This window comes from Zophobas morio, unplaced genomic scaffold (assembly GCF_036711695.1).
Source record: "Zophobas morio isolate AGI-343-1 ecotype UQ-CSIRO unplaced genomic scaffold, CSIRO_AGI_Zmor_V1 ptg000046l, whole genome shotgun sequence".
Lineage (NCBI taxonomy): Eukaryota > Metazoa > Arthropoda > Insecta > Coleoptera > Tenebrionidae > Zophobas > Zophobas morio.
In genome coordinates this window covers 6,332,305-6,404,393 of record NW_026972151.1, presented here as the reverse complement: position 1 = coordinate 6,404,393, position 72,089 = coordinate 6,332,305, and positions in this window count along the sequence as shown.

The following is a 72,089-nucleotide window of genomic DNA, read 5'->3' as shown; positions in this document are numbered from 1 at the left end:
TTACAGAATAGCCCCTAATAAGTACAATTTCTTAGAAAGGTATTTAAACCCCTTATAGGATCAAAGGCTGCCTGGCACGCCGGAATCACCAGAGTGCAACTTTAAATTTTCAGATTTTTGTTGAAACTCATTTTATTTTAATCTCGTTTCACGATTTCTGAGAATATATCACGATAAATTATTCTACCGAGGGTTGTAAAAATATTAATTTTATTGCCCAAGATTTACACTTAAACATAATCGGAACATTCTAGGGCAAAACGGACCTGCCAAGCCCGCCTCACGTTAGGTCCAACAATGAAAAAGTGAAGAAATGACACATGTGGCAACAAGAAAAGATGCAACATTTGTCTGGAAAATAAAGGCAAAAATAGTAACAAATATACGATTTATGCGAGAGAAATGTATGTGTATTGAACATTCGATTAGTCGATTAGAGAACTAATTTGTGCTAATTGAAAAAATTAATCATTATGTAACACGCAATTATTATTTTCTAAAAATAATAACATACCTTAAACAAATATTTTTACTATTAAAATTACTCTTATTTAGGGTAAATGTGTACAAGAGTACGCACTTAGTGTAAAACTGTCAACAACTTTTTAATTTTTTTGGATAGACAAATTTTATGATATGGGTTCGTTATATACATGTTTAGAGATCAGATATATTTAATTGTACGCCCCAACACCACTATATTTTAAGAGTAATTTCAATTTTTGTCAAGATGTGTAAATGCGCACTGTTAGACAGTTCATTGCACAAGAGTGCGCATTTGAACGCTTATGAGTACGCATTACATTTTATGAAAAAATATTTGTTTCTAAGGTGAAAATAAATGGGAATAAGTGACTACAGACTACACATAAAACGGGAGACCTATTTCTTCGTACTCTAGGGGTCTTGAAAAGACGAGAAAACGTAAAAATAGAAAGTCGGTCGAAGGACTCGATTACAACACGCTCAGGAAGTAAAAATAAAAAAAAAATCACCATAACCACCACCCCACAACTCGAGAAGCAGTACAAAGTAGTAGAGTTAAATAATTCATTACCGTATGATATGTATCTCCAAGACTATTAGACTACATATTGCAAGCAATGCGCACGCTTATACAATACCTCGCTGCGCACTCTTGTACATTTGTACATAACCTAATGTTTTCAAAGTTAAAAGCTTTTGATGGACAGAAAGTGTAAAACTGTTAGTGTATAACGACACCTTAAAAGTTACAACTAATGAAAATTATTACTGTAAAATAAAAGAACTGGTATGTACCTTACAAAAAACTAAAACTACGAGCGGTAAAAATTACATCCACACAACGTGTGAACATAAAATCGTCAGTACGACCAAACTATAAACTATATTCAGGTCACTTTTGCACCTTTATCTCAGGTTTAACATTAAATTTTGAATGGTATAACTTCATCTTACCCAGATGGCACTAATAAGCAGAAATCATCAGTGCGTACTCTTATACATATGCGCACTCTTGTACACATTTACCCTAATAACAGAAATACAACCAGCGGGCCTACCGGATCCGGGTTGCTCAGGTACACAATTAAAATGCATTTCCCCGGATCAGCGTAAAACGCAGTGAATAGTGAATTGTGGTTTATGGTTTTTAAAATACCATCTTACCATGGCTTAGATTTATTACCCCTCAGGATTATATTTAAACATGTATAAGTACTGAAGGCTACAATGTAGGAAATGATGGTATTTAAAATATGAAAATTTCCGTGACAGAACACTGTTAATGGAACTCTTACCTCTATTTTTGTTTATGTGACCAAAATCACCAACATGAAGTATCAAAAATTACCACTAGTATAACTCAACTAATAACTACTGAAAAAAAAGTGAAATAAAAAAATGTATCTGTATCTACGCCATTAATTTTGTATCTAGATACAGATACTAGATACTGAAAAATGTATCTAGATACTTTATTTAGATACAAGTATCTAGATACTGCCCAACACTGTTAATTGGTGATTTTATGGAAAGGTGTGGTTTTACCCGGTTTCGACATGAAGTTGACAGTGGTTTTTTTCCAACGACCTAGAAAATGTCTAAAATGAAAAATGGGTTTAGCGCGACGACTGGTTTCCTTCACACAATGTTTGAGGGCGTTGCTAAGGACGAGATAAGGATGGATCATAGGGGTGGGTTTTCCGCGTCTTGAGTCCGCGGGTCTCGGCGGGAGTCGCGTGAGGGAGTAGGACGTCTAAACCTGAGAACCTTTACAAATTCAAAATTTGCTTCCACTTAAAAATAAACCAACAGGGTAAACAAACACAATGAAAGCAATAAAATTTGATTTTGCGTTAGTTTAAATTTGACGCCAATGTGCTTTATTGTGACTGGTCGGCACGGTTGCAAAGATTAATGTATGCCAGTTGCTTTGGCGTTTGTAATTTGTGTGGTTAGGTGTGTCCCAGTAGCACGTGTGTGAAGAAATTTTCGATCCTTTCCCGTTTTAACTGTGGCCCAACGCGTATTAGGTAAGAACAGTACCAGTATTCTTCCGTAGTGCATTAAACGGTTTTAGTTGACTAAAATGTCAAATTTGGAATATTGTGAGGCAATCACGAAACATGGCAGGTCTTCTTGGAAAAATGTGCACAAATGTAAACTGTGCCCCTATTTTACAACTTCTCTTTTTCTTATGACGATCCACGTGAGGCGACACCGTTTTCCCCTGGAACAATTTACTTGTGGCAACGCTAAATTTGAAGCTTATTTCTGTAAAGACTGCGATTTTAAGACGGAACTAACAATTTTGTTCAAAAAACACATTGGTACATATCATGGGATTAAGAGAGAATTTAAAGGCGATTTATTAAATGAGGACTTTCGCATACAAACTTACGTTTGCCAAAGATGTAATTTTGAAACAAATCTCGCATTAAAGTGGCTTCAGCATACTTCAGAATGCTTGGCGAAGAACGAAAAAATTCAAAGCGTGACCTCACCGAAACAGAATGACTCATACAGTTTTGATTTCAAGCAAATTGACCAAATAGAGTGGTATTACTGTGCGAAATGTCCCTACAAAGCTATATTCAAAAGTATTTTAGAAGTTCATATGAGGAAACACGATTTGACTAAACGATATGCATGCGAAAAGTGCCCCTTTAAAAGTAGCTGGAAAGCAGTTTTAAGGAGGCACTTAAATCAATTCCACGTAGATGAACAAAATGTTGAATGGCACAAGTGCGAAAAATGTCCATTCAAGGCCAAAACCAAAGGTGAATTAACCAGCCACATGAAAAGGCTCTTGAACGACGAACACGTTAAATGGTACGAATGCAATGAATGTCCTTACAAAACTAAGTATAGAAGTTCCCTACTGAGACACCTAAAGATACACTTAAATGACGAAGACGTTAAATGGTACAACTGCAATGAGTGTCCTTACAAAACTAAGTATAAAGATTCTCTAGAGAAACACGCTATTTCAAAACATCTAGACGAAGAAAAAATTAACTGGGACGAATGTAAAGAATGCCCACATAAAACTAAACATGCGTGGGGGTTAAAAAGGCATATACTTTATAGACATTTGGATGAAGAAAATGTCAAGTGGCATCAGTGCCAATATTGTCCACATAAGACGAAAATGAGTAGCGATTTAAAACGTCACATAAATTCCCTCCATTTGGATGCAACTAAAGCTAAATGGTACAAATGCGAACATTGTCCTTACAAAAGCAAAACTAATTCATACGTCTATAAACACAGAAAAAAACATGTTGGAATTTAGTTGACCATTTAGTTGAATGTAGGAGGCAGTGTTTTTTAGTATGTGTGTTAGTTATATACAATATGTTACATTATATGACTTGATCTTTTCATTAAGAATTTAAAAAAATAAAGTTCTGTTGTTTACATTAAATTAATATGACGCTTTTGGAAAATAAAAATGCAATGAGTGCAAAACGTAATGTTTAATATTTGGCGCCACAATGAATCAGCAATACGAAATCTTCTATACTATACTCAATCGACATATACCTTGTAAGTGTTTATGATTCCATTATGGCAATAATGCTTGCGGTCTATCTGGACGCACTCCGTTGTCAATCCTAGAATTGGGACGTGAAAACTGAATCGAAAATAATAATATGTACGTATTAGAACGACAACAATAAGATATACTTATTTAAACACACAAAAATATATTTACATAGTTACACAACACAACAATTACACATACACGAATCAAATGAAACTGTCGTCAGATTCCGAACTTTCGTCATTTAAATGTATAATAATGGGTCATGCAATTTCGCTATGCTTCTGGAGAAATCGTGTCAACTTTAGCTCTTACGATAATTACACTTTCTAATTTCCCGTTTTAGTTGACTCAAAATTAATTCAATATGATTAAAGATACAAAAGTAAGGTGGTAACTTCAAAATTTGAACTCGTCCATCGCATGTTTTGGAAACATTATATTCAGCAACGATTCTTAAAAGGTCTTTTTTCGTTTTAGCCAATTCCGGAATATCGATGTTTTTATTTCTAATAAAACGAACAATGACAGTTTTTCTGGTTGATGAATTTAGAATTTTTTCCGCGAGTGTGCGAATGTGAGGGCGCATTGTCCATTACAGTGATCTCGCCTTCCTGTAAATTTGGAAAAAGTTGGTGCTCTATCCATTCTTCAAACAAAACGGCTGATAGTCGACGTTAGTCTTTAATTTTTTTGCAGAAATAAAAGTCCATTTTTCGCCCATCCATTTGCACTCCCCACATGCAAAATAATCACGCGTTTCCCACGAGATGATGGCACGTTCAACTACCATCACTTAAACCTATAATTTTTATACATGTCATCATTTTGGTTAAGGGTGTTAACCCAACAACTGTTTTCAGAGATTTGAAGTTACCAATATAGTCTTTCGTATCGTTTTAACTTTGTAATAACTTGGGTGCTACAATTAGCTTACTTTAACTAAAATCGTTGGAAATAAAATTGAACTGGTTCGATTGCGAAAACTGTCCTTTCTAAACTAAATTTAATTTTAAGACACACATAAATCTTTATGATTAAAAAAAAAAGCAGAACAAGATGAATATGACATGCAAATTGTTCAAATAAGAGTATAAAACAAATACCAATTTAAGATGACATGCTAAGGTCAAGTGGTGATCAAATCGTTGGCTTTCCATGTCGATTGTTCTGTCATTGGCTGTTACAGTTTTTGAAGTTATATGGAACGAGTATATTCATTCACTTATTATAGCGTAAGAAGACGGTTTTAGTCAACCAAAATATCAGTTTTGGAGACATCCGAAATTTTTAGAACATACGGAAGATCTTCACAAATGTAAATAATATCTCTATTTTACAACGTGAGCACATTATTAATACAATAGGACGTCACAACAAAACTTGGAGTGGGTAAAGAAAAGCACGATGAACCTACCCGTTTGTTGTTCCATTCTTGACCCTCCATGTGTACTGTTCTATGGTTGCACGTTTCGATTCTTAAGGTTATGTACCGAAAGTTGCACTGGCAGTTTAAATTTATATGGTTAGATACATCCAATCTGCAAGTGTGTGAAGAAATTTTTAATCCTTTTCGGTTTTATCTGTGCTCCAACGAGATTTGGGTAAAAAAATGCCATTCTTCTTCCTCATTGTGATAATCGGTTTTATGTATGTAGTCAAAATGTCAAGTTTGGAATACTGTGAAGCAATCGCAACAGATAGGAGGTCTTCTTGGAAAAACGTGCACTACTGTAAATTATGCTCCTACTTTACGGTATCATTTTTTCTTATGACGAACCACATGAGGCGACACCGTCCTTGTCTGGAAAAGTTTTCTTGCGAAAACACTAAAATTGAAATTTATTACTGCAAGGATTGCGATTTTAAAACAGAACTAACGATTTTGTTTAAGCAACACATTAATGAACATCACGGCCTTAAGAGAGAATTTGGAAAGGATTTATCAAGTGAGGACTTCCGCATACGAAACTACCTTTGCGAGAAATGCAACTTCGAAACAAATTTCTCGTTAAAGTGGCTTGAGCATACTTTAGTATGCACGGGGATGAAAGAAAATCTTCAAATGTGAGTTTTCTGAAAGAGAATGTGACATACACTTTTGATACCAAGCAAACTGACGAAACACGTTGGTATTACTGTACCGAATGTTCATACAAAACCAAAGTCAGACGTTATTTCAAAGATCATATAAGAAATCACAATTTGTCTAAGCGATTTGCATGTGACAAGTGTGCCTATAAAGCTAAAGTTAAATCACATTTGAAAAGGCACATAAATCTACGCCATTTATTAGATGATCAAAAAGTTGAATGGCATAGTTGCCATAGTTGCCCATTCAAGACCAAATTAAAAAGTAATTTATCTAGACACATAAACAACTTACACTTGAACGACGAAAACGTCAGGTGGTATGAATGCAATGACTGTTCTTTCAAAACTAAGTGTAAAGCAAACTTAAACATACACGTAACTTTAAAACATCTAGACGAAGAAAAAATTAAGTGGTACGAATGTAACGATTGTTCATATAAATGTAAAATAAAATATCATTTAAAAAGTCATGGAAGAGTACACTGGGAGATCAAACCGTATCAGTGCGATTATTGTTCATTTAAGACAAAACGCAGAGGTAGTTTAAAGCGTCATATGAATAACCACCATTACGATAGCACTGAAGCTAAGTGATACAAATGCAAACAGTGTCCTTTCACAATTAAAAATGAATCATCTTTTTATAAACACAAAAAAACACATTTATCTGAGTTGTAGTTATGTGTGTGGTGCTAGTAAGGTGAATGTATATAAGTGTATATTTTATTGTGCCAGTAGTTTTTTTTAGCATTTGTGTAAGCACTCTTTAATATTTTATATTTTGTGACGATCTTTTTATTACAATCGTAAAAAACGAATTTAATGTTTAATTACTTTACATGAAATACATCGAATAAATACACGGCTTTTAAAAAATAAAAATACATTATTTGAAGACATACATACAGTATTTATCAAAATAAAAAAATGCCGCCATTCAACAGGTGTTTTCTTCTTCATCATGTTGGGGACTGTCCTAAGGGCTGTTAGAGGTGTGATACTAGCCTAAAGCTAGCAAATACTGAAACGGAGCCTTGGCAGCTTTGAGTTGATGTGGTGCGTTCGTAAAGTTCAAATACACCAAACGGTTGTGGTTCATTTGATGTTAATTTTTTATACATTACATACGCAAAATAAATATAGGTAACGTTTTTAAGAAATAAACATATATTATTAAAACTCATGACAAAGTGCATAATAATGAGGCAGAAAATTGAAATACTTGGAATGAGCACACCTGTGCATTGTTTCCCGGTCGACCTCTCACATCTATTTTTCGGCCACATGCTGTCATAGGGTAAATGTGTACAAGAGTACGCACTTAGTGTAAAACTGTCAACAACTTTTTAATTTTTTTGGATAGACAAATTTTATGATATGGGTTCGTTATATACATGTTTAGAGATCAGATATATTTAATTGTACGTCCCAAGACCACTATATTTTAAGAGTAATTTCAATTTTTGTCAAGATGTGTAAATGCACACTCTTAGACAGTTCATTGCACAAGAGTGCGCATTTGAACGCTTATGAGCGCGCATTACATTTTATGAAAAAATATTTGTTTCTAAGGTGAAAATAAATGGGAATAAGTGACTACAGACTACACATAAAACGGGAGACCTATTTCTTCGTACTCTAGGCGTCTTGAAAAGTCGAGAAAACGTAAAAATAGAGTGTCGGTCGACGGACTCGATTACAACACGCTCAGGAAGTAAAAATAAAAAAAAAATCACCATAACGACCACCACACAACTTGAAAAGCAGCACAAAGTAGTAGAGTTAAATAATTCATTATCGTATGATATGTATCTCCAAGACAATTAAACTACGTATTGAAAGCAATGCGCACTCTTATACAATACCTCGCTGCGCACTCTTGTACATTTGTACATAACCTAATGTTTTCAAAGTTAAAAGCTTTTGATGGATAGAAAGTATAAAACTGTTAGTGTATAACGAGACCTTAAGAGTTACAACTAATGAAAATTATTACTGTAAAATAAAAGAACTGGTACGTACCTTACAAAAAACTAAAACTATGAGCGGTAAAAATTACATCCACACAACGTGTGAACATAAAATCGTCAGTACGACCAAACTATAAACTATATTCAGGTCACTTTTGCACCTTTATCTCAGGTTTAGCATTAAATTCTGAATGGTATAACTTCATCTTACCCAGATGGCACTAATAAGCAGAAATCATCACTGCGTACTCTTATACATATTCGCACTCTTGTACACATTTACCCTAGATGTGTAAAGAAATTTTTAAATATTCCTGGCTTTGTGTACCTTGGTTAACAATTTAAAAAATCAGCTCAGTAAAGTGATGAAACATGGCCTAATAGGATCTATATTTAAAAAATAAATACAAAGTGCGGAGTTTATGGATGCCGACTAAAAATGTCAATTACGTAAGTTTTTAAGCTTGGTGATAACTTTTTCTGACAATGACAGCGGATTCGTGAGTTGGCCAGAGACTAGTACGCAATCTTCGGGTTTCTAATTATTACTGTTGCAGTTTGTTATGGCTTTTGTTCTATTTTACTTTCCATTTAGTAAGTATAGGATAACCGAACAAGCGTGGTCAAAAGGCCCGCGTGTCCGACATTATTAGAGGATAGGGATGTTGCTATCCGAATGAGGCGGATTTCTGACGTAGAGATGTGGTTTGATGTAATGTGTAAAAAGAGAGATAGCATAGTACAAGAAGACATGGTATTCCACTCCGGTGGATGAATTCTCGTCTGTTTTGCGCACCAGCTACGTGACGTCACATTGCCTTGAAAACCGTGCTTAAAATACTCTTCTGACAACTTCGAAAGCTATCAAATATCAGTTTATCAGTGATACGAAATGTGAGGTTATAACGAAGGCGGAAAGATTTGGTTCAGTTAGGTGTTTAATTATGGGTTAACTTATATTCGAAGGCGGTAAGTTGACATCAGACGCCAATAACATATGTTCAAAATTTGGAATTGTTCGTTGATAGTGATAATATGAACATGCACCAAGCCAGAATTTAAAGCTAGTCATGACCGCCACATAACGTCACACAAAATTCGCAATATTATACCATGTCTTCTTGTACCATGGGAAATGGAAGGTCACTTCGGCTAAGGATCCTAATCCCATTGTTATGATAATAAATTTGAGGTTCCAGTGTAGTTGCTAGATTGGGCATTCTTTATTTTGTGAATCCGCATATTTGATTTGATTTTTTAATTATGTTTTCTATATGCTCACTGAAAGATAGGTTTGAATTGAATGTTACACCAAGATGGGAGACACTATTGGTCCTTAGGAGCTTATTATTATCAACATAGCTATATCTTTTAAATAAGGATGTTTTTTTAATGCAAAGGTAATAACTTTACATATTCCACTATTCAGATACATGAAATTTTTTTCGCACCAACACCGTAGGGCTACCAGATCACTCTGAATTTTAATATGATCACGTCCATCTTGAATTTTTAAACAATTTCAAATCATCCGCGAATAAGAGGTATTTACAGTGGGTGAAATACTGGGTTAAGTCGTTTATATAAAGAAGAAACAAAATCGGTCCTAGATGACTTCCTTGGGGTACTCCAGAAGATACTTTTCTTTGGGAAGATGGCCATTGACATTTACATATTGTGTTTGCTCGTTAGATAAGATTTTAACCACTACAAGACCTTGCCCCCTACGCCATAATTTAGAAGATTATTTAACAGTAATTCAGTATTGATTCGATCGAATGGTTTGTTGAAGTCTGTATAGATTGTGTCTACTTGATAACCTGCTTCGAATTCGCCGTTGAATTACACTAATTTACTACAATTTAACGACTTTATTTGCGATGTGTAGGACTTGGCCGATGAAACATTTGTAACTAACTCTTAATATTATGGTGTGTGTTTATATTAGCCTTTTCGGCATGTAGGTGGGCGGCAATGAGCCTACCTGTTTGTTGTTCCATGTTTGCCCCTCGCTGACCACTGTTCTGTGGGTAATCGAATTTTAAGGTTATGTACCAGAGGGTTTTTATAACATTGACAGATATTGGCGGTTTTAATTTGTGGGGTTATGTGTGTCAAAGTTGTTTTTAATTTTTAATTTTTAATACCGTTTTAACTGTTCCCGAACGAGATTTAGGTAAGAACGGTGCCAGTTTTCTTCCACAGTGTGATAAAATTATTTTAGGTTGCCAAAATGTCAACTCTGGAATACTATGAAACCTTAGCAACACGTGAGAAGTCTTCATGGAAAAACGTTCACAAATGTAAATTATGCCCCTATTTTACAACTGCTCTTTTCCGTATGATCAACCACGTGAGAAAACACCGTTTCCCTCTGGATAAATTTACTTGTGACAACGCCAAAATAGAACCTTATTACTGTAAAGATTGCGATTTTAAGACGGAACTAACAATTTTGTTGAAAGAGCACATTGATAAATATCATGGGCTTAAGAGAGAACCGAGAGACGTTTTATTAAGTGAGGACTTTCGCATACAAACTTACGTCTGCGAAACATGCGATTTTGAAACAAATTTTTCTTTAAAGTGGATTCAACATATTTTAGAATGCATGGGAAAGAAAGAATATATTAAAAGTGTGATTTCTTCGTCGGAGAATGAGTCATACAGTTGCGATCTCAAGCCAACTGACGAAACAAGTTGGTTTTACTGTGCCCAATGTTGCTACAAAGCTAAACTCAAACGTACTTTAAAATGTCATATTATGAGAAAACACGATTTGAAGAAGCGATATGCATGCGAAAAGTGTCCATTTAAAACTAGATGGAAATCGGCTTTAGTGGTACACATAAATCGAATCCATTTAGATGAACAAGATGTTGAATGGTACAAGTGCACAAAATGTACACACAAGACCAAAGCAAAAAGTGATTTAACTAGGCATATAAATACCGTACACTTGAACGACGAAGACGTTAAATGGTACAAATGCAATGAGTGTCCTTTTAAAACTAAAGCTAAAGATTATCTAAAGAAACACGCAATTAGAAAACATCTAGACGAAGAAAAAATTAACTGGCACGAATGTGAAAAATGCCCGTATAAAAGTAAAAATGCTTGGGATTTAAGAAAGCATATGATTTGTAGACATTTGGATGCAAAACACGTCAAGTGGTATCAGTGTGATTATTGTCCATATAAGGCGAAATTGAATGTTACTTTAAAGTACCATATAAATTACCGCCATTTGGATGAAACTGAAGCTAAATGGTACAAATGCGAACAATGTCCTTACACAAGTAAAAATGGTTCCTCTTTTCGTTCGCACAGAATGAGGAAGCATATTGGGATTTAGATGATGATAAGCCGGAAATGAAGTACTAAGTTTAATTTAACTTATATACGTATGTTGCTTGTTTAGCTAGTAGTGTTTTAGCCATTGGTTCAGTTCTCTACAATATACTATATTACGTGACTTGATTTTTTTATTAAGATCATAAATTAAAGTTCTATTTTTGTTACATTAAAATCAATATAACGCTTTTAGAAAATAAAAAATACATCATTAGAAGACATAGATGCAAAATGTGATGTTCCTTGTTACACAACTTCAAAATAAGGAATTATCATGGAAATTATGATTGTTTCAATCTAAGATCTAAACATCTTGGGTCTCTCGAAGAACACATAGGGTGGATGGACCTTGTTGACGGGTTGCATTGAGAACCCCACGTGGTGGATCGGTAGACACTTAAGGTACTCTAAATGCGTTATAAGTCCGCATCAAGTGAACATGATGTCATGGTTATATTCGTTTCTTTCGATAAATGACGGATCACGCAGATGTATCCTTTGCAATATCGTTTCTTCAAGATCGAAGCGTTATTTTTCTTTTGTCAGTTCAATGATACATTGAGACTAGACCACGTGTTCTTTATTGGGTGTTAATCGTCTATGTATTTTTGGTAGAATCAAATTTGCCACCACCGGGCTAGAGACAGGCTGTAATTGGTAGTGTTGCCATTCTTCTGAGTGTCAGCAGATATTGTTTTGCTCTTGATGTACTTACTCCATCTGAATTGGTTACTGGTCGAACAGTTTGTCCAATTTTTTGTCTTGGTTTTTTCCCCTTGAAGCTGAAAATTGCCCCATCAGTTGTGCTGTAGTTTGTGCTTTGTATCAAAGACACTTGACTCATTTGTGTATTAGAAATAGAGATGTGCCGACTACAGTCGGCCAACTGTTTATAAATGCAACAGACAGTGGGGTTTTTTTTTCTATTTCTCTGACTACCTTAAAAACTTGTTTTATTTTAATAAAAGGAATAACTGAAGTTTCTTTTTTTTCCAAAAAATGTGTTAAATTTTTTTGGATAATTTTAACATTTAATTTTTTGTAGTAACTCAGTACAAAAATAAAGAATAACACAATTTAGGGCAGTTTATACAATACTTAACCAATTTTAACCACTTTTTTGGAAAATTTTTGGAAATTTTGAATTCGCTCTGCGTGTTTATTGGACCATATATCGTGACGGCGATTTCAGAATCGTAACTAGCGGAAGATTATCTACACTTTGACACCAATTTTCGGTCGATTAAACTAATTTTAACCGGTTTTGACAAAGCCGACTAGTCGGCCGACTGCAGTCGGTACATCTCTAATTAGAAACTTAACACTAATTTCCCATTCAGAATTCAAATTTTCTTGTGATATTTGCTAGTTCTCTCTATATAACGTGGTTTGATGAGTGTCCAAAATAATTAATTTGGTCAGGTGATCCTTATTTGGTAATATTATTGGAACTTTAGAGTGTACGCAAGAAGCCATTGCGTATAAAATTGTCAGTTTGTCCGGCTTTCTACCTTCTTGTTTTTCGAAGTGAATTTAGTTCTGTCTTGAACACGTCTTCTTATAATTTGCCTTAAAATTTGAACTGTTTTCAATTATTTTAGAGTGCCTTTTGTTCGGTGTTGCTTCACCTAGTACAATAACATCGGTTTCAATGTGTTCTCTTGGTAGGGACAAAAATAAGGTTGCTTTTTATTTAATTAGCGATGCCTCTGATCTCGGGTTAATAAGGGCTCGTAAACACTTACTGTCCACGTTGACTACCAGCAACGCACCTCTTGCGTTTGCGCATGTTTTTTTCCGGCGCCAACGAAGCAGCGTATGCGTTCTGCGATCAGCATTCATTTTACCTTCACCGTGCAACGAGTGATACAACAAGCGAGTTTTAAGTGTAGTCAACGTGTTAACGTGTTTCTCGATTATTTTGAATTAGTTCTGGTCGTGTAGCTTATTTCCAACTATTTGCAATGGAATCAAATCAACCTGGTCCTTCTGATTTGTCAATTTCCGGTTCTTCGTAAAATAAGAGACCTCGTCTCTGTTCAAAAACGCCCTGGAAGCGTTTTTTGACGGAAGACGAATTAACTTTTATACGATTCCGACGAAGACTTCGATGAGTCGGCATTGCTTGGCTGTCAGGATGAAAAGCGTTCCTCTGAAGAAGAGCGTGAACCAGCTGAGGAAGCATGGGAAGAGAAATCTAAATTATTTGTTTTTCCGTTTGAATTTTGGTACCGTTCCCAGGTAAGACATTTATTAGAATTTTATGTTTCTTTACAAAATACGTTTCAAATTCCATATATATTTAGCCGGGTTGTGATGGTTTGTTTACTCAGGTAAATAACTGTATACTTTTGTAGCAGTTTGAAGTAACCGAAAATAGGAGTTGTTCGGACCCCATCATGCCACTTTTCTTATCTTACGGTTGGAACGTAAAGTGCGAAATTTGTTGTAAATTTGTACCAGTCCAGTTATCTAGAATTAAATTTTTTCCAGGAAATCATCCAATTGACATCTTTAATTTTTTGGTTGACGAAGAATTTAATAACATCATAATTCGCGAAACAAATAAATATGCGGAAGAAGTTTGTCTGGAAAAGGGATCTTTAGAACATGCGAGGATTAGCCACTGGAAACCTCTTACTTTTCCGGAACCGAGCATTTTTTAGGGCAGTATTTTCCATATGGATACTATCCATCTGCCACGTTTAGAAGATTATTCTAAAACGGATTATTTATTTAGTTTCCCGTGTTTTCGAAACGCAATGTCGCGAAACAGATTTTTATTAATTTTGCGTTGCCTGCACTTCGCGCCAAATCCTAAATCAAATTTCAAGCCAGAAGACCGTTTATTTAAAATTAGACCGCTTTTAGAATACTTCAATAACAAAATAAATAATAAGTATACATTACCCTCAAAGGGAAATATGTATAGACGGGTCAATGGTGCTTTGGCGAGGCCGGCTTAGTTTTCGCCAATATATTCCTAATAAGCGCCACAAGTACGGTGTAAAGCTATACATGCTGACGGAACCAAACGGCATTATTGTGAAATTTCTAATCTACATAGGAGCATTGGGAGATTTTGTTGGAACTGGTCATGCTGCCAATGTAGTTTTGCATTTACTATCTGAAAAATTAGGTGTGGGCCACTCAGTTTACATGGACAACTTTTATAATAGTTATGAATTATCACGACAATTGTTACAAAGTAAAACACATTCAACGGGCACTTTGCATATCAACAGAAAATATTCCTCGCCGGATGTAAAAAGCGCAAAATTACAAAGGGGGGCGACAATTTCGAGATATGCGAATAATGTTATGATTGGTAAGTGGAAGTACCGGAGGGAAGTGACGTATATACGAGGATAGTCCCAGAAATACCCGACCTGACATAGAAGAAAAAAAAATTTGGGAAAAGGGCTCTTTATTTTTCAAGATAGTCCTCTTGTAATTCTATATACCTTTCCCAGTGTTGTTCACTGGCTACGATACCCTGTTTATAGGAAGAATCGTCGAACACCTCAAAATAGCCATTAGTTGCAGATTCCACCTCTTTATTGTTGGCAAATTTTTGACTAGCGAACCATTTTTTTCAAGTTTAGGAAGAAAAAATAATCCAGGGGGGCCAAATCTGGTGAATAGGATGTGTGAGGAAGCAGCTGGAATGTTAATTCGTTCATTTTGGCCACTGTAATAAGGATGTGTGAACAGGTGCATTGTCTTGACACAGCAATATTTTCTTTTTCAACAATTACGGCCGATTTTAACTGATTTCATCGCTCAAACGCAGCAATAAGTTCGTATAATACTCGCTGTTGATGGTTTTGCCTTTTTGCAGAAAATCAATTAAAGTGATTCCACGGGTGTCCCAAAAAACTGACGCCATTACCTTGCCAGCAGACGAAACTGTTTTCGCCTTCTTTGGCGCTGATTCGCCAGTCCATGGTTTTGACTGTTGCTTCGTCTCTGGAGTGAAGTGATGGACCCATGTTATGAATCGACGCCGAAACTCAGCTCTATTGCTGCGAAACATTGCTAAACACCCGATTGAAACACCCTCACAGCGCTGTTTTTGGTTTATAGTAAACAAACGCGGCACTCATCTTGCTTACAGCTTTTTCATGCCCATATTTTGGGTCAATATGCGATGTACACCACTTTTTGAAATGCCCAACATGTCTGCTATCTCACGCACTTTTAGTGGACGGTCATCTAATACTCTTTTGTGGATTTTCTTTACCATTCCCGGTGTGGTCACCTGATTTGGTCGACCACTACGATGTTCATTTTGGAAGCTCCCACGGCCTTGTTTAAACTCTGCCCCCAATATTTTATAGTTGTAAACTAAGGAGCAGACCCCCCTAGAATACAATCCAGCTCGGCTTTGATATTGGTTGGACTGAGACTTTCTAAATGAAAGTATTGTATCACATAACGATGACCAATTTTTTCCATATTTACAACTTCACTGAGATCAGTCATTATTAACCGCTATAAAATAAATACTAAATATCGTAGCACCTTGAAATTTCAATCTTTAGCTTCATAGGGTTGATACTTTCGATCTAAGTAGTTTTTGTCAAAAAATGAGCAGCATCTATACGTCAGGTCGGGCATTTCTGGGACCATCCTCGTACCTAAGTACAGAATTTGAAAATATTTTGGCAGAATATTTGAATAAACGCGGTGAAACGAAAATTAAACCTAAACCGATTCTTCGATACAACGAAAACAGGGGTGGCATAGACCGTCAAGACCAGATATGTCCTATTATTCCTGCCGACGTAAAATATTGCGTTGGTATAAAAAACTTGACATAATGCATTACAATTACTATTACTCAATTGTATAATTACCGACTTGAAATAATTCGACAGCTTTTGCCGGAAAAACCACAAGCATCACTTTGAGTGCTAACGCACTTGATTTCGCACTGTCCGAAGGGACCCACAGGCAAAACATTGCGGAAAAGGTACAAATTTTGAAACTCAAAAAGGGTTGCGAAAAGATACGCCTTTTGAATGTAAGGCTTGCGGGGCGGGATATTGTTTAGAGCCGTGCTTTGAGGAATTTCACAAAAATATCTAAAATATAACGATATCTGAATAATTGTTATTAACTATATTGTGCTATTTGTATTAGTTTTAGTTTTGGCATTTGAAATAAATTGTATTTTTAAAACTGTTTGCCTTGTTTTCTTACTAATTGATTTTTCGCACTGAACGCATATGCTGCGTTTGCGGTGTTGTGAGATGAAAACACTGCGCCACGCCAACAACGCACCGTATGCGTTTTCCAAAAAATGGGCATAATAAAAACAAAAAGATGTTGAAAATGCTAAAAGAAGTCGCTATATCAATTTTTATGAGAATATGCCAAAAAGTCGGGTGTAGTAACTACTAAGATGTAAGATGAATGAGATACATAAGAACGGGTTTTTGTTTTTATCTTCTCTTTATGAATTTTGATTTAAAGAGAGCTAATCGCTTTATTTTTTACATTAAATAATTATAATGCTTCCAAAATGTTAAAATGCATTGCTAACACAACTGTACCAATGTAGTCAGGATGATAAAGTGAGAAGTGAGATGAGTGTACGTGTATTGTCACATAGTTGATTTTCCACGTCGATTGCGCTGTCATTGGCTGTTAGGGTTTTGAAGTTATACGAGAGTTAAACGAGAATATTCATTCACTTTTCATAGTGTAAGAAGACGGTTTTGGTCAACCAAAATGTCAGTTTTGGGGACTTCCGAAATTTTTAGAACATAGGGAAAATCTTCACAGGAAAATGTTCATAAATATAAATAATGTCTCTATTTTATAACGTGAGCACATTATTAATACGAGAGGACGTCACAACAAAACTTGGAGCGGGGAATGGAGAGCACCATGACCCTACCCGTTTGTTGTTCCATGTTTGCACCTCTATGTGTACTGCTCTATGGTTGCACGTTTCGATTCCTAAGGTTATGTACCGAAAGTTGCACTGGCAGTTTAAATTTATATGGTTAGATAGGTACATCCAATCTGCACGTGTGTAGAAATTTTAATCCTTTCCGGTTTTATCTTTGCTCCAACGAGATTTGGGTAAGAAAAATGCCATTATTCTTCTTCAATGTGATAAACCGGTTTTAGGTAGGTAGTCAAAATGTCAAGTTTGGAATACTGTGAAGCAATCGCAACAGATGGGAGGTCTTCTTGGAAAAACGTTCACAACTGTAAATTATGCTCCTACTTTACAGTATCATTTTTTCTTATGACGAACCACATGAGGCGACACCGTCCTTGTCTGGAAAAGTTTTCGTGCGGAAACAATAAAATTGAAGTGTATTATTGCAAGGCTTGCGATTTTAAAACAGAACTAACGATTTTGTTCAAACAACACATTAATGAACATCACGGCCTTAAGAGAGAATTTGGAAAGGATTTATCAAGTGAGGACTTCCGCATACGAAACTACCTTTGCGAAAAATGCAACTTCGAAACAAATTTCTCGTTAAAGTGGCTTGAGCATACTTCAGTATGCACCGGGACGAAAGAAAATCTTAAAAATGTGAGTTTTCTGAAAGAGAATGTGACATACAGTTTTGATTCCGAGCAAACGGATAAAACACGTTGGTATTACTGCTCCGAATATTCCTACAAAATCAAAGTCAAACGTTATTTCAAAGATCATATAAGAAATCACAATCTGAATAAGCGATTTGCATGCGACAAGTGTGCCTATAAAACTAAAGTTAAATCACATTTGAAAAGGCACATAAATCTACGCCATTTAGATGAACGAAAAGTTGAATGGCATAGTTGCCAAAGTTGTCCATTCAAGACCAAATTAAAAAGTAGTTTATCTAGACACATAAACAACTTACACTTGAACGACGAAAACGTCAGGTGGTATGAATGCAATGAGTGTTCTTTCAAAACTAAGCGTAAAGAAAACTTAAACATACACGTAATATTCAAACATCTAGACGAAGAAAAAATTAAGTGGTACGAATGTAACGACTGTTCATATAAAAGTAAAACAAAATATCATTTAAAAATGCATGGAACAGTCCACTTGGAGATCAAACCGTATCAGTGCGATTATTGTCCATTTAAGACAAAACGCAGAGATAGTTTAAAGCGTCATATAAATAACTACCATTCCGATAGAATTGAAGCTAAGTGGTACAAATGCAAGCAGTGTCCTTTCACAATTAAAAGTGAATCATCTTTCTATAAACACAAAAAAATACATTTATCTGAGTTGTAGTTATGTGTGTGGTGCTAGTAAGGTGAATGTATATAAGTGTATATTTTATTGTGCTAGTAGTTTTTTTTAGCATGTGTGTAAGCACTCTTTGATATTTTATATTTTGTGACGACCTTTTTATTACAATCGTAAAAAACGAATTTAATGTTTAATTACTTTAAATGAAATGCATCGAATAAATACACAGCTGTTAAAAATAAAATTACATTATTTGAAGACATACATACAGTAGTTATCAAAATAAAAAAAATGCCGCAAGGACGCCAGTGACCAGGTGCTTTCTTCTTCATCATGTAGGGGACTGTCCTAAGGGCTGTTAGAGGTGTGATACTAGCCTAGAGCTAGCAGATACTGAAACGGAGCTTTGTCAGCTTTGAATTGACGTGGTGCTTTCGTAAAGTTCAAATACTCCAAATGCTTGTGGTTCTTTTGATGTTAATTTTTTAAACATTACATACATAAAATAAATATAACGTTTTTAGAAAATAAACATATATTATTAAAACTCATGGGTCATGACATAGTGCATAATAATGAAGCAGAAAATTGCTTTGCTTGGAATGAGCGCACCTGGGCATTGTTTCCCGGTTGATCCCTCACATTTATTTTTCGACCACAGGCTGTGTCATACATGTGTATAGAAATTTTTAAATATTCCAGGCTTTGTGGGCCTTGGTTAACGATTTAAAATATCTGCTCAGTAGAGTGATAAAATATGGCCTAATAGAATCTATAATTAAAAAATAAATACAACCTGCGTAGTTTACGGATACCGACTACAAATGTGAATTACGTAAGTTTTTGAGCTTTGTGATAACTTTTTTTGAAAATGACTATATTGTGGTGTCCGGATTTGAAAATGAAATTTAGCACCAAGAAAAAAGAAACAATCCCTGAAAACCTCACTTGAAAAACAAAAATCATTTTAATAATGTAATTCTGGGAGTTAGAGAAGGTAAGAGGACATGGAATGCAGGGTATGTGAAGTTTGTTACTCCTTGTTTTCGCGCGTTACAGTCTAGCCATGTATTGAATTTTACCATGCAAACTCCGCACAGCCTCCCCGAACATAACTAGTAAATATAAGTTCAGTTTATTAACTATATGTTTTCAAATCTTAAGTGATGTGTAAGTTACGGTCGGAAGTGTAGACAACGTTTAGGTTAACGAGAGATGTAAATTCACACCGGCATAATTTAAGTCAGTCAATAGCACAATTGCAACTTAAGGAGGACGACTACAGCACAATTTTATCACGAAAAAGAGTTTCGATATATTGCTTTGATTTCCGAATTGTTAACGTTGAAACACCCCACAGAAAACCACTTATATAGTGTTTACTTCTTTATTAGGTTAGGATGATTTTGCCCAAGTTATTATTTACATTTTGTAACTTCTCGTCCGAGATTTTAAAGTTGTACTTCTATAAATAAGTTTTCGGTTTTAATCGGAGAAGATTAAATCAAGCCCATAAATAAAATTACTAGCGCTACTTCTAATAATCATTTATTTATTCTATTTTAGAACCATAATCTTATTTATAAGCACCCAAATGCGGGCTTAAATTGGCCTTTTTAGCACAAATCTGTCAAAAATTGCTAAGCAACAATTGATTGTTCATTTACACCAATTAATTATTCAAACACGTTTCGCTATTCAACGTTTTTCTTAAGTTCGAAAAACAATATTTTATCAAATCATTACCTGACCGACTTCAAATTCTTCTAAACTTTCCTTTGAATAAACGTTTTCCGCGTCTTTAATTTACATTTTGAAAAACGAATTATCAAATAATCAACGTGGTATCCATAACAACATCAAAATAATAGCCAGCTATGTATTAAAATTCGCATCGACACAATTCACACAGTCTTGCCGAAAATACTCAACATTTTGTTAAAAATAGTTTAGAAACTAAAGTAGAATAAAACGTTGGATGTACCACGTGCATAATTGTCGATTGTGGCAGTCGGGAAATTAAAAGCCCTCCTTCGTCGGGCTTTAAACATTCCCTCGTGCCACAATCTCCCTGATTATGCCCTTAATACATAAATAACTATTATAAGTCCCCTATACAGCGTTGAAACTTTCATTTGCTATATTGAGGATGCGGATGGTTGGTGCCTGAAGGCAGAAGTGTGGAGAAACGATGCAGAAAGAATCGGTTGATGCCAAATTTCTTTCTGCTTTTGCAGCCAGGACCAGATTTTCCTTATTTTGATGTCAGCGAACATCTGTTACGGCTGACAATACGATTGGTGTCAGCGGATTGGTGAGTTGATCAGAGACTTGTACACAATCTTCGGTTAGAATGGAGCGCATCGTTACAAGTTTTCTAATTATTAGTGTTGTAGTTTGTTATGGCTTTTGTTCTATTTTACTTTCCATTTAGTAAGTAGTGTAACCGTGTCCGTCATTACTAGAGGATAGGGATGTTTCTATCCGAGTGAGGCGGATTTCGAACGTAGAGATGTGGTTTGGTGTAATGTGTAAAAAGAGAGATAGCATGGTACAAGAAGACATGGTATGCTACTCCGGTGGATGAAAACCGTGCTTGAAATGCTCTTCTGACAACTTCGAAAGCTATCAAATATCAGTTTATCAGTGATATGAAATGTGAGGTTATAACGTAGGCGAAGAGATTCGGTTCAGTTAGATGTTTAATTATGAGTTAACTTATCTTCGAAGGTGCTAAATTGACATCAGACGCTTCTAGCGTTTGTTCAGAATTTGGAATCGTTCGTTGATAGTGATAATACGAACATGCAACAAGCCAGAATTTAAAGTTAGCAGTCATGACAGCTACATGACGTCACACAAAATGCGCAATATCATACCATGTCTTCTTGTACCATGGGAGATGGGAGGTCACTTCGGCTAAGGATCCTAATCCCATTGTTATAATAATAAATCTGAGGTTCCAGTATAGTTGCTAGATTGGGCATTCTTATACCTACTCTTCGGCTCAATGATTTTCACACCTCGTTAAGTAACAACTTATAAATCATATTGAACTTAAATAATGTAAATGCGAAAGAGTCCGTGATTTTATCGAACTTTTGGAAAGGTAAAAACTTGCATTTGGAATTACAATCACAAATTAAATTAACAAATTCTATGTAGGTACGCATTTTAAATTTCGCTTATTGATCATGTCATCGATCGAGGTCAGGTCAAAGAGTTCTTTCTGTTCTACCAACCTTGATTTAGAATTTTAGTAATTATTTCTGCAGGAAAATCAACATATTTTACCTTCTTTTAAGGCTCCGCCACACAGTCATTAAAAGATGCCAAAATAAGGCAAAACGCCAACCCATTTTGCGCCTTTATTTTAACAGTTGAAGAGCAGGGCGATACATGTGCGTGCTCATGACATAAAAATCTTTAAGGAAGCGACTTGTATTTTTTAAAAAACGTAGCAGTTTTTAAAATAAAAAATAAAGTGCGTAAAACCCCAGCGGATTTTTAGCGAAAACTATAACTCGGTGTGCTTTTAAAAAATATCGAGGTGATAGAGAATTTTTTTCTACTTTAGGCGCCATTCTTCGTTTTCTGTTAAAATTTTACTTCTTTTAGTTATTGTAAAAAAACTGCAAAGCATTTTGGGCAAATTTTGGTAAGTTAGGCAACCCAAAATATTAGATGAAGCGGTAAGCTGTAATTTATGGCCCACACAATAGAGCACCTTTTAAATACCTTAAGCTTATTTGACCACCCTTTGAAGTACCTGACAATAGCATTAAGAAGGATATATATATATGTATATATATATATATATATATCTTTTAGTTATATGCACTGGATCCTGTTATACCTGATACATACCTATAGTTGTGGTTCGGGTTCAAACTAGGTAATTGTAATAACTGCATTTATTGAACAATAAATTAATGATTTTATTTTTAATAGCTCTTTAATATTTTTACTGCAAGCCGCATATGAACATTTAATCTCTGCAATTGAATTAGAATTTATTAACACATCTGGAGAAGCTCCTAAAAATTTTTTTCAAATTTGTTAGAGCTTCAAATTTTTCTTTGGCCTTTTCTTCATTGTTAATAGCAAATTGTATAGACTTGGGCAATTTTTTCATAAAGTTTTATCGAAATGCACAATACTTTTAACGGTATTTGCGATGTTAATTCCGTCTCTCATTTTGTCCTTTCTTTATTCCATTCCCTACACATTCGCTGACCACAAGTACCTTTTTCAATAGCATTTACGTTACTCTGTGACAGCTTTATTAATAAATCCGATTTTTTTCTTTCATACACTTCGTTTTCGTTTGTTCATCGTTGACGATATTATTTTTACCGGAATCTAGACTTCGGATACGCAATTTTTTAATAGAGGTTTTAGTTTTATTAATCGTTTTTGTTTTTTTCAATTTTTGTTCCACAAACGCCTTCGTATACTAACATTGGCCTCCCCAATTTTTTTTTTTTTTAATAACGGAATTAGGAACGTACCCTTATTATTATAACTTATTGCCGCAGGAAAGCATCACCCTTGATACGATCCTCGTGCAGAAAAACTTAAAAACTTATTCTTTTTCCTCCCACAAATTTATTAACGACAGAATTGTAGCATTCCACAGCATTGTTCTCAATATCAAAAATAAACTAGACGACAAAGTTGCAATTCTATTTAAAACTTGTTTGTAAGGTTCTTATAAAAAAAACGCAAGCACCATTATCTCATTAATGTCACTAAAAAAACATATTACAATAACCTAATTAATAATAGTATGGATTCATCAAAAATGGTTTGGAAAGTTATTGGGCAAATAACAAAAACAACTAAAACTAAATATAAACCTATTGAAATTTTTAGCAATAACGAGCTTTTGAAGAACCCATCTCAGATAGCAAATAGTTTTAATGATTTTTTTATTGATTCAGTTACAGCTTCCGTAAATAATATTCATAAACCTAAAAATTTTAACCCAACAATTAGAAATATATGCTCCAGTATAGCGTTTATACCAATAACTGAGGAGGAGTTGCTTATCATTATTAATAAAAAGTTAAAAAATAAAACTAGCTGTGGTCCTGATGATGTACCACTATCTGTCTTTAAAAGTGTTGCAGCGTCGATTGTCGCACCGCTCACTTTCTTGATCAATAAATCCGTTGAACTAGGGGTATTCCCTGACTTACTAAAAACCTCGAAAGTAATACCCGTCTATAAAAAAGGAGCACAAAAAGATATACACAATTACAGACCTATTGCTTTGACGTCTGTTTTCTCAAAAATTTTGGAATATTGCATATTAGACAGATTAAATAAATATCTCAATACCTTCGACATATTAAGTACTTCTCAACATGGCTTCCGAGTAGTTTCAGCAAACACTGCGTTAAATGCATACTACAACAAAATAGTTTCCTATCTTAATAATGGCAAATGCTCTACTGGGATATTTTGTGATCTCAGCAGAGCATTTGATTGCGTAAATCATACCATACTATTGTCTAAATTAGAATCATACGGAATTCGTGGAAATGTACTCATGTGGTTTTCTTCGTATCTTACCAGTAGGTATCAATACGTGGAAATCTCGAAATGTATTAATATGGGAAATCATAAATTCGTTTCATCGAAAAAGCCAGTGGTTCGTGGAGTACCTCAAGGGTCAGTCCTGGGGCCAGTGTTATTCAGTCTTTTTATCAATGACCTTCCTTTATTGGCCGATAATACAGGCTGCACTGTAGTTTTATATGCTGATGACACTTCTATTCTAATGCCCAATGATAACATGCAGAACACCATCTTTTTAGAAAACATATCAAAATGGTTTGCTTTTAATGGTCTTTTATTAAATGATAAAACTAAATGCATTTATTTTCACACAGCTCAAAAAAAAGTTGCCAAGACAGCTCTTAACATAGGTACCCAGCACTTAGAACCTGTAAATAACGCAACAATTTTAGGAATATGTATTGAAGAAGTTTTGAGTTGGAATATGCATTGTACACAAGTTATCAAAAAAATTAATATAGCATGTTATCAAATACGAACGTTAAAATACATTGTCGACTTACACGTCTTACTAAATTTTTATTATGCGCATGTACATTCGCGCCTTAGTTATGGCATTTCACTATGGGGTTCTTCGCCTGCGGCTAATGAAGTTTTCAAAGCCCAAAAACGTATTATTCGTAATATAGTGTCTATTGGTTCTGCGTGTTCTTGTAAACCGCATTTTAAAAAATTAAAAATACTAACATTACCCTCAGTTTATATTCTAACTCTTTTGGTTTACACATTCCAAAACCGTAATAAATTTATCTTAAATAAAAACATCCATGAACACAATACTAGAAATACTCGAATTTATTTAGCTAAACCTAATTTGGAATTATATAGACGCTCTCCCAACTATCTTGGGCCTAAGCTTTTTAATGCTTTGCCGGATGATGTTAAATCTATCAATAATGTTAAGAAGTTTTGTAGGACTGTAAAAACTTTATTACTCGAAAAAGCATGTTACAGCGTAGATGATTTTCTGTTGTAAATGTTATTGTAATTGCCATGATCATGTCAATATACATGTATGAATGTAGTTAGTTTATATACTTGTTTATTGTTTGTTAATTCTGACGTGTCATATACAAAAATGTATTTTTTGTCTTTTGGCTAAAATAAACTTATACTTATACTTATACTTATACTTATAAAACACCATTTGCGAAAGTAGAAATTAAAATATCATTTGACTGTCCACTTTTATAACAAAAATAACTTGCACATTGTTCGTGATTGCCAAATATATGCTGGAAAAGAAGGAAGAGGCTCATTTTTGCTAAATTTAATAGCACTTATAATAGCTGTTCTAAATTTTAGAATACTAGTTTTAAAAACATTTTTAATAGTGATATCTGGTTTCGTTGTTTTAACTATTTCTCTAATTTTGGAACAATAATTACGAAGTATGTGATTCTGCATTCAATTTTTTCTATAAAATAATATGCATCATTTGGTTTTGCAGCCCGAACTTTTTTTAATACGCTACTATCCTCGTCGCCTATAATTCTCCTATAAAGTATCTAAAGTAAATCCCTCTGAAACTTGGAACGTGTTGGAATTTCTTTTTTCTGTTTCATATGGATTTTACAGAAACTACAAAGTTTGTTTTTGACTCCTACATAAAGTATTTTTTTAGTTCTGGCACCAATTATACGTCCTACCCCAGACAGTGCATTGTAACGGTAGTATATGGGACGCAATCATTATCTACCTCCCTCGCCTTCGGTACTCTTCTTTACCTGCGTTTTGGTTTGTTCTTCGAAAAGTGCTTCGATGCTTTTTAGAACTATAGCCTCGGCTTTACGATATGTCGCCTGGGGTTTTTGAGGGATATCTAGAGCTGAACAAAATTCTGAAATTTGAGAATAACCTACGACCGTTGATCTAGCTCCACAAATAGCTGCATAATTGACTTTGTATATATGATTTTCAGATTCAGTACAAAGATTACCGAATATTCCGTATATATGAAATTTATAGTAGAAAACAATTTTTAAACGATAACAATTTTCATGAGTTATTTCAATATTATCTAAAGTACTGATTGATTTCAGTGTTGTTAATAAGTGGCCTATGTCAACAATTCTACGTCCAGTACTAATTTCTCGACGTGTCATGATCTCTAGAGTACGAAAAAAGTGGTCTCCCGTTTTCGTATGTCCGTCTGTCTGTCTGTCTGTCTGTCTGGTGTCTGTATCCATTTTTTATTAGACAAGTGTTCTCCGAAACTACTGGATCGATTATTGCCATATTTTGTATGTATATTAGAAATATCATGTAGATGGTTAAACGCTAACTAAAATTTGGCAAATCATCTCCACCACCAATGGGATGACGTCATCCCCAAAATTTATAATACAAAGTTTTTTAAATTTGAAAAAATTAGATACTCCTGCACTTGTGGTGTGTAAATCCGTGTAGAATTTTCACCCTAGACATCTAGAATTTTTGGACAAAATTTTAACATATCCGGGTTCTCATAAAAAAAATAAAATTCGCATAATCAAATTTTATAATTTTTCGAAAAAGCTGGGTTTGTTTTATTGTATTTCAGAGGCGAGAGAAGTTCTGTTGAAATAACCTTCCACCAATTTGCTTCATTCAAAATACATTCCGAGAGGTAACTAGGTATGTACCTACCTAAATTTCTAAGATTTCGGGTTGAAAAATTCTAAGATTACTAAGAAATACTCACAATAACGAACCTTCATACCTACAATAAAACATTCTTGGAAATTTAATTTTACTTTTCTATTCTTACAGAATATGCCCAACACGTACGAATTTTTATGGAAACAGGAATTTAAAAATAAGAGGAAGAATTATGGTCAGAATTATATATACGAACAAGCATTTTTTTGTTGTGTGTATTGCGAGTAAAGATGTCAACAGTCTCTGACAATGATTTTATTAATTTATTTTAAAACACACATTTGGCTTTTTTCTCTTCTTATGACAGTGAATTATGTTAAACCGCATATCAAAAATTCTCTTTCAAGAGACTTTATGCTAAAAAAAGGTAGGAGGTGCTATTTAAAAAATTATCGATGACGTCATACACCTGTCAAATATCGCTCAAAACTTTTGAAACTAATATTACAAAATGGCAATTTTTATATACCAGTAGACGTGTTTTTGCGTTTTTACTTCTCGAACGTAAGCTAAGAAATATTGTTTGTTTTCTTTCATAGTAGATAAATATTTTGGTTCCTTACACTGCTCTACCTGCAAGCTGGGATACACTTCCCCCGCTGACAATAGCAGTAGTAAAACTAGTTAAGTATTGTAAACAAAGTGAACGATTTTAACCCTTAGAGATGAGTGGCAGCTGTCATAACGAGGTAGCATGGGTGTTTTACAAGTTGCATATCTTTTAAAATAGAAATTTTCTTGAGGTGTGGTAGAGCCTTAAGTGTAACGAAAATATTCATGCACTCCATCTTTTATCCTGTTATTAAAAAAAATCTAAATATCATTTTCGAAGCTTCCACTCTTCTGTGAGTAATCGAATTTTAAGGTTATGTACCAGAGTGTTTCATGACATTGACAGACACTGGCGGCTTTAGTTTATGGGGTTAGGGGCGTCAAATTTGTTTTTAACTTTGAATAACGTTTTAGCTGCTCTCGAACGAGATTTGGTTAATAAGAGTGTCAGTTTTCCTCCATAGTGTGATAAAATGGTTTTAGATTGCCAAAATGTCAACTCTGGAATACTTTGAAACGTTTGCAACATGTAGGAGATCTTCATGGAAAAACGTTCACAAATGTAGATTATGGCCCTATTTAACAACTGCCCTTTTCCTTATGATCAACGACGTGAGACGACACCGTTTCCCTCGGGAAAAATTTACTTGCGACAACGCCAAAATCGAAGCTTATTACTGTAATGATTGCGATTTTAAGACAGAACTAACAATTTTGTTCAAAGAGCACATTGATAAATATCATGGCCTTAAGAGAGAATCTAAAAACGTTTTATTAAGTGAAGACTTTCGCATACGCATCTACGTTTGCGAAAAATGCGATTTTGAAACAAATTTCTCTTTAAAGTGTCCACCATATTTCAGCATGCACGGAAAAGAAAGAAAATCTTCAAAGTGTGATTTATCCGTCACAGAATGACACATACAGTTTCGATTTCAAGAGAACTGATGAAGCAAGTTGTTATTACTGTGCCCAGTGTTCCTACAAAGCTAAACTCAAAAGTACTTTAAAAAGTCATATCTTGATAAAACACGATTTGAACAACCGATATGCATGCGAAAAGTGTCCATTTAAATGTACATGGAAATTTACGTTAAGGATACACATAAATCGATTCCACTTAGATGAACAAGATGATGAATGGTACAAGTGCAAAAAATGTACACACAAGACCAAAGCAAAAAGGGATTTAGCTAAGCACATAAATAATTAACGTACACTTGAACGACGAACTCGTTAAATGCTACAAATGCAGTGAGTGTCCTTACAGGACTAAGTATAGAGATTCTCTAAAGAGACACGCAATTTCAAAACATCTAAACGAAGAAAAAATTAACTGGCATGAATGTGAAAAATGCCCGTATAAAAGTAAAAATGCTTGGGATTTAAAAAAGCATATGATTTGTAGACATCTGGATGCAGAAAACTTCTAGTGGTATCAGTGTGATTATTGCCCATATAAGGCGAAATTAAAGATTAATATAAAGCGTCATATAAATCACCGCCATTTGGATGAAACTGAAGCTATATGGTACAAATGCGAACAATGTCCTTACAAAAGTAAAAATTGTTCATCTTTTCGTTCGCACAGAGTGAGGAAGCATATTGGGATTTAAATGACAATAAGCCGGAAATGAAGTATTAAGTTTAACTTAACTTATTGTATGTTTCTTATTTAGCCAGTAGTGTTTTGGCCATTGGTTCAGTTCTCTATAATATACTTACTATATTATACGACTTGATTATTTTATTAAGATCATAGATTAAAGTTCTATTATTTTTGTTACATTAATATCAATATAACGCTTGTAGAAAATAAAAATTCATTATTAGAAGACATTGATGCAAAATGTGATGTTCCTTGTTACAAAACTTCAAAATAAGGAATTATCATATATAATATCCCGAGTGCATGTCAAATTGCCGACAATTTGACATGCCACGAGGGGTGTTCAAAGGACTATTTCCCGAACCAACTTCTTGTAAACAGCCCCACCCACTTTTATTTTGACGAATTGCGAAAATAGCAAGCCAAAATAAAAATTAAGTTGCTGAACCCATAATCTAACATTAAAATCAAATTGTTGTGGTGTGTCGTATCTAAAGGCGGCCACACACAGAGAGAGGGAAGAGTCAAGACTTGAATGTACGTGCCACGGGGTACAGTTAAAACTCCTCGTGTGTGGGGATGAATGTGGCATGTGCAGTCAAGTCTGTTGTTAGCGTGCACAGTTATAACTGCGCGGAGAAAACTCAGTGTGTGTGGAGACAAGTCGCTGCACGCTTGAGTTTTAATTCATTAGCGTCGTATTTTTAAATGACGTCTGACTTATTTTATATACAATTTTTTTTTTTATATAATACAAATGCACGCCACTGTAATAACTTACGACAAGCGTGCACACTTTTGATTGCGTAGTCTTCCCTCTGTGTGGGTGTGCAATTAGAGAGTACGGGTTTAAGTTACGACAAGCGTGCACACTTTTAACTGCACAGTCTTCCCTCTCTGTGTGTGGCCGTCTTTATAGAAACAACAGAAACAATAGCAATCCGTAAACAAACATTAATTTTGTGTGTAAAATCATTACAAAAATGTGGGATCGTTTTGGAATTAGTTCTGTGCACGAAATCGACAAAAATGTTGCAAATCTGGTTCCCCTGAATACCCAAAAATCGAGGTCTTCAGCTTGGAAACAATTTGAGAGTTTCTGCAGTGAAAGGAAATATTGTTTAAATGGAGACACAACTATAAAAGAATTGTCCAGGATAATGAAGGACTTCGGATTTAATATGAAGAAGCTAAATGGTGAAGACTATAAAGAGGAAGTTGTAAAGACTATGTGGAATACTGTGGCTAAACTGTTGCAGAAGAAATATTACGAAGAATATAGGGTATCGTTTAATCCGTTCAAAGACGTTATATTTTCAGGCGCCCGAAAAGCACGTGACGCAAAACGAAAAGAACTCCAGCGTGATATTGATAAAAGAAAACGTAGTGCAGCTAGTTTAACTCTCGAGGAACACGAGAAAATTGTTGGTCTTTGGGATGAAGAAACACCAGACGGTCTGCAACGAAAATTTTATCACATAGCAGCATGTGAACTTGCTTAGCGCGGCGGGGAAGCGGCTAAATGTTTGGTTACGTATTTCAAGGAAGAAAGAAATAATATTGGCGAGTTAACTGGACGATCCTATTTTTGAAAAAACAGCACAAGGTGGAGCCGGACGACTGTGCGAAAAGAAGTGGTTAACGAATAATCTGAAAAACTCTGATCGTTGTCCAGTTAGGTAGGTGTAATTTTGATTTTTTCAATAATTAGATATTAATGCAATTTATTTACTTACAGATTGTTTAGAAAATTGATGGACAAAAGAGGCAAAAATATTACCACTGATCGATTGTTTTTAACAGTGAATCCCTTATGGAAGAGTGCACATTCTGTTGTATTCTTTAAGAATTGCCCTATTGGAAGAAGCCAAATTTCTACATGGACTAAGTCTGCTGCCCAGAAAATAGGATTGTATACGAAGAAAATTAAAATCACAAATCACTCCAATCGATCTACTGTGGTTTCTTGTTTAGCTAAAGCTGGTGTGGGAGAGCATTAAATAACTAAAATTACTAGACATTCTAGTACCTCTTCAATTAAATCTTATTTACAGCTGGATAGCGACCATCATGTTACCTTAGTTGATTGTATGAGGCAAAATGAGCAAGAAGAAACAGTAGGAGATAAGCCAGAGGAAAGTAAAAATTCCAAATATGTATATAACAATTGTACAATCAATAATTATTATAAATAAATTTTGTAAAATTATAAAATTGTGAAATTCGTTCTTAAGAAAAATTACCAAAAATTATCGGTAATTGCACTAGTGCAAATTATCGGTAATTGCACTAGTGCAAAATTATCGCCTAATTCGATTCTGATTGGTTGATTTATTTAGATTCAAAGCTTCTTATTGGCTTACATGATGTGAGGGAAATAGTCATAGAAATTATGATTGTTTAAATTTAAGATATAAACATCTTGGGTCTCTCGAACACAGGGTGGGTGGTCCTTGTTGACGGGTTGCATTGAGAACGCCACGTGGTGGATCGGTAGACACTTAAGGTACTCTAAATGCGTTATAAGTCCGCATCTAGTGAACATGATGTCATAGTTATATTCGTTTCTTTCGATAAATGACGGATCATGCAGATGTATCCTTCGCAATATCGTTTCTTCAAGATCGAAGCGTTATTTTTCTTTTGTCAGTTCAATGATACCTTGAGACTAGACCACGTGTTCTTCATTGGGTGTTAATCGTCTATGTATTTTTGGTAGAATCAAATTTGCCACCACCGGGCTAGAGACAGGCTGTAATTGGTAGTGTTGCCATTCTTCTGAGTGTCAGAAGATTTTGTTTTGCTCTTGATGTACTTACTCCATCTGAATTGGTTACTGGTCGAACGGTTTGCCCAATTTTTTGTCTTGGCTTGCCCCATCAGTTGTGCTGTAGTTTGTGCTTTGTATCAAAGACACTTGACTCATTTGTGTATTGGAAACTTAACACTAATTTCCCATTCAGAATTCAAATTTTCTTGTGATATTTGCTAGTGCAACTGGGTTCTCTCTATATAACGTGGTTTGATGAGTGTCCAAAATAATTAATTTGGTCAGGTGATCCTTATTTGGTAATATTATTGGAACTCTAGAGTGTGCACAAGAAGTCATTGCGTATAAAATTGTCAGTTTGTCCGGCTTTCTACCTTCTTGTTTTTCGAAGTGAATTTAGTTCTATCTTGAACACGTCTTCCTATAATTTGCCTTAAAATTTGAACTGCTTTCAATTATTTTAGAGTGCCTTTTGTTTGGTGTTGCTTCATCTAGTACAATAACATCGGTTTCAATGTGTTCTCTTGATAGCGACAAAAGTAAGGTTGCTTTTTATTTAATTAGCGATGCCTCTGATCTTGGGTTAATAAGGGCTAGTAAACACTTGCTTAATATTATAAACGCGGTGGAGACAAGGATTTGCCTGCTTTTAATGCTTCCTTTAGAACCGGCAGCTTGCTAGGAAAGAAAGACACAAAACCAAATACTCGAAAAAGAAAAAATTAAAAATAACTAAAAATAATTAAAAATCGAAAAACTGGGAAGCTTTAATAATTCAAAAAGTGTTGCCACTTTAAAATAAACCACGCAATGTAAAACACGATGAAAGCAATAAAATTGGATTTTGTGACAGTTTAAATTTGACGTCAATGTGCTTTGTTGTGAATGGTTGGAACGGTTGCGGAAATTAATGTATACTAATTACACAATCGGTTGTAATTAATTTAGGTTAGGTGCGTCCCAGTTGCATGTGTGCGAAGAAATTTTCAATCCTTCCCGGTTTTAACTGTGTTCCAACGCGGATTGGGTAAGGATACCGTCAGTATTCATGATAGGTCCTCACTGAAAAACGTACACAAGTGTAAATTATGCCTCTATTTTACAACTTCTCTTTTTTTTATGACGAACCAAGTGAGGCGACACCGTTTTCCCCTTAACCAATTTACTTGTGGTAACACCAAAATTGAAACTTATTTCTGTAAAGACTGCGATTTTAAGACGGAACTAACAGTTTTGTTCAAAGAACACATTGGTAAATATCAAGGAATTAAGAGAGAATCTAGAGACGATTTATTAAGTGAGGACTTCCGTATACAAAACTACGTTTGCGAAAAATCCAATTTTGAGACAATTCTCTCGTTAAAGTGTCTGCAGCATACTTCAGTGTGCACGGGAAATCTTCTCCTACACAAAATGACACATATAGTGCCGATTTCAAGCGAACTGAAGAAATACGTTGGTATTCTTGTGCCCAATGTTCCTACAAAGCTAAATTCAAAAGTATTTTAGAAGTTCATATGAGAAATCACGATTTAACCAAAGAACATGCTTGCGGAAAGTGTCCATTTTAAAGTAGATGGAAACACTCTTTAAATATGCACATAAAACTAATTCACTTAGAAGAAGAATATGTTGAACGTACAAGTGCGACAAATTTCCATTCAAGGTTAAAATCAAATCTAATTTAACTAGTCACTAGCCTTCGGATCTTAGGTTTTTTGCCTTTTTATATCTACTTCAGGCATTGCAGCGAAATTTATATATTTATCCGAATTTAAAAAATTATGTTTATTTAGCACCCATTTATTACTAGGTACCTAGAATGCCTAATTTACTGTTAGAGACCTAAAGTGTAAATTAAACGACCTAATTGTAAATTTTAAAAGACTTAAAATAGGATTCCACGACCAACGAAGCGGACATGCCTGCACAATAGAGATTTTCCGTGAATTCATTGTTTTGGCTGGCAGATTGTTTAAAAATGGGTTGTAAACAACGCCCTTGAGTTTAATGGTACGGGTTGGCGTCGCTAACTGACAACGCTGGCCTGCATTTCATTTAGATTTTAGCCGGAAGGAGGTGCATCTCTGAAAAAGCATTTTCTTTTAGAAGTTTATTGTTAGTGATACTGAGTGTCTTTGCGTGTTAGTGAGTGTGCTGGGGCCGGTTTTGATTTTTGTGCATACAGTAAAGAATTCTCAAAATGCCTAAGGTAAAATTATCCATTAAAGATAAAATCAAATTATGGTTAGGGAATAATTTGGACACTAGTTTTCAATTTTCTTCAAAGACAATGAGTTATTCTGCAAAGTGTGTGGAAAAGTTGTAAGTAACCATTTAAAATACTGAAGCTTGAATTATGTTCACATTTTTGTTTCCTAGTTTAAGTGCGAAAAAAAATCACACTTTGAACAACACTGCAGTGGCGATGCACACAAAAAGGACGAGAATAAATCCAGTAAACAGACTTTATTAAACATTAGTTCCGACAATGATTTTACGCAATTTTGCACCGATTTATGTAGGGCATTTACCGTAGCAAATATTCCATGGAATAAAGTTAGTTGTCTTGAGATTAAAAATTTATGCATAAATATACAGGAAGGCATTTACCCTCATAAAGCACTCCGCGAAATAAATATTTACCAAAAGATTACGATATGGTGAGCACTAGAATTTTTATTTAAAAACTGTTTAACATAAATTTTATAATTTACAGGCAATTAGACAAATTAGAAATTCTATTGGCAATAATAATATATGGATTAGCGTCGATGAGACGACGGATAGATTAGGAAGATACATAACCCATTTAGTAATTGGAAAGTTATCTTCTGAAGAAGCTGGCCGGCCATTTCTAGTAGCTGTGAAGCAGCTTGATAAAACTAATAGCAACACAATTTCGAGATTTATAAACGAATCATTGGATGTTCTATTGATAATTTTAAGCATTGAAATTATTATAATTTATTTAATTGTTAATTTGTAGCTTTATTGTGGCCAAAAGGAACTGAACACAAAAAAGTTAAATGGTTTGTATCAGGTGGTGCTTCATACATGATCAAAACTGGTACTAATTTGAAGGTGTTTTATGAAAATATAACACACTTAAGATGCATGGCACATGGGTTACATTTAGTGTCTGAAACAATTAGACTGAATTATCCAGATGTCAATGGGACAATTAGCAATATTAAAAAAATCTTTTTAAAAGCACCAATAAGAGTAGAGTTTTATAAAAACAGTTTACCAAATACACCTCTCCCACCTGAACCTGTATTAACCAAGTGGGGCACTTGGATTCAAGGAGCATTGTTTTATGCAGAACACTTTGATGTTTTAAAGCAAGTGAATAAATATATAATGGTTTTTTACTATCATTCTTATATCGAATATTTTTAGGTTATAATGTCACTTGAAGCCACAGATGCACAAAGCATTAAAAAAGCAAGAATTCCTGACTAAAGCAAACGTTAAAAATGAACTTTCATACATCAAAACTCATTTTAAAATTATTGCTGATGCAATAGAACAATTAGAAACTAGAGGTTTAAAATTAAGCCAAAGTATGGAAATTGTGGAAAAAGTGTATACATCTTCAAAAAACACACCAGCAAAGGTGGAGGAAATGGCTTTCCAAAAATTATGTTCTCTATTAAAAAAGAATCCAGTACACGATTTTATATGTTCAGTAAATAACGTAATTTGCGGTAATGGAAATGCTACCAACAATACATACAGAAATGAAAACGTAGATTGTTCGATATTTAATTGTGCACCCATCACTTTTTGTGATGTGGAACGCATGTTTTCAAAACTTAAAAGTGTTTTAAGCGATCAAAGGTGTAAATTTACAATCGAAAATTTAGAGAAATATATAGTTTGCTTTTGTAACTCATTTTAAATACCGGAATTAATATTTTATTTTTTGTTAAATGCGGCTTGCTTTAATTTGATTGCCATTTTTTAGCGATAACTTAGAATTAGTGGACGTAACTATAGATCGTTTGTTTATTTGACCATTTTTTTTTTGTTACACAAAATATTTGTTTCTATAATGTTTTGTTCAATGTTTTTTTTTTTAATATGTATTTTTAATGTATGCTTTTTCGTTGAGCAAATATTTTTTCCTCCAGGTTTTTAACCTAAGCTAAGATTTTTATAATCTAGTTCGTCAATTTTGGGACCTAAAAATGTCTACTTTTATTCATTTTTTAACGACCTAAAATCCCAAGCTTACTACTCACATAAAGAGCCACTTGAACGACGAAGACATTAAATGGTACAACTGTTATAAGTGTCCTTTCAAAACTAGGTATAAAGATTCTCTAGAGAAACACGCTATTTCAAAACTAGACGGAGAAAAAATCAATTGGTACGAATGTAAACTTTGTCCATTCAAAACTAAACATGCGTCGGGTTTAAAATGTCATATACTTACTTTATAGACATTTGGATGAAGAACAAATCAGGTGGTATCAGTGCCAATGTTGTCCATACAAGACGAAATGGAGTATTGATTTAAAACATCATGTAAATTACCGCCATTTAAATGAAAATGAAGTTAAATGGTACAAATGCGAACACTGTACTTACAAAACCAAAATTCATTCAACTTTTTATAGACACAGAAAAAATTGAATTTATATATGTATATTTTTGTTTAACCAGTAGATTTTTTATTATGTGTGTCGGTTATGTACAATGTGTTATATGACTTGATCTTTTCATTAAGATGAAAAAAAAATAAAGTTTTATATTTTACATTAAATTAATATGACGCTTTTAAAAAATAAATAAGTAAGTATACATTAGGTATTAGAACACAAATACCAAAACGCAATGTTTGATTATTGGCGTCACGACGAGACAGCAATACGAAATGAGCACTCCCTATGTCATCAAGGTTGTAAAATAGACTGTAAGTTCCTTTTTGTTTAAAATCATTGATAAAATGTGCATAATGAAGATCATCTAAATTTCTTTTGTTGTGAAATATCCTGTTTAATTGGGGTTGCTGCGGCAGCATGTGCAAGCGTAGTTAGGAGGAAGCGAGTCCGAAGTCAAGCTGAGTTGCATTTCCTTTTCCGCGATTGCTAAGTATCGACTCAATCAAAATTAAGGAGGTCATGTCATTACTCCGCAACTATGGCCGGTCACATGACTATAGTTGTCAATATATAACTTTTGGCTCGCACCTAAAGAAGTTAGTTGTATTTGTATTTGTAGTTGAAGAAGTAGTTGTAGTTGTAGCAGAAAGGGATAATTGTAGCCAACACCCGTACCAGCGACATTTTCTTCTAATAAATTTGGTATACTGCCCAATCTGTTTGAATTGCCAACCCCTACGCGCAACACTTTGCCGTTTAAAATAATTGATAAAATGTAATAATTTAATCTCATTTAAATTTATTTGTTGCTTAAAATTGTTGATAAAAAGTATATAATTTAATCTGATTTAATTTTCTTTGTTGTGTAAGATTGTTGATCAAGATCAGAAGTAGGGTTGTCGCCCTGCACTCGCTGTGCGCCTCCATGTTGTATTGGTACAGGCCACATTATTGTAATTATTATCCCACGCCTAGAAATACATCAATTGGACCCTGTCTTGAAAGACTAGATCTACTATGATGTAATTCCGCCACACCGGAAGAGATGGCAGAGATTGTGTAATTTTGGTAAAATCAATAGTTCTGAGGTGAGTGTAAAATCACTCGGAAATCTAGAACCGCACCTCAGACATTAATTTAGAGTGCGTTTTGTTCGGTGTTGTGTCACCAAGTCCTGTGACATTATCTAGAATGTGTTCTCTTGGGAACGACAAAAGTTTTTTTGTAGTGAGCAATGTCGGTGATCCCGGGTCAGGTCAGGTCAAAATTTTAAGTAAAATCGTGAAAAAAAATGGAAGTGGTGCAAGTATGAAAACCGTGCTGTCAACACTAAATTTAATTTACATTTAAGTAAACACAAATGACTCAAAAAAAAACATAACGTAGATAAAGGTAAAACAAAAATCAGTTTAAGATGACATGCAAAGGTGAGTGTAAGTCAAATCGTATCCGTGCGAGTACTGTTCACAGAAGGAGAAAAGCAACGAGGGATTGAAGCGTGATAGGAGGTGTCGCAATGGATGAAATCTATGTTAATTGGTACAAAAGCAAACTATACTAAAATATATGGGTAGGATTTAACTTACTTAAAGTCGGGTGTAGTAATTACTAAGATGAATGGCTTTTGTTTTCATCTTTTCTTTATGAATTTTGATTTAAAGAGAGCTAAACGCTTTATTTTTTACATTAAATCAGTATAATGCTTCCAAAATATTAAAATGCATTACTAACACAACTGTACTCAATCAAGTCAGGATGATAAAAATGTTAAAATGCATTACTAACACAACTGTATTCAATGAAGTCAGGATGATAAAGTGAGAAGTGAGATGAGTGTACCTGTTTATTGTCACATGGTTGATTTTCCACGTCGATTGCACTGTCATTGGCTGTTAGAGTTTTTGAAGTTATACGAGAGTTAAACGAGAGTATTGATTCACGTTTCGTAGTGTAAAAAGACGGTTTTGGTCAACTAAAATGTCAGTTTTGGATGCTTCTGAAATTTTTAGAATATACGGAAGATCTTCACAAGAAAATATTCACAAATGTAAATCATGTCTCTATTTTACAAAGTGAGCACATTATTAATACGAGAGGACGTCACAACAAAACTTGGAGTGAAGAATGGAAAGCACGATGACCCTACCCGTTTGTTTGCACCTCTATGTGTACTGTTCTATGGTTGCACGTTTCGATTCCTAAGGTTATGTACCTAAAGTTGCACTGGCAGTTTAAATTTTAATGGTTAGATACATCCAATCTGCACGTGTGTGAAGACATTTTTAATCCTTTCCGGTTTTATCTGTGCTCCAACGAGATTTGGGTAAAAAAAGGCCATTATTCTTCTTCAATGTGATAAACCGATTTTAGGTAGGTAGTCAAAATGTCAAGTTTGGAATACCGTGAAGCAATCGCAACAGATGGGAGGTCTTCTTGGAAAAACGTCCACAACTGTAAATTATGCTCTTACATTACAGTATCATTTTTTCTTATGACGAACCACATGAGGCGACACCGTTCTTGTCTGGAAAAGTTTTCGTGCGAAAACAATAAAATTGAAGTGTATTACTGCAAGGATTGCGATTTTAAAACAGAACTAACGATTTTGTTCAAACAACACACTAATGAACATCACGGACTTAAGAGAGAATTTAGAAAGGATTTATCAAGTGAGGTCTTCCGCATACGAAACTACCTTTGCGAAAAATGCAACTTCGAAACAAATTTCTCGTTAAAGTGGCTTGAGCATACTTCAGTATGCACGGGGACAAAAGAAAATCTTCAAAATGTGAGTTTTCTTAAAGAGAATGTGACATACAGTTTTGATTCCGAGCAAACTGACGAAACACGTTGGTATTACTGTACCGAATGTTCATACAAAAACAAAGTCAGACGTTATTTCAAATATCATATAAGAAATCACAATTTGTCTAAGCGATTTGCATGTGACAAGTGTGCCTATAAAACTAATGTTAAATCACATTTGAAATCGCACATAAATCTACGCCATTTAGATGAACAAAAAGTTGAATGGCATAGTTGCCAAAGTTGTCCATTCAAGACTAAATTAAAAAGTAGTTTATCTAGACACATAAACAACTTACATTTGAACGACGAAAACGTCAGGTGGTTTGAATGCAATGAGTGTTCTTTCAAAACTAAGTGTAGAACAAACTTAAACATACACGTAACTTTAAAACATCTAGACGAAGAAAAAATTAAGTGGTACGAATGTAACGACTGTTCATATAAAAGTAAACTAAAATGTCATTTAAAAAGTCATGGAAAAGTCCACTTGGAGATCAAACCGTATCAGTGCGATTATTGTCCATTTAAGACAAAACGCAGAGGTAGTTTAAAGCGTCACATAAATAGCCACCATTCCGATAGAATTGAAGCTAAGTGATACAAATGCAAACAGTGTCCTTTCACAATTAAAAGTGAATCATTTTTTTATAAACACAAAAAAACACATTTATCTGCGTTGTAGTTTTGTGTGGTGCTAGTAAGGTGAATGTACATAAGTGTATATTTTATTGTGCTAGTAGCTTTTTTTATCATTTGTGTAAGCACTCTTTAATATTTTGTATTTTGTGACGATCTTTTTATTACAATCGTAAAAACCGAATTTAATGTTTAATTACTTTACATGAAATGCATCGAATAAATACACAGCTTTTAAAAAATAAAAATACATTATTTGAATACATACATACAATATTTATCAAAATAAAAAAATTCCGCATGAACGACATTCACCAGATGCTTTCTTCTTTATCATGTCAGATACTGAAGCGGAGCTTTGGCAGCTTTGAATTGACGTGGTGCTTTCGTAAAGTTCAAATACTCCAAACGGTTGTGGTTCATTTGATGTTAATTTTTTGTACATTACATACACAAAATAAACATAACGTTTTTAAAAAATAAACATATATTATTAAAACTCATGACATAGTGCATAATAATGAGGCAGAAAATTGAAATACGGAATGAGCCATTTCGTAGTTCGCTTTACTTGGGATGAGCACATCTGTACATTGTTTCCCGGTTGATCTCTCACATCTATTTTTCGGCCACAGGCTGTGTCATAGATGTGTAAAGAAATTTTTAAATATTCCTGGCTTTGTGTACATTGGTTAACGATTTAAAAAATCAGCTCAGTAAAGTGATAAAACATAGCCTAATAGAATCTATAATTAAAAAGTATATACAACGTGCGTAGTTTACGGATACCGAATACAAATGTCAATTACGTAAGTTTTTAAGCTTAGCGATAACATTTTCTGAAATGAAATTTCGCACCAAGAAAAAAGAAACAATCCCTGAAAACATCATTTGAAAAACAAAAATCATTTTAATAATGAAATTCTGGGAGTTACAGAAGGTAAGAGGACATGGAATGCAGGGTATGTGAACTTTGTTACTCCTTGTTTTCGTGCGTTACAGTCTAGCACATTTGCAACTTTAGGAGGACGACTACAGTACAATTTTATCACAAAAAAGAGGTTCGATATATTGCTTTGATTTTCGAATTCCTTTAGACCACGTAGCATTGTAGGAGCAAGAGATTTATGGTTCTAACTCAATTTGATGGCGATGATACGAATGTTAACGTAGAAACACCCCACAGAAAACAAGAAACCACTTATATAGTATTTATCTACTTCTTTATTAGGTTAGGACGATTTTATCTAACTTATTATTTACATTTTGTAACTTCTCGTCCGAGATTTTAAAATTTTCTAATTATTAGCGTTGTAGTTTGTTATGACTTTTGTCCTACTTTAGCTTCCATTTAGTAAATAGGGTACCCGAACAAGCGTGGCCAAAAGGCCCGCGTGTCCGACATTACTAAAGGATAGGAATATTGCTATCCGAATGAGGCGGATTTCGAACGTAGAGACGTGGTTTGATGTAATGTATAAAAAAAACAGATAGCATGGTACAAGAAGACATGGTATGCTACTCCGGTGGATGAATTTTCGTTTGTTTTGTGCACTAGCCTCGTGACGTCACATTGTCTTGAAAACCGTGCTTGAAATGCTCTTCTGAAAACTTCGAATGCTATCAAATATCAGTTTATCAATGATACGAAATGTAAGGTTATAATGTAGGCGGAGAGATTCGGTTCAGTTAGGTGTTTAATTATGGGTTAACTTATCTTCGAAGGTCCTAAGTTGACATCAGACCCCAATAGTATATGTTCAAAATTTGGACATTTACACGACTTCATTAACGAATTTTCATGAGCAACGCGCGGAGTTGTATCTCATATGCTAGAACCAGTGCTGTCGCGGCGATAGTTTGATTATAAATATATTTTTCTTTTGGACTATTTCAACATAATATAACATTTCAAGATCACAAATCTGTGGTCCTGTGGTTGAAAAATTAAAAAGGGCATCAAGTATTATTATTTGAAGTAATATAGTAATATAGAAGTAGTTTTTTTACTAGCTGTAAACACTCCTAGCGACGCACTGGCTACGACCTTGTGGACCAGAACAAGGCGTCACCGCTACTCGCCGTAAAACACACCTTACTTCAACTGGGGGATTGCAGCGGTGAAACAAATTCCCGCGTACTGTTCATGAGTATTGAAATTTAAAAAGTAAATCGATTGCTAGCTCTCAGAATTATTCTTCCCACTTTATGGGTAACTAGTTAGAGCTAATCACCTCTTTCAATCGTTGTATATTATTGATAATCGATGACACAATTTTATACCTTCTCTTCGGCTCAATGATTTTCACATCTCGTTAAGTAACAACTTATAAGTCATATTGAACTTAAATAATGTAAATGGGAGAGAGTCAGCGATTTTATCTAACCATTGGAAAGGTAAAAACTTGCATTTGGGATTACAATCACAAATTAAATTAACAAATTCTATGTACGCATTTTAAATTTCGCGTATTGATCACGTCATGAGTTACCCGCTGCCATTCCAATCGAGGCCAGTTTATTCAAAGTGTTCTTTCTGTTTTACCAACCTTGATTAAAAATGTTAGTAATTATCTCTGCAGGAAAATCAATATATTTTACCTTCTAGTGTAACGAAAATATTCATGCACTTGATCATTTATCCTGCAGTGAACTATTGTTATTAAAAAAATCGAAATATCATTTTTAACAATAATAATGTGTATTTGCCAAAATGAAAATAATTTTTAACAGAGGCAATGCTAAAATATTTGGAGTATACACTTAAAGCTACTTCTTATTAACCTATTATGACATACGCAAGTCGCTTACATTGTGATTAGTATCTGATCTAACTTATTATAAAACTAAATATTTAATTTAATTAATTTTTCCTAGCAAACACTTATACTGTTTTCAAGTACAGTTGAAAATATCAAAATTATGTGGCAAGCTATTTATTTGTCTCATAATACAAGTAGTTGGCGTGTTATAGCCATAATTGGTTCTGTGTGGATCTACAACCAGTAACTCTTGACATCGAGTAGAACGACACGGTACTCTAAAATTGAATTTGGTCATAAGTTCATTGGAATTCAATCAGGTTGTCTAGCAAATTAAAACCAAACGTTATTTCAAAATTACGACGGCGTATTTCTAAGAACTGAAGTCCTGATATATTATTTTGTTTTTATCTATTTTTATTTTTAATAATAAAAAGTTTACAAAACGTTTCTGAACCCTTTCAAGCCGATATACGTTAATGTTGTAATAGGGGTTCCAGATTATGCAGTTATATTCTAGAACAATAAATTTTCATAATAGCTATGTAATTTTTAAAATCTCTGCATTGTCTTTTATGAATCCGCACTTTTGATTTGATTTTTTTAATTATGTTTTCTATATGCTCACTAAAAGATAGGTTTGAATTGAATGTTAGACCAAGATGGGAGCCACTATTGGAGCACTTAGGAGCTTATTATTATCAACATACGGGCTAATTTCAAGTTGGTTTGCAATTAATTGCAAGCGCCGTTGCTATGGTGATCTCGTAGAACTCTTAATACAAACCATTATATTTTTGCGAGGTTACCATAGCAACGCAGCTTGCAATTAATTGCAAACCAACTTGAAATTGGCCCGATAGTTATCTTTTAAATAAGGATGTTGTAAGGATCCAATTCGAATTTTTAAATTTCAAATGAATTTCGCCCGCACAAGAAACGGTTGGTAAGAAGAAGAGAAGGTTGGCAATCAACCACACCAAGAAAGAGACATGCGCAAAAGCGGGGGTGGTATTGTCTTGAAAAATGATTCACTTCCCTTTGACGGCTTCGAACAAACACACCACTTCCTTTTGACCGCTTCGAGAGATCACACCACTTCCTTTCGAGCGCTTCGACCAACAGGTTGTATTTTTAATTGTGAGTTATTCTGTGCCTTTTGCTGTTTTTTTTTTATTTTCCAATGTTGATTCGTTCCATTGGAAAACTTAGCAGCCCCGTTGAGCCATTGGGTGTTCCTGATTTCTCATCGTTCTTACGACGAGGTTTTTGTGTTCGTTTTGGCGGTAAGCCGTGTCGAAATCTTCGCATCTTTGGAGAGGTATGTTTTGACCACATGTTTGGACTGGGTCCTGTTTCGCGGCGAGTTTCAAGTCCCGACGGTGCTTCTGACCTCGTGACTCATCGACGCGTGCGCTTTTTTCCACTAATCTCGTTTTTTTATCTTTCATTTAAAATCCGACGTAGTAGGGCTTTACAGGAAGTGATTTTTATTTCGGGCCATGCTTTATTTAGCTATATTTGTGAAATCTGTATTTTGGATGGCATCAAACGAGTTGTTATTTTCACCGTTCTTTGTTCAGGCAGCAGCCATTTTGAAGCGTCCATTTTGTTTCTTTTTAACCGAGCACATGTTTTAACTGTTGAATCTATTGAACAAATTAACAACATTTTGGGTCATGGGGGGACGTGCATTTTATTCCTTTGATTTAGTCCATCGTTTACTCAACGCCACAGGATTCATCGCATATTTGCATCGCATATTTTCGACTCCTATTATTTGGAATGACGAATTCGTCCAACGCCATTTTGGACCTGCAGATTGTCTGTCATGTTTTTCTTTGTGTGTTTTGTTTGGGGAAATGTATGTATTATAATGACCCACAATGTAGCTGAATAATTTCACGTTTGAATTTTAGCCAATAACTTAACTGGACACGAATTATTATCAATCTCATGTAAATCTGTTAATTTTGCAATGTTTCACCTCATGCAATTTGTCTTTATCTCACAATTTCAGCTTCAGTAATTTCCTTGTTGTATAATTTGAATTGAACGTAAATTTCCATGCTCTGCAGTTTTGACCTAACATGATATTTTATTTCCACAAGCTTATTTCACACCAGATCTTTGTTTTATAAATCTTTGCTAAGTTTTGATCATGTAAATGTTTTGTTGATGAATGTTCTATCATGTAAATTATTTGATGTCCAAATTTGATCTCAATTAAGAATTATTAAATTTGTTGTTGAATTTTCGTAGGAGTGTGTGGCGAATTTAAATGTTGTGTATCGCTCTTTGTTGAAACTTTAACACTTGTTCGGTTGTAATTTAATATTAGAGTCATAGAGATTGAACATTTAAATGAAATTGAAGGTAAATAACACATAACTAGTAGTGTACGTGGGGCTCGCGACTCCTTCTCAAACTGACGGGATTAATCGCGTCACCTGCACAAGTCCGCGGGTTTTGTATAGCTTCAGGGGGCGATCGCGGGTTTTCAACGATGTCGGCTTCTGTACATAGCCGGGACCCAACTACGGATCTGCGATCGTAACCGCCTCGTTTCGCAGGGCACTTTCGTAATGGAGATGTGCGTGTGAGCAGGCTTTGGTGTAGATAGAATCACCGTCGTGGGGGAGAACAGTGACGATCAGGAGTCCCAACCTCTACTTGCGCTACAACGCCCCCTCCGGGTATTTTGCTGTGCTCGTAAATGAAATTGATATATTTTGTTCTATGTTTTGTTCGATCGCCACACTCTCATAATGATTCGGGTTCTGCCATCCAATTTACATATGTGTAGGTCTTGTGTTTGTTCGGTTTTCATATGTGTATGTCTGTCAATTCGCGAGTGTTTTTCGTTCATATATCTTAAGGTGTTTGACATGTAATATGTCGATGAATAAAACCCCAGGGGGTTTTGGGGAATGAAGACCGATGATGCCTTGGCCCTGCGGATACGCCAGAAGGGCAAATCGAGCTTCTGTCGTTCTTCGTTTCTTTTTCCTCCTTAGGAAGGCTTTTGCCCTACCTAATTTTGTCTATTATTTCTTGCACTCTCGACCGTGTATGCACTTGTATGAAAGAACTTCTTCCCGCCATTTTTTCAAAAACAAAAAAAAAACACACAACGTAGGTTTTCTTTGTTAGACGATCAGAGCCAAGGCCAAACTTTGAATTTTTGAATTTTTCGCGGGCCTTCAAACTTTTTCAAGGTCAATTTTAAGGCGGGAAGTTTAGGTTATTACAATGTTTTTTAGTGCAAAGGTAATAACTTTACACTTTCCACTATTCAGATACATGAAATTTTTTCCGCACCAAGACCGTAGGGCTGCCAGATCACTCTGAATTCTAATATGATCACGTTCATCTTGAAATTTTAAACAATTTCAAATCATCCGCGAATAAGAGGTATTTAGGGTGGGTGAAATACTGCGTTAAGTCGTTTATATAAAGAAGAAACAAAATCGGTCCTAGATGACTTTCTTGGGGTACTCCAGACGATACCTTTCTTTGGAAAGATGGCCACTGATATTTGCATATTGTGTTTGTTCGTTAGATAAGATTTTAACCACTAAAAGACCTTGCCCCCTACGCCATTATTTAGAAGTTTATTTAACAGTAGTTCAATACTGATTCGATCAAAGAGTTTATTGAAGTCGGTATAAATTGTGTCTACTTGATAACCTGTTTCGACAGCTTTGTTTATTTTCGAAGTAAGACGCTTGCCTTAGTATTTTTGAGTACTCAACATCTCTTGAACGGTTAAAGAGTCACAGTTTCTCTCTTAGACAGATGGTTTCGGTTTTAAGAGTGCTCCAAACAGGTTGTTACATTTGTCTTTTTTGTGGAAACCACAAAACTTGCTTATATGAAAACGGAAACTCAAGTTTCCACAAAAGAGGCCGTTGAATTACACTAATTTTCTACAATTTAACGACTTTATTTGCGATGTGTAGGACTTGGCCGATGAAACATTTGTAACTAACTCTTAATATTATGGTGTGTGTTTATATTAGCCTTTTCGGCATTTAGGTGGGCGGCAATGAGCCTACCTCTTTGTTGTTCCATGTTTGCCCCTCGATGACCACTGTTCTGTGGGTAATCGAATTTTAAGGTTATTTACCAGAGGGTTTTTATAAAATTGACATATATTGGTGGTTTTAATTTGTGGGGTTATGCGCGTCAAAGTTGTTTTTAATTTTTAATTTTTAATACCGTTTTAACTGTTCCCGAACGAGATTTAGGTAAGAACGGTGCCAGTTTTCTTCCACAGTGTGATAAAATTATTTTAGGTTGATAAAATGTCAACTCTGGAATACTATGAAACCTTAGCAACACGTGAGAAGTCTTCGTGGAAAAACGTTCACAAATGTAAATTATGCCCCTATTTTACAACTGCTCTTTTCCGTATGATCAACCACGTGAGAAAACACCGTTTCCTTCTGGATAAATTTACTTGTGACAACGCCAAAATAGAACCTTATTACTGTAAAGATTGCGATTTTAAGACGGAACTAACAATTTTGTTGAAAGAGCACATTGATAAATATCATGGGTTTAAGAGAGAACCGAGAGACGTTTTATTAAGTGAGGACTTTCGCATACAAACTTACGTCTGCGAAAAATGCGATTTTGAAACAAATTTTTCTTTAAAGTGGATTCAACATATTTTAGAATGCATGGGAAAGAAAGAATATATTAAAAGTGTGATTTCTTCGTCAGAGAATGAGTCATACAGTTGCGATCTCAAGCCAACTGACGAAACAAGTTGGTTTTACTGTGCCCAATGTTGCTACAAAGCTAAACTCAAACGTACTTTAAGATGTCATATTATGAGAAAACACGATTTGAAGAAGCGATATGCATGCGAAAAGTGTCCATTTAAAACTAGATGGAAATCGGCTTTAGGGGTACACATAAATCGAATCCATTTAGATGAATAAGATGCTGAATGGTACAAGTGCACAAAATGTACACACAAGACCAAAGCAAAAAGTGATTTAGCTAGGCATATAAATACCGTACAATTGAACGAGGAAGACGTTGAATGGTACAACTGCGATGAGTGTCCTTTTAAAACTAAAGCTAAAGATTATCTAAAGAAACACGCAATTAGAAAACATCTAGACGACGAAAAAATTAACTGGCACGAATGTGAAAAATGCCCGTATAAAAGTAAAAATGCTTGGGATTTAAGAAAACATATGATTTGTAGACATTTGGATGCAAAACACGTCAAGTGGTATCAGTGTGATTATTGTCCATATAAGGCGAAATTGAATGTTACTTTAAAATACCATATAAATTACCGCCATTTGGATGAAACTGAAGCTAAATGGTACAAATGCGAACAATGTCCTTACACAAGTAAAAATGATTCCTCTTTTCGTTCGCACAGAATGAGGAAGCATATTGGGATTTAGATGATGATAAGCCGGAAATGAAGTACTAAGTTATATACGTATGTTGCTTGTTTAGCTAGTAGTGTTTTAGCCATTGGTTCAGTTCTCTACAATATATTATATTATGTGACTAGATTTTTTTATTAAGATCATAAATTAAAGTTCTATTTTTGTTACATTAAAATCAATATAACGCTTTTAGAAAATAAAAAATACATTATTAGAAGACATAGATGCAAAATGTGATGTTCTTTGTTACACAACTTCAAAATAAGGAATTATGGAAATTATGATTGTTTCATTCTAAGATCTAAACATCTTGGGTCTCTCGAAGAACACACAGGGTGGATGGACCTTGTTGACGGGTTGCATTGAGAACGCCACGTGGTGGATCGGTAGACACTTAAGGTACTCTAAATGCGTTATAAGTCCGCATCTAGTGAACATGATGTCATGGTTATATTCGTTTCTTTCGATAAATGACGGATCATGCAGATGTATCCTTCGCAATATCGTTTCTTCAAGATCGAAGCGTTATTTTTCTTTTGTTAGTTCAATGATACCTTGAGACTAGACCACGTGTTCTTTATTGGGTGTTAATCGTCTATGTATGTTTGGTAGAATCAAATTTGCCACCACCGGGCTAGAGACAGGCTGTAATTGGTAGTGTTGCCATTCTTCTGAGTGTCAGCAGATTTTGTTTTGCTCTTGATGTACTTACTCCATCTGAATTGGTTACTGGTCGAACGGTTTGCCCAATTTTTTGTCTTGGCTTGCCCCATCAGTTGTGCTGTAGTTTGTGCTTTGTATCAAAGACACTTGACTCATTTGTGTATTAGAAACTTAACACTAATTTCCCATTCAGAATTCAAATTTTCTTGTTATATTTGATGTGCAACTGGGTTCTCTCTATATAACGTGGTTTGATGAGTGTCCAAAATAATTAATTTGGTCAGGTGATCCTTATTTGGTAATATTATTGGAACTCTAGAGTGTACGCAAGAAGCCATTGCGTATAAAATTGTCAGTTTGTCCGGTTTCTACCTTCTTGTTTTTCGAAGTGAATTTAGTTCTGTCTTGAACACGTCTTCCTATAATTTGCCTTAAAATTTGAACTGCTTTCAATTATTTTAGAGTGCCTTTTGTTTGGTGTTGCTTCATCTAGTACAATAACATTGGTTTCAATGTGTTCTCTTGATAGCGACAAAAGTAAGGTTGCTTTTTATTTAATTAGCGATGCCTCTGAACTTGGGTTAATAAGGGCTAGTAAACACTTGCTTAATATTATAAACGCGGTGGAGACAAGGATTTGCCTGCTTTTAATGCTTCTTTTAGAACCGGCAGCTTACTAGGAAAGAAAGACACAAAACCAAATACTCGAAAAAGAAAAAATTAAAAATAACTAAAAATAATTAAAAATCGAAAAACTGGGAAGCTTTAATAATTCAAAAAGTGTTGCCACTTTAAAATAAACCACGCAATGTAAAACACGTTGGAAGCAATAAAATTGGATTTTGTGTCAGTTTAAATTTGAAGTCAATGTGCTTTGTTGTGACTGGTCGGAACGGTTGCGGAAATTAATGTATATTAATTACACAATCGGTTGTAACTAATTTAGGTTAGGTGCGTCCCAGTTGCATGTGTGTGAAGAAATTTTCAATCCTTCCCGGTTTTAACTGTGTTCCAACGCGGATTGGGTAAGGATACCGCCAGTATTCATGATAGGTCCTCACTGAAAAACGTGCACAAGTGTAAATTATACCTCTATTTTACAACTTCTCTTTTTCTTATGATGAACCAAGTGAGGCAACACCGTTTTCCCCTTAATCAATTTACTTGTGGTAACAACAAAATTGAAACTTATTTCTGTAAAGACTGCGATTTTAAGACGTAGCTAACAGTTTTGTTCAAAGAACACATTGGTAAGTATCATTGAATTAAAAGAGAATCTAGGACTTCCGTATACAAAACTACGTTTGCGAAAAATGCAATTTTGAAACAATTCTCTCGTTAAAGTGTCTTCAGCATACTTCAGTGTGCACCGGAAATCTCCTACACAAAATGACACATATAGTGCCAATTACAAGCGAACTGAAGAAATACGTTGGTATTCTTGTGCCCAATGTTATTACAAAGGTAAATTCAAAAGTATTTTAGAAGTTCATATGAGAAATCACGATCTGACCAAAGAACATGCTTGCGGAAAGTGTCCATTTTAAAGTAGATGGAAACACTCTTTAAATATGCACATAAAACTAATTCACTTAGAAGAAGAATATGTTGAATGTACAAGTGCGACAAATTTCCATTCAAGGTTAAAATCAAATCTAATTTAACTAGTCACTAGGCTTCGGATCTTAGGTTTTTTGCCTTTTTATATCTACTTCAGGCATTGCAGCGAAATTTATATATTTATCCGATTTTAAAAAATTATGTTTATTTAGCGCCCATTTATTACTAGGTACCTAAAATGCCTAATTTACTGTTAGAGACCTAAAGTATCAATTAAACGACCTAATTGTAAATTTTAAAAGACTTAAAATAGGATTCCACGACCAACGAAGCGGACATGCTTGCACAATAGAAATTTTCCGTGAATTCATTGTTTTGGCTGGCAGATTGTTTAAAGATGGGTTGTAAACAACGTGCTTGAGTTTAATGGTACGGGTTGGTGTCGCCAACTGACAACGCTGGCCTGCCTTTCATTGAGATTCTAGCCGGAAGGAAGTGAATCTCTGAAAAAGCATTTTATTTTAGAAGTTTATTGTTAGTGATACTGAGTGTCTTTGCGTGTTAGTGAGTGTGCTGGGGACGGTTTTGATTTTTGTGCATACAGTAAAGAATACTCAAAATGCCTAAGGTAAAATCATCCATGAAAGATAAAATCAAATTATGGTTAGGGAATAATTTGGACCGTAATTTTCAATTTTCTTCAAAGACAATGAGTTATTCTGAAAGTGTGTGGAAAAGTTGTAAGTAACCATTTAAAATACTGAAGCATGAATTATGTTCACATTTTTGTTTCCTAGTTTAAGTGCGAAAAAAAAATCACACTTTGAAGAACATTGCAGTGGCGATGCACATAAAAAGAACGAGCATAAATCCAGTAAACAGACTTTATTAAACATTAGTTCCGACAATGATTTTACGCAATTTTGCACCGAGTTATGTAGGGCATTTACCGTAGCAAATATTCCATGGAATAAAGTTAGTTGTCTTGAGTTTAAAAATTTTATGCATAGATATACAGGAAGGCATTTACCCTCAGAAAGCACTCCGAGAAACAAATATTTACCAAAAGATTACGATATGGTGAGCACTAGAATTTTTATTTAAAAACTTTTTAAATAAAAGACAAATTAGAAATTTTATTGGCAATAATAATATATGGATTAGCGTCGATGAGAGGACGGACAGATTACGAAGATACATAACCCATTTAGTAATTGGAAAGTTATCTTCTGAAGAAACTGGCCGTGCATTTCTACTAGCTGTGAAGCAGCTTGATAAAACTAATAGCAACACAATTTCGAGATTTATAAACGAATCATTGGGTGTGCTATTGATAATTTAAGCATTGTAATTATTATAATTTATTTAATTGTTAATTTGTAGCTTTATTGTGGCCAAAAGGAACTGAACACAAAAAAGTTAAATGGTTTGTTTCAGGTGGTGCTTCATACATGATCAAAACTGGTACTAATTTGAAGGTGTTTTATGAAAATATAACACACTTAAGATGCATGGCACATGGGTTACATTTAGTGTCTGAAACATTTAGAATGAATTATCCAGATGTCAATGGGAGAATTAGCAATGTTAAGAAAATCTTTTTAAAAGCACCAATAAGAATAGAGTTTTATAAAAACAGTTTACCAAATACACCTCTCCCACCTGAACCTGTATTAACCAAGTGGGGCACTTGGATTCAAGGAGCATTGTTTTATGCAGAACACTTTGATGTTTTAAAGCAAGTGAGTAAGTATATAATGGTTTTTTACTATCATTCTTATATCGAATATTTTTAGGTTATAATGTCATTTGAAACCACAGGTGCACAAAGCATTAAAAAAGCTCAAGAATTTCTGAATAAAGCAAACGTTAAAAATGAACTTTCATACATTAAAACTAACTTTAAAATTATTGCTGATGCAATAGAAACTAGAGGTTTAAAATTAAACCAAAGTATGGAAATTGAGGAAAAAGTGTATACATCTTCAAAAAACGCACCAGGAAAGGTGGAGGAAATGGCTTTCCAAAAATTATGTTCTCTATTAAAAAAGAATCCAGGTTACGATTTTATATGTTCAGTAAATAACATAATTTGTGGTAATGGAAATGCTACCAACAATACATATATAAATGAAAATGTAGATTGTTCAATATTTAATTTTGCACCCATCAGTTTTTGTGATGTGGAACGCACGTTTTCAAAACTTAAAAGTGTTTTAAGCGATCAAAGATGTAAATTTACAATCGAAAATTTAGAGAAATATATAGTTTGCTTTTGTAACTCATTTTAAATACCGGAATTAATATTTTATTTTTTGTTAAATGCGACTTGCTTTAATTTGATTGCCATTTTTATGCGATAACTTAGAATTAGTGGACGTAAATATAGAGCGTTTGTTTATTTGACCATTTTTTTGTTTGTTACACAAAATATTTGTTTCTATAATGTTTTGTTTAATGTTTTTTTTAATATGTATTTTTTATGAATGCTTTTTCGTTGAGCAAATATTTTTTCCTCCAGGTTTTTAACCTAAGCTAAGATTTTTATAATCTAGTTCGTCAATTTTGAATTGAATATTGATTCACGTTTCGTAGTGTAAAAAGACGGTTTTGGTCAACTAAAATGTCAGTTTTGGAGGCTTCCGAAATTTTTAGAACATACGGAAGATCTTCACAAGAAAATATTCACAAATGTAAATCATGTCTCTATTTTACAAAGTGAGCACATAATTAATACGAGAGGACGTCACAACAAAACTTGGAGTAGGGAATGGAAAGCACGATGACCCTATCCATTTGTTGTTCCATGTTTGCACCTCTATGTGTACTGTTCTATGGTTGCGAGTTTCGGTTCCTAAGGTTATGTACCGAAAGTTGCACTGGCAGTTTAAATTTATATGGTTGGATACATCCAATCTCCACGTGTGTGAAGACATTTTTAATCCTTTCCGGTGTTATCTGTGCTCCAATGAGATTTGGGTAAAAAAAGGCCATTATTCTTCTTCAGTGTTATAAACCGGTTTTAGGTAGGTAGTCAAAATGTCAAATTTGGAATACCGTGAAGCAATCGCAACAAATGGGAGGTCTTCTTGGAAAAACGTCCACAACTGTAAATTATGCTCTTACTTTACAGTATCATTTTTTCTTATGACGAACCACATGAGGCGACACCGTTCTTGTCTGGAAAAGTTTTCGTGCGAAAACAATAAAATTGAAGTGTATTACTGCAAGGATTGCGATTTTAAAACAGAACTAACGATTTTGTTCAAACAACACATTAATGAACATCACGGCCTTAAGAGAGAAGTTAGAAAGGATTTATCAAGTGAGGACTTCCGCATACGAAACTACCTTTGCGAAAAATGCAACTTCGAAACAAATTTCTCGTTAAAGTGGCTTGAGCATACTTTAGTATGCACGGGGATGAAAGAAAATCTTCAAAATGTGAGTTTTCTCAAAGAGAATGTGACATACACTTTTGATACCAAGCAAACTGACGAAACACGTTGGTATTACTGTACCGAATGTTCATTCAAAAACAAAGTCAGACGTTATTTCAAAGATCATATAAGAAATCACAATTTGTCTAAGCGATTTGCATGTGACAAGTGTCCCTATAAAACTAAAGTTAAATCAGATTTGAGAAGGCACATAAATCTACGCCATTTAGATGAACAAAAAATTGAATGGCATAGTTGCCAAAGTTGTCCATTCAAGACCAAATTAAAAAGTAATTTATCTAGACACATAAACAACTTACACTTGAACGACGAAAATGTCAGGTGGTATGAATGCAATGACTGTTTTTTCAAAACTAAGTGTAAAGCATACTTAAACATACACGTAACTCTAAAACATCTAGACGAAGAAAAAATTAAGTGGTACGAATGTAATGACTGTTCATATAAAAGTAAACTAAAATATGGTTTAAAAAGTCATGGAACAGTCCACTTGGAGATCAAACCGTATCAGTGCGATTATTGTCCATTTAAGACAAAACGCAGAGGCAGTTTAAAGCGTCATATAAATAGCCACCATTCCAATAGAATTAAAGCTAAGTGATACAAATGCAAACAGTGTCCTTTCACAATTAAAAGTGAATCATCTTTTTATAAACACAAAAAAACACATTTATCTGAGTTGTAATTTTGTGTGTGGTGCTAGTAAGGTGAATGTATATAAGTGTATATTTTATTGTGCTAGTAGTTTTTTTCAGCATTTGTGTAAGCACTCTTTAATATTTTATATTTTGTGACGACCTTTTTATTACAATCGTAAAAAACGAATTTAATGTTTAATTACTTTGCATGAAATGCATCGAATAAATACACAGCTTTTAAAAAATAAAAATACATTATTTGAATACATACATACAATATTTATCAAAATAAAAAAAATCCGCATGGACGACATTCACCAGGTGCTTTCTTCTTTATCATTACAGAAACTGAAGCGGAGCTTTGGCAGCTTTGAATTGACGTGGTGCTTTCGTAAAGTTCAAATAATCCAAACGGTTGTGGTTCATTTGATGTTAATTTTTTATACATTACATACACAAAATGAATATAATGTTTTTAAAAAGTAAACATATATTATTAAAACTCATGACATAGTGCATAATAACGAGGCAGAAAATTGAAATACGGAATCAGTCATTTCGTAATTCACTTTACTTGGAATGAGCACACCTGTGCATTGTTTCCCGGTTGATCTCTCACATCTATTTTTCGCCCACAGACTGTGTGATAGATGTGTAAAGAAATTTTTCAAAATTCCAAGAATCTATAGTTAAAAAATAAATACAACCTGCGTAGTTTACGGATACCGACTACAAATGTCAATTACGTAAGTTTTTAAGCTTGGCGATAACATTTTCTGAAAATGACTATATTGTGGTGTCCCGATTTGAAAATGAAATTTCGCACCAAGAAAAAAGAAACAATCCCTGAAAACCTCATTTGAAAAAAAAATCATTTTAATAATGTAATTCTGGGAGTTAGAGAAGGTAAGAGGACATGGAATGCAGGGTATGTAAAGTTTGTTACTCCTTGTTTTCGCGCGTTACAGTTTAGCACAATTGTAACTTAAGGAGGACGACTACAGTACAATTTTATCACGAAAAAGAGGTTATATATATTGCTTTGATTTTCGAATTCCCTTAGACCACGTAGCATTGCAGGAGCAAGAGACTCATGGTTCTAACTCAATTTGATGGCGATCATACGAATGTTAACGTAGAAACACCCCACAGAAAACCACTTATATGGTGTTTACTTCTTTATTAGGTTAGGATGATTTTGTCTAAGTTATTAGTTACATTTTGTAACTTCTCGCCCGAGATTTTAAAATTTTCTAATTATTAGTGTTGTAGTTTGTTATGAGTTTTGTTCTATTTTGGTTTCCATTTAGTAAGTGGAGTACCCGAACAAGCGTGCCCAAAAGGCCCGTGTGTCCGACATTAGTAGAGGATAGAGATGTTGCTATCCGAATGAGACGAATTTGGAACGTAGAGACGTGGTTTGATGTAATGTATAAAAAAAGAGAGATAGCATGGTATAAGAAGACATGGTATGCTACTCCGTTGGATGAATTTTCGTTTGTTTTGTGCACTAGCCACGTGACGTCACATTGTCTTGAAAACCGTGCTTGAAATGCTCTTCTGAAAACTTCGAAAGCTATCAAATATCAGTTAATCAATTATACGAATTGTGAGGTTATAACGTAGGCGGAGAGATTGTGTTCAGTTAGGTGTTTAATTATGGGTTAACTTATATTCGAAGGTGCTAAGTTGACATCAGACGCCAATAGTAGGTATATGTTCAAAATTTGGAATCGTTCGTTGATAGTGATAATACGAACATGCAACAAGCCAGAATTTAAAGTTAGCAGTCATGAGAGCCACATGACTTCACACAAAATGCGCAATATCATACCATGTCTTCTTGTACCATGGGAGATGGGAGGTCACTTCGGCTAAGGATCCTAATCCCATTGTTATGATAATAAATTTGAGGTTCCAGTATAATTGCTAGATTGGGCATTCTTTATTTTGTGGATTTACACGACTTCATCCACGGATTTTCATGAGTATTGAAATTTAAAAAGTAAATCGATTGCTAGCTCTCAGAATTATTCTTCCCACTTTATAGGTAACTAGTTAGAGATAATGACCTTTTTTAAGCGTTGTATATTATTGGTAATCGACGACACATTTTTATACATACTCTTCGGCTCAATGATTTTCACATCTCGTTAAGTAACAACTTATAAATCATATTGAACTTCAATAATGTAAATGCGAGAGAGTCAGCGATTTTATCTAACAATTGGAAAGGTAAAAACTTGCATTTGGGATTACAATCACAAATTAAATTAACAAATTCTATGTACGCATTTTAAATTTCGCGTATTGATCACATCATGAGTTACCCGCTGTCATTCCAATCGAGGCCAGTTTATTCAAAGAGTTCTTTCTGTTTTACCAACCTTGATTAAAAATTTTAGTAATTATCTCTGCAGGAAAAATCAACATATTTTACCTTCTTTTGAGTGTAACGAAAATATTTATGCACTTCAATATTTATCCTGCAGTGAACTACTGTTAAAAAGATCGAAGTATTATTTTCGAAGTAAGACTTTTCCTTCCTCTTTTTGAGTAGGTACTCTACAAATCTTGAACGGTTAAAGAATCAGACTTTCTGTTTTAAGACTACTCCAAACAGGTTGTTAGGTTTGGCTCTTTTGGAAATCACAAAACAGGCCGTTGAATTAAACTAATTTTCTACAATTTAACGACTTTGTTTGCGTTGTGTAACTCTTATTTGTGTGTGTATGTGTGTGTTTATATCAGCCTTTTTCGCATGTATCAGGGCGGCAATTAGCCTACCTGTTTGTTGTTCCATGTTTACCCCTCCATGTCCACTGTTCTGTGGGTAATCGAATTTTAAGGTTATGTACCAGACGATTTTATGACACTGACAGACATTGGGGGCTTTAATTTATGGGGTTAGCGTCAAATTTGTTTTTAATTTTGATTACCGTTTTAGCTGTTCTCGAGCGAGATTTGGGTAAGAAGAGTGCCAGTTATCTTCCATAGTATGATAAAATATGTTTAGGTTGCCAAAATGTCAACTCTGGAATATTTGAAACGTTCGCAACCGGTAGGAGATCTTCATGGAAAAACGTTCACGAATGTTAATTATGCCCTTATTTTACAACTGCTCTTTTCCTTATGATCAACCACGTGAGACGACACCGTTTCCTTCGGGAAAAATTTACTTGCGACAACGCCAAGATTGAAGCTTATTACTGTAAAGATTGCGATTTTAAGACGGAACTAACAGTTTTCTTCAAAGAGCACATTGATAAATATCATGGGCTTAAGAGAGAGTCTAGAGACGTTCTATTAAGCGAAGACTTTCGCATACAAACCTACGTCTGCGAAAAATGCGATTTTGAAACAAATTTCTCTTTAAAGTGGATTCAGCGTAGATAGATAGATAGATAGATAGATAGATAGATAAATAGATAGATAGATAGATAAATAGATAGATAGATAGAGTTTATTGGTGTCATTCTACAAATGTATTTACGCACGCCCAAAAGCATAGATAATTAAGAAGTTTAGATAATAATACAAGTAAGATGATACTATACTAATTAAATCTATATAACAATGATTGTATTAATTATTATAAATCCACAGCACTTTTATGTAAAATATAATAAAGCAACTTTTAAACGCGTTTAAATTTATGAAGTAACTACTAATCAATAGAGTAAAAAGCCTTGTGAAGTGAATACTTCTTAATATTTATTAAAAGCATATTCGTTTCAAGAGATTTAAATGTTTTTGGCAATGCATTATAAAACTTAATACAAAAATATGAGGTTCCATTCTTACATTGGGTGAGCTTCAGCAAGTTATAACTTAAGTCTTCACTTCTAGTTTTGTAATTGTGATATGTGCTTAATTTGTGGTAATCCTGAGCATTATTTACCAAATATTCAAGACAGCGATATATGTATAGACATGGTAAAGTAAAAATATTTAAGCTTATGAAAAATGATCTACAATCTTCACAGTATGAAACACCTGCAACAATTCTCAGTGCTCTCATTTGGAGTTTAAATAATTTATTTAAGGTTGAGGAGTGTCCCCAAATTAATATGTCATAATTGAGATGACAATTTACTAAAGAGTAGTATGTAAGATATTTTGAAGAAATCGTATTAGCCAAATTACGCAAAAGAAAAATGTTTTTTGATATTTTATTTGCTATATAATCCCCATGTTTTTTCCATGTAAGTTCTGAGTCTATTAAAAGATATTTTGTAAATGTAAGTGTATCATTAACACCCTTTTTTAAACTAAACAACATCGTGACTGTTTTTTTTATTTAACGATAATCGGTTCGCAGTGAACCAGTCTACTGATTGGTTTACAAGAAATTTATTTTTTGCTCTAGCTTGTTCAGTTGTTATTCCTACATTTCCTATAGAGGTATCATCTGCATAAAGTGTGACTTCTCCATCCTGTAAATAAGAAGGGAGATCATTCATAAACAAAAGGAATAAAATCGGCCCAAGAATTGAACCTTGTGGAACTCCATATGCAATGTTGGAAGCCTCTGAAAGTATTCCATTAAAACATGTTCTCTGAGTACGATTTGTTAAATATGACATGATAAGTTTCACATTACTTGGATGAAAATTATAAAAATAAAGTTTACGCATTAGAATGTCGTGCGGCACACAATCAAATGCTTTACTTAGGTGTATAAAAGCAGCGGTATATAATTCTTTATTCTCAAAGCACTGATTAATTTTTTCAATGAAATTAATAGATCTTTAGAAATTGATCGTCCTTTGCGGAAGCCATACTGGTTTGGATTTAATAAGTTATATTTTTCTAAATACTCTTGTATTTGCTTTAATAAGATTTTTTCAAATATCTTTGAAATAATAGGAAGCAAAGATATAGGTCTATAGTTATTGGGGTCATTTACGTCCCTTTTTTTAAAAATTGGTATAATTTTTGCTGTTTTTAATGCGTCTGGAAATATACTGCTTTTAATGCACTGATTTATAACTTTTGTCAGCGGACCGATTATGATGTTTTTTGTATCTTTAATAAGTTTCACATTAAAGCCATACATATCGTTTGAGTTACTATTATTTAAGCTTTCGGTGAACTCACGCATCTCAACTTGAGACGCTGTTTGAAATTGAAAGAATAATGTATTATTTTGCAACGAGTTTATAATATATATATTTCAGTATGCACGGGAAAGAAAGAAAATAAGAGAATAAGTGTGACTTCTCCGTCACAGAGTGGCACGGACAGTTTCTATTTCAAGCGAACTAACGAAACAAGTTGATATTACTGTGCCTAATGTTCTTACAAAGCTAAACTCAAAGATACTTTAAAATATCATATTATGAGAAAAAACGATTTGAACAACCGATATGCATGCGAAAAGTGTCCGTTTAAAAGTAGATGGAAATCGGCTTTAACGATACACGTAAATCGAATCCAAAATGAACAAGTTTTTGAATGGAACAAGTGCCATATAAATAACCGCGATTTGGATGACATTGAAGCTAAATGTTACAAATGCAGTGAGTGTCCTTACAAAACTAAGTATAAAAATTCTCTAAAGAGACACTCAATTACAAAACATCTAGACGAAGAAAAAATTAATTGGTACGAATGTGAAAAATGCCCATATAAATCTAAAGATACGTCGAATTTAAAAAGTCATATGATCTATAACCATTTGGATGAAGAAAATGTTAAGTGGTATCAGTGTGATAACTGTCCATATAAGGCGAAATTTGCTAGTTTAAAGCGCCACATAAATAACCGCCATTTGGATGACACTGAAGCTAAATGCTAACACTGTTCTTTCAAAAGTAAAAATCTTTCATCTTTTTAATGCGCAGAAGGAAACATTTTGGAATTCAATAACCCGGAAATGAAGTATAAAGTTTAATTTCTATACGTGTGTTTTTTCTTTAGCGAGTAGTTTTTTAACCATTGGTTCAGTCCTCTACAATGTACTATGTTATGTAACTTGATTTTTTCTTTAAGATCATAAATTAGAGTTCTAATTTTAATACATTAAATAAATAGAACAGTTTTAAATAATAAAAATACATTATTAGAACACATGGATGCAAAGTTTTTACACAATTACAAAATAGGAAATTATCATAAAGGGTGGATGGACCGTGTTGGCAGGTTGCATCGGCAACGTAACGAGGTTGATCGGTAGACTCTTAAGGTACTCTAAATATGTTGTAAGTACACATCATGTGGATACCATATCCTCATGGTTGTGTTTGTTGTTTCTTTCGATGAATGACGTATCACGCAGATGTATCCTTCGCTATGTTCTTTCTTCAGATCGTACTGTTTTTCTTCTTCTTCTTCCAATTCTTCAATGTTGTGTTGATTTGGACCACGTGTTCATTATTTGGTGTTAATCGTTTGTGTATTTTTGGTGGAGCCAAATTTGTCACGATCGGACTAGAGTATATGGCTGTAACTAATAGTGTTGCCATTCTTCTGAGTGAGGAGTTTGTTTTGGTCTTCATATTCTTCCCCCGATCTGAATTGGTTACTGGTTGAGTGGTTTTTCGAATTTTCTGTCTTGGCTTTCTTGCCCTTGAGACTAGTAGTTACCCTTTCAATTGCAGTTTGTGCTTTGTATTTAAGACAAATGACACATTCGTGTATTAGAAACTTGACAGTATTTTTCCCATTCAGAATTCCAATTTTGTTTTGATATTTGCTGGTGTAACCCGATTCTCTCTATATATCGTGGTTCCATCATTAGTGAATTGAGGGAAGAGATCATTCAGCTTAAAGAAATAAAAAACTTCAATACGGCAGCTGATAATCTTTAATGTTGCGAGGGCATACCTCAGTGATGTAATCAACCTTTAGCGTTGCGAGAACATGCCTCGGTGGTGTAATGATGATAACGATGATAATAACGATGATACTGCTTAAGGGAAGAAATTATTTTAAGCCCCCGGCAGTTCACGGGACGAATTAGTTAATTTAACTGCCGTAAATGAACTATTAGTAATCTTGTGTGAAGAATTAAGAAGTGTTATAATGAAAACTCCTATCAAATGTCTGTTATATTATGTTAGCACCACTTACGATTAAAGTCCTAACCTGATCGGTTAATTTACAAACCATAAAACAAATTTACAGCACGTGTACCGTCGTCAAAAGATCGCATGTTTTCCGATTAAAAGCCGCAAGAATTAGCCGCGCGGGTTGGGGAAAATTGGGTACCATCGTTACGATTAATTTTCGTTAAACAAATTCTTCCTACCTTTTATTGACTACGAAACCAACTAATTTAACCTAGCTTCTTACAGCGTCCTTTCTCCATGCATCCGTGCGTCACCGAACTAAAACAACAATGCCCCCGCTTTCAACCATGCTCTCGCCATCATGTCTACCAACCAACCCTCTAACTAAAATCCCCTAGCGAGGTACCAGCTACCATGAAAAGGACTAAACGTCTACAAGGCCTATGTTTAACGATTTTTCTATTGAATTTTATTTGTCTCAAGTTCAAATTATCCAAATGTGATTTCGCGCCGCTGTTAATTAATTTCAGCACGAAAATTTGAATAAAATTCGGTCTGTAATGGATGCGCATCAAAAGAGTTTGTAGCTAATTCAATTGTATTTCAAGGTTCCCACCTAGGTCTTTTATTATTTATATTATTTATAAATGACCTTCTTTCTCCTGTCCTGAACTGGCGTATGCTGATGACATTAAATTATATTTATCGATCAGATCCATTGATGAAATGCTACTATTACAAAAGTTAGATTTACTTGCCAGATGGTGTGCCAGATATAAATTAATTCTTAATTATGATAAATGCTGCTTTTTTACCTTCACAAAAACTTTATATTTTATCGACACTCATTATTCAATCGATGATCGTTTATTTAATGAAGGATCTTGGAGTGATCTTTGACTCTAGTTTAACTTTTCGGGATCACCTTATGTTCTTGTACATCCAGGTCCCAAGGTCTTGTAATGCGTGTAAGTCGTAATTTTACTGATATTTATATGATGATTGATGAAACACCTAATCGACGCTTTTTTAAGTAATATTCTATCTCTCTCTACATCAGTAGAGAATTTGAAAAAATTAATATAATTCTGTCAGTTGTGTTGTAAGTACGTTTTGTTTGGTGTTGCATCACCTCGTTCAGTGACATCCGATTGAATGTGTCCTCTTGCCGATAAAAATGTTGTTGCTTTTTATTTAAAGACTTAATGAGCGATGCCTGTGGTCCCGGGTCAATAAGGACTCGTAAATATTTGTAGGCTCCATTTGTTGTCCATCAGAATCTTAACGCGCTTTAAAAACTAAAAAATTGTTGCCACTACGCAGTGTAAATACATAAACTTGATGAAAGCAATAAAATTCGATTTGGCATCAGTTTAAATTTGACGCCAAGGTGCTTTATTGTGACTGCTCGGCACGGTTGCCGAGTTACACAGTCGGTTGTAATTTGTGAGGTTAGGTACGTCCCAGTTGCATGTGTGTGAAGAAATATTCAATCCTTCCCGGTTTTAAGTGTGTTTCAACGAAGATTAGGTAAGAGTAGTGCCAGTATTCTTTCGTAGTGTGATAAAACAGTTTTAGGCGGCCAAAATGTCAACTTTGGAATACTGTGAAGCAATCGCAAAACATGATAGGTCCTCACTGAAAAACGTGCACAAGTGTAAAGTATGCCTTTATTCGACAACTTCTCTTTTTCTTATGACGAATCACGTAAGGCGACACCGTTTCCCCCTGGTACAATTTACTTGCGACAACGCCAAAATTGAAGCTTATTACTGTAAAGACTGCGATTTTACGACAGAGCTAACAGTTTTGTTCAAAGAACACATTGATAAATATCATGGACTTAAGAGAGAATTTAGAGACGATTTACTAAGTGAGGACTTTCACATACAAACCTACGTTTGCGACAAATGCAATTTTGAAACAAATCTCTCGTTAAAGTGGCTTCAGCATACTGCGGCATGCATGGGAAACAAACAAAATCCTCAAAGTGTGACTTCTCTGTCACAGAATGACACATGGAATTTCTATTTCAAGCGAACTGACGAAACAAATTGGTATTATTGTGCCAAATGTTCTTACAAAGCTAAATCCAAAAGACTTTTAAAAAATCATATGAAGAGACACGATTTCAACAAGGAATACGCATGCGAGAAGTGTCCATTTGAAAGCAGATGGAAACACTCTTTAAATAACCATATAAAACTAAAACACTTAGATGAAAAATATGTTAAATGGCACAAGTGCGAAAAATGTCAATTCAAAACAAAAACAAAATGCAACTTAACCAGCCACAAAGAGAGCCACTTGAACGACGAAGACCGTAAATGGTACAAATGCAACGAGTGTCCTTTCAAAGCTATGTGTAAAGTTTCTCTAAAGAACCACGCTATTAATAAACATCTAGACGAAGAAAAAATTAATTGGTATAAATGTGAGACTTGCCCATACAAAGCTAAACATGAGTGGTATTTAAAACGTCATATATTTCATAGACATTTGGATGAAGAAAAAGTCAAATGGTATCGGTGCCATTATTGTCCATATAAAACTAAACGGAATGTTGACTTGAAATATCATGTAAATTACAGCCATTTGGATGAAAGTGAAGCTAAATGGTACAAATGCGAACAATGTCCTTACAAAACTAAAAATAAATCAGGTTTTTATAACCACAAAAGAAAACATGTTGGGATTTAGTTGACTATAAGCCGGAAATATTGAATTAAGATGAATTTATGTACGTATGTTTTCCATTTAGTCAATAGTTGTTTTAGCATGTGTGTCAGTTCTCTCCAATGTACTCTATTTTGCGACCGGATTTTTTCATTAAGATCATAAATAATTAAAGTCTTATTTTTGTTACATTTACTTAGTAATATTATTGTATGCTTCTGAGTGTATGGAAGAAGCGAAAGCTCCAGTTTTTACCCTATAAAAAGATCTTCATCGCTATCTATAAATGGATGTAAAGTTGACAGTTTGCTCAACTTTTTACACTCCTGTTTTTTCGTAGTGCATTTATTTTGTATTGAACACCTCTTTTTGTATGTGTATTATAACTTGATTTAAGATCTGGTCATTTTCCACGAATGTGATTGGTCCAGTTTCTGTTAATATCAACAGTTATGTTGTGAGTGTAAAATCACTCGCAAATTTGTACCGCACGTTACTCTTTTTTAGAGTGGGTTTCATTCAGTGGTGCGTCACCAAATCCTGTGACATTGGCTTGAATGTGTTCTCTTGGTAGCGACAAAAGTGTTCCTGCTTTTTATATAATGAGCGATGCCCGTGATTCCGGTTCAGTAAGAGCTCATTAATATTTGTAGGTTCTGTTTATTGTCCGTGCACTTATTAACGCGGTGAAGAGAAGTACTTGTTTGGTTCCAATTCCAATATAAATAGCTCTAGATGTTGTTCCTTGTATTGTGGTGACCAAATTTTCATTAAGAAAATCGTTAAACATAGGCAGCCATGTGGAAGTTTAGTTCTTTTCTGGTAGTATCTAGTGAGGGGGTTGGTAGAAGTTGGCTTGCTTGGTAGAGGGTTGAGATGCGTCACTCTGTTCTGTGGCGTTACTGTTGGTTGTTGGGTGTATATGAAAGAACGCGGTAAGGTAGTTAGATTAAGTTTAGTTGATTTGGTAGTTAAAAAAAGGGGGAAACCTTTATTTAACGAAAATTAATCGCAACGACGACGGCGCCACAGTTTCTCCAACAAGCGTAGCTAATTATTGCTGTTTTTCTAAGCGGAAATATGCGAATTTTCGACCTACACCAACATGTGGTATAAATTTGTTTTATTGTTTGTAAATTCACAGTTTATGTTAAGATTTTAATCGTTAACTGGTTCTAACACAGTTTAATAGTCATGAGATTGATAAGCATTTGCTAGGAGGTTTTATGAGATTCACTTATTAGTCATGACTCATCCTTTGTTTATCAAGTTATAAATAAAGTTTCTGGATTAATTTTTCTCGCCTTAGGCAGCTATCATCCGGACATGAACGAAACGTATTTCTCGCGACGCGGAAGATCGCTTTATCGCGACGCGGAATGCATTTTGTGTTTATTTATCATATGTTTGCTTGGAATAAGCTGGGGACATTCCACGATATAAACTCTCAAAGCTAATTGTTTTAAGTAACCAGTTATTTGGATCATGGCATAATTTAACATCATGTAAATTCTTTGTTCGTATTGTTGACAGAGTGTGACATAATTTGGTGTTTCCGTTTGGTATCGCCAAACTCAGGAAATTTTAAGTTTATCCAAATTACTGCGGGGGCAGCGTGGGGCGCACTCGGGGTGTCGGTCCGACTCTTGCGTGAAGGTTTACCCGCAATTCCAGATTTCCGTTTTCTACCGTGGACTCGGAGTTTACCCAGCTGCCTTGTTTGTGAGGATGGAAGTAGGCCGCATTGTTGGGGGTTTGTTGATGCGAGTATTTTAATGCACGGCGCGTCGTGTGGCCCTGGTTGGCTGTCTAGAATTTTTATTAAAATTTTGTTCTCTTGTTGACTGCCATAATTGTAAATTTGCCGCCACACGTCCGTAATAACTTGTGTATTTGTATCCAGTTACTTCAATTCAGATTTTTCTTTGTTTTTATTGAATTTGTGATTTTCAAATATTTGCATTGATTCAGAACGTTTAATTTGATTTCATTCCAAGTTAGGCAAGTTTGTTTTTTGTAGCTGAGAACTAAGAAGGTCTTCAAACTGCGCAACTTAGTCGCAGCTTTTTTTTGTCAGTGGAGGAATAACTGAATTTATGTCCTTCATATATTTTGTTTTAATTTAGCGGTATTTTTCGAGCTTTGGGGTCCGCACTTTGCATCTGAACGCATTCCGCCTCAAAAAAAAAAACAAACACAACGAAGGGTTCCATTTTGTTAGATTTTTCGGGGGCTTATCAATTTTTTTTCACATGTCAATTTAAGGGGGGATGTTTAGGTTATCACAGTATTCTCTTCAGCGTTTGGATATCGTTTGTATGCTGAATTTAATGTATATTTTTGGTTGTCTCTTCTGTCTGGTTTGTGTAATAAAATAATGTATGATGTCTCCTTTTACAAATGTACGAGTATCACGATGCTGTGGTGTAGCATTGTTTGCTTGCATCGTGATTTAGGTACACAGCTGTCCATTTTTTATGAATTTCTATCTGTGTTCTGACTATTCAGCTTCAAATTGAGGACATTCGGCAGTCTTTGCAGTATTTGCATAATTTAAAGTTGGAAATGTTTTCAATTTTATGAAACCGGGCATCTTCTTTCTCGTTTGCCTTTAATACTTCTAGTGATAGAAATCTTGTTTGCAAGAAATCTATCATCTTTTTTATATTATCGTTGATCGTGAGCCTCTTGGTTTCTACGACCCATTTTTCTGGCGAGTCTTGGTCGCCATGTTGTAACGAAGCGAAGCGTTTTGGGTCATCCGCCCGTTTGTGTACCGGTTTTTTTTAATCGCCGCCTCCGAGCGAGAAACCGTACCACCGTCACCGGTTTTTTTCTTGTCGTGTTTTCGCGGGCGCTCACCACCTGAAATCCGTGTCTCCGGCTTGAGAGCAACCCCGGTGCTCCCTCCCCCGGAGAGTGAGCTGGCGCCCGAGTGACCGCCGATCCTGACCGAAGGCGTCACCTCGGGCGGCGTGAAGGTCGCCGCATAAGCTTAGGTCGACTAATCTTCGAGAGCGATGGGTTTCTATGGATGATTTGTTTGAATGGAAATTCTTCGTAGTTTCCGGTAAAAACTGAAAGTTTAATTTGGAGTGGTTATTAAAATTTCCGTTTCTCATTTTGATGGACCGTGGGTGACTGGATTTTTTATTTCAATTTTTCAACCAGAGCCTTACTTAAGTACTGCACACTTTTTAATAATGTCCTTATTTGATAACGTCATTTGGAGTGGGGAATGGAATGTACGATGAGCCTACCCGTTTCTTGTTCCATGTTTGCCCTTCCATGTGTGCTGTTCTATGATTGGTCGTTTGGAACTGCTAAGGTTGTGTACATCCAAGTTGCACGTGCGTGAAGACATTTTTAATCTGTGCTGCAACGAGATTTGGCTAACAAAAGTGCCATTAATCTTCCACAATGCGACAAACCGGTTTCAGGTAGTCAAAATGTCAAGTTTGGAAAACTGTGAAGCAATCGCAACAGGTGACATCGAAACAAATTTTAACGAGAAATGCAGGTGGCTGACTGGCTGCAAATCATAAATTACGGGAACGTCCGAAAGTGGCCAGTTTTGCGTTGTACACAATTTCGAGATTATATTTGTCAATAAACGGTTAGTCGAAGACGAAATCGTGCTTTTGTAATAACGAAATTACAAACAAATCTATTTTATTTTCCTTTACATTTAGGCCAGAAGGGGTCCCTTAACTTCGGGGGTCTGATGGTCCAGCATCACAAGCATATGTAGCTTATAAATCGTGTCTGCACAAAAACGGACATTGTAAAATATATTTGCAATACATGACCAAGGGGGAAAGTGGTATATCAGCAATATGCGTAGTGTTTAAAATGTTTATGTTTATGCATCGGAAGAATGTCGCTTAGACATTTGTTTGATTTCAATGAGTTTATTGCCTCAAAACAGATGACTAAAATTATTAATAAGCCTCAATTGAATAAACTATTTTGAATGTTATTTTAATTCCTACCTTATCATTATTTTATTCTTATAAAGACAAGCGTATTCTCACCTTTTATCGTTACGTAACAAATCATAACGAATTTAATTAAAGTAAATTCCAAATAGTCCGCCATTTCAGACTTTCTAACGATGGTTTAGGTTTTAAGAGTGCTACAAAGAAGTTTAGATAACCAATTTTGCAGCTGCAATTGACTTCATACTGCTTTTCAAACAATCGAATTTTTGTATGTTGGATAATTTCTCGTTGTCGTGAATTGAAGAGCTAAATGTATCACGAAAAGATATCCACTCTGTAAATTGACCACTAAATGTAGGTGGTCTTTTTGAAACTTTAACACTTATTCGGTTGTAGTTTAATATCAGAGTCATAGAAATTGGACATTTAGGGCCGGTTGCATAAACGCAAATCAAATTTAATCTCTGATTAAGAACAATTGTAACTATGAAAATAACAATCGTTACTATGGAGTTAATCAGAGATTAAATTTGATTTGCGTTTATGCAACCGGCCCTTAAATGTAATTGAGGTAAATAACACAGAAACACGTGGCGAAAGCGAAGTGCACAATTCCTTGTGGAGCTGGCGGTCGCGTCATTTGCACAAAAGAAGCAGATCTTGAATAGAAGTCAGGAGAGCGGTCGGGATGACGTGACGTTCGCGGTTTGGCCCAATAGCGGGTATTTCCAACCACAAGTTTGCGACCGTAACGGCCTGTTAGCGCGACACGTTTCTTCGTTAGATAGAGGGGTGCTGGGTAGCATGTACTTGTCGATGGAGTAGAATCACCGCCGTGGTGGGAGAACAGCCATAACCAGGAGCCCCAAACTCCGCTCGTGCTACAACTCTCCCTATGTCTAATTTTGGTGTGCTCTACAATGAAATTAATATAGTTCTATTCTTATAGCGCTCTGGTGCCGCTGTCGCTGTGCATAAAGTTTTGTTAAAATTTTGCTTTCTTGTTGACTGCCATAATTCAAACTTGCCTTTTTGTAGCTGAGAACTAAGAAGGTCTTCAACCAGCACAACTTAGTGGCAGCTATATTTTTTTGTCAGGGGAGGAATAAAGTTAAGATAACCAAATTCGCAATAATTGCTTCCCTAGCGTAATAAGACGGTTTTAGGCAACCAAAAAGACAATTTTGGTGTATTTACTTAGAAGCACTTCGAGGATGAGGAAGACGCTCATATAAAGACGCTCACAACTGCAAACAATGTCTTTATTTTACGACGTGGTGTCGTGATAATAATTTGACTATAATGTCAAAATGAAACTTGGAGTGGGGAATGGAACACGCGATGAGCTTACCTGTTTGTTGTTCTATGTTTGTTGGTCTATATCACTGTTGTGTAGGTAATCGAATTTTAAGGTTATGTACCAGACGGTTTTAACTAACATTGACTAACATTCACAGACATTGGCGGTTTTAATTTGTAAGGTAGGGTGCGTCAATGTTGATTGTGTTTGAATAAATTTTTAATATCGTTTTAATTGTTCTCCAACGCAATTTGGGTAAGAAAAATGCCAGTTTTCTTCCATAATGTGACAAAATGATTTTAGGTTGCAAAAATGTCAACTTTGGAATGGAGTGTTCGCAACACGTGGAAGGTCTTCACGGCAAAACGTTCACAAATGTAAATTATGCCCCTATTTTACAACTGCTCTTTTCGTTATGATCAACCACGTGAGACGGTACCGTTTGCCTCGGGAAAACTTTACTTGCGACAACGCCAAAATTGAATCTTATTACTGTAAAGATTGCGATTTTAAGACGGAACTAACAGTTTTGTTCAAAGAACACATTGATAAATATCATGGGTTTAAGAGGGAATCTGAAGACGATTTATTAACAAAGGACTTCCGCATACAAACATACGTCTGCGAAAAATGCGACTTTGAAACTAATTTCTTGTTAAAGTGGATTCAGCATACTTCAGCGTGTACGGAAAAGAAAAAAAATCTTCAATGTGCGACTTCTCCGTCACAGAATGACACATACATTTTCGATTTCAAGAAAATTGACGAAACAAGTTGGTATTATTGTGCCCAATGTTCTTACAAATCTAAGCCCAAAAGTAGTTTAAAACGTCATGTTATGGCAAAGCACGATTTCAACAAGCCATATGCATGCGAAAAGTGTTCATTTAAAGGTACATGCAAATCAGATTTAAGGATACATATAAATCGAATCCATTTGGATGAACAAGATATTAAATGGTACAAATGCGAAAAATGTGCATTCAAGGCCAAAGCCAAAAGTACTTTAACTAACCACATGAAGAGCCATTTGAACGACGAAGAGCGTAAGTGGTACAAATGCAATGAGTGTTTTTACAAAACTAAGTATAAAAGTAATCTAAAGACCCACGCAATTTCAAAACATCTAGATGAAGAAAAAATTAACTGGCACGAATGTGAAAAATGCCCACATAAAACTAAACGTGCGTCGGAATTAAAAAGTCATATGATTTCTAGACATTTGGATTACAAAAACGTCAAGTGGTATCAGTGTGATTATTGTCCATATAAGGCGAAATTAAATGGTACTTTAAAGTGTCATATAAATTCCCTCCATTTGGATGAAACTAAAGCTAAATTGTACAAATGCGAACACTGTCCTTACAAAAGTAGAACTAGATCATCTGTTTATACACACAGAAAAAAACATGTTGTGGTTTAGTTGACGATTAGCCGGAAATGCAGTACTGAATTGAATTTATATATGTATATTTTTTGTCTTGCCAGTGGTTCTTTTTAGCATGTGTGTCAGTTTTCTACAATGTGCTATATTATGTGACTTGATCTGTTCATTACGATCACAAAAAATAAATGCTTTATTTTTGACATTAAATAAAGATAATACTTTTAAATAATAAAAATACATTAGTACAACATCGTTGCAAAACGTAACGTTTAATACGTGACTTTACAACGTGACGGTGAAGTAAAATATGAAATGAGTACACCTTGTTCAATCAAAATTTTAAAATAGATTTCAAACGTCACACTTGTCAATTCAAAATTTTTGAAATTATTTTTGCCATAAAATTATTAGATTGTCGTCTCGGTCATCGACGAAGAGAAAAAAACGTCTAGTATAATTCTGGAGAAAACTGTGGGATGGATGAGTAAAAAGCCATAAGGATTATTGTTTAAATTTAGGATTTCAACACGCCGCGATAGTTTTAACTTTTTAAATCTGATGTAAAATTTCAGATTGCCGATATAGGCTTTCCAAAACTAAAAGTTTTGTTTGAATTTTTTTATAGTAACTTGGGTATTAACATCCACTAACTTTGTTAGAGTGTTGCGAACCAGAGAAATAGATTCATTCCATAACAAGATATATTATATTTGTAATACAGATTTGTAGTCTGTTTCTTGGTATTTGAAACGCACAAAGGTAGAATGACAGGATGTAGCATGCTTAGCTAAACAATTATTAACGAAATGCCGGCAAAGGAGCTCCACGCAATAACCATTTATGACATTTTCCGCCAAATGGAAAAATTAAAAAATTGAAACTGTTACGTGAGAATCGTGAGATATATTCTGTTGCGATCGCAAGAGCAAGGAAACGCTTTCACTTAAATAACATTATATTCACCAGTCTTTTTATCAGTCCCTTCTAAAGAGTATTCTACTCTATTATTATCAGTCTTTTCAGCGGTGTTAATGTCTCTTACAGGTTGCTTTGCCTTATTAATGCTATTGCAGTTTTCATTAATTTTTACATTGATTGCTTCTTCGGTGTTTATAATCACCGAATCGTCATCAGTGTGTTCATTTTTTCTATCCACTTCTTCTACAGGTTTTTGGGTCTTATGAAACTTACTCATATTTGCATTAATGTGTTCTTCAGTATTTTCACAAACGAAATTTTTATTTTCTTCGTTGTTTATATTTTCCTCATTTTCAGTAGTAATTTTATTATCCATCAAATCTACTTCAGTTACAATGTTACTATTGTCTTCACGTCCTAAATCTAATTGAAATTTATTTTGACAAATTGCTATTTCAGTATCAATTAAATCAGTCTC